This window comes from Eulemur rufifrons, chromosome 3 (assembly GCF_041146395.1).
Source record: "Eulemur rufifrons isolate Redbay chromosome 3, OSU_ERuf_1, whole genome shotgun sequence".
Lineage (NCBI taxonomy): Eukaryota > Metazoa > Chordata > Mammalia > Primates > Lemuridae > Eulemur > Eulemur rufifrons.
The window spans coordinates 23,683,555-23,755,643 of NC_090985.1; the positions used below are offsets into that span (position 1 = coordinate 23,683,555).

The window sequence follows — 72,089 nt, forward strand, 5'->3', positions numbered from 1 at the left end:
ATTACTGTAGCTTTACAGAAAGTCCTAAGATCAGGTAATGTAAATCTCCTAACATTGTTCCTATCCTTCAAGACTGCTTTGGTTATTCTAGGTCCTTTGTATATTCATTTTACAATCAGCATGTCAATTTCTACAAAATGCCTGTTGGAATTAACTTGAATTGGGCTGATCTGATAGACCAGCTAGGGAGAACTGATATCTTAACCATATTAATCTTCTAATTCATAAACATAGTATCTTTTTATTTTATTCTTACTCTCTCTAAGCAATGTCTTATAGTTTTCAATGTAAAGGAATTATATATATTGCATTAAATGCATTCCTAGAAAATTGTTATATTCTTTCTTCTTTTTTTTTTTTTTTTGAGGTGGAATCTCACTCACTCTGTTGCCCAGGCCAGATCATAGCTCACTGCAGCTCAAACTCCTGGGCTCAAGTGATCTTGCCTTAGCTTTCCAAGTAGCTGGGATTATAAACATGTGCCACCATGCCTGTCTTTATTTTGTAAAACTTCTTTTGTAGAGATGGGGTCTCACTATGATGCTTAGGGTGGTCTTGAATTCCTAGGCTCAAGCAATCCTCCTGCCTCAGCCTCCAAAATGCTGGGATTACAGGCATGAACCATTGTGCCTGGTGGAAAACTTCAATGCCGTTATATGATACTGTTTCTTCCAACATATTATCAAAAATTCTAAACATAGAGGAAGCTTGAAATAACTTTATAGTGGACACCCATGTACCCATCACCCCCATTCTAATAAATACTAGTTTACTATACTTGCTTAGTGACCTCAATTTTCTGATGGGTATAAGAAGAGTTAATTTTCGGTTTTGGTTTTTTCCTTGTATGGTTGGAAGTGATGACTTACAGGCTCCTTACATGCCTGACTGGAAAAACGCTTCTGGTTTTAAAAAATATCTTTTAAAAGTCCCAACAGAACAGTAAGAAAAATTAAGTAAAAAAAAGATCCAAGCCATTTCACATGTAAGATAGGGCACTGTAAATCACAGCATTAGCTTTTCCACACAAATGAGCTAAGAGCAGGTCTTACTTAGATTTAGCATAAAAATGCCTTTTTATTCAGAAAACTCAATCATTTGATGCATATAGCTGATATGATGATGTCATGCCCAGATCCTTCTCCAAGAAGGAATTGTCACTCTCTCTCCTGAGAGTGCTGTCTGCAGAGAGCCTCAGCTGCAGCTGCTTCTGAGGTTGTCTCTGCTGCAGAGGTCGTGCTCTTTCCAGTGACCCTCCACCAGTGACTGATCGAGGTGAGGTATAAAGGCATGGCCATCTTCCCCAACACAGGACAACCTGACAGGCCACTTCCACTGACCTGCACTGCAGACTGGCTGTCCTCTCTGGCCACTTGGGCTCCCTCTCCCTTCTGTCTACGGGGCAGTTTCACATTTAATTTCACTCTCAAAGTAACCAATTGGTGACAGTTTGTAAAGTCTATTCTTCCCCCAATGTAAACTTGCTAACCTTCACCGGAAAACTCGAAAGTCTCAAAAAAAGGGGAAATATAGATACAGAATAAAATCTTAGTTTAAGTGACAACAAATTCCAAATACTAATTTTCTGAAGTGAAAATATTTCCTTTCATAAATATTTACCTTCTGGCTGGGCATGGTGGCTCATGCCTATAATCTTAGCACTCTGGGAGGTCACAGCGGGAGGACTGCTTGAGGCCAGGAGCTTGAGACTAGCCTGAGCAAGAGCGAAGATCCTGTCTCTACAAAAAATTAAAAAATTAGCCAGACATAATGGCGCATACCTGTAGTCCTAGCTACTCTGGAGGCTGAGGTAGGAGACTGCAGTGAGCTATGATCACAACACTGTACCACTGCCCACCACTGCCCAGGTGACAAAGATGTCTCAAAAAAGCAAAATAAAAACACCCCCCCCCCCAACTTATCCTCTAATCTCAGGTTTAGAAACACTGATAACTCAGTTTAGCAAGAGTGTGTTTTAGTATATCTGATGTGATGATTTTTTGTTCAGTATAAAGAACTTTACCAAAAGAGCCAGGCCATCTCTATTTAAATGATGGCCCCTTCGTCATGACAGCCTTACAGGAGCAGACATTCCCATCAATTTCCATAGCATTCTCACTTAACAGGACCAGACCACAAGCAACTTCACATACCTTACAGTTGCTGGGCTATGCAATGGTATTTTATTGAGACCTGGAAGGAGCTGTTCATCCTCTGGAGTTTGAAGCCCTCCCCGGTGAATTTCTTCTGAGGCTTAGGAGTAAAGTCCAGGACTTGAGTAGGCTTGTCTCCAGGCTTTGCCTTCTGCACATAGGAAATGTTGATGCTTCAAGATGGTCAAGATTATTTCTAAGAGGAAGGGTGTGCTAGTGCTTGGCTCTGAGGGCTATTTGGAGCTTAGTGGTTGCTTTTAAAAAAGAAATAAGTAGCAAATATAGTACCGAGTCCTAAGTATTAGAAACATGCTATGATAGTTAATTTTGTGTGTGATTTGACTGGGCCAAGGGATGCCCAAATGACTCGAGAAACATTATTTGGGGCTGTGGTTGTGAGAGTGTTTAGCATTTGAATTGTTGGATTGAACAAAGATCCCTCACCAATAAGGCTGAGCATCATCCAATCTGCTCAAGTCCTGGCTGGACAGAACAAAAAGGCAGAAAAAGGGCAGATCTGCTCTCTGTTTGGGCTGAGATACCCCTCTCTTCTCCTGCCCTCCAACACTGGTGCTCCTGGGTCTCGAGCACTTGAAGTCAGATTGGGACGCCACTGGCTCCCCCGGTCCCCAGGTCTTTGGATTTGGACACGAACTACACCACTGGCTGTCCCAGGCCTCCCTTGCAGATGGCAGATCATGGGCCTTCTTAGCCCATCACTGCATGAGCCAATACTTCATAATAAATCTCTTCTGTATCTCTCTCTCTCTATCCCACTGGTTCTGTTTCTCTGGAGAACGCTGACTAATACACACGCTAAGAAGTATACCAAGAAAATGTGGAAAAATTAAACAATAAGCATAATTTATTTAAGATATAACTGGTTAGCTCATAAAAACTGCTCAGAAATGCCAGACAACAGTATGTATCAATAGTTGGCTCTAAGTGAGGTTGGCTTTTTACATTCACTGATATTGGCTGAAGCTATTTTCAATTTTGGAACTTCCCAGGCACATAAAAAATATAAACATTTCTAGGATAGGTAAATCTAAGACAACTTTTAAAGAAGGCAGCATGTAAAACTCTGTATAAAAAACTTCTGTGACTGAAGTACAGCAGCAAAAGGAGTATAAAAGAATTTTAAGTGTTTTAATTTATTTTTAATACCAATAATTACATTTTCAAACATGATACAATTCATATTTAAAGGTATCAATACCATAAATCTGTATCTTACAGTAAGAAATGTAAGAGTAAACAACCTATATACACTTGCATTATTTACACAATTTTACATATATAACCCTATATACTATCCAATAATTTTCAGAGAAAATATCTATAATCCATTTACCTAGGTTGTGGATCAGTTTTTAAAATGAACCAAAATAAAAAGATTTCCACTTTTCAGCTGCATATGGTGGAATGAATGAAGATGAAGTCTGAGATATTTATTCTACTGAAGATATTTAACTTTGTTCCATGCCAGCCATGAGGGACAGTGCTAGAGATTCCACTGTGGGAAGAATAAAAATAAGGTTAAGAAAAAAAGGTCTAAATATTTTTAAAATGAATAAGGCTTTAATAAATTCAAAATTCTATTTAAACATATGTTCTATTTTTAATTAAAACTGATTATTTTAAATATATAATAAAAATGACTACCTTCATTTATTAAATACAAGTGGAAAAAGTATGATTTATTTTATTTCAAATAATTTTAATTTTGAAAACAAAAAAATCTAGGCATTTCACTGAACGAATCAATCACACCTGTCCCATAAGTCATGAAATCAGGAGTCACTTCATAACAAAGTGCCACATTCTAACCTATGAATGGAAACCTCTTGCACAACACCCAATGCAAAAATGGACAAATGCATTAATGACTCCTCTAACACTATTCTAACAGTATTTTTTTAAGTGTTCAACTATGCTTAATAAGTGTATTACAATTTGAATATGCAGAAATGGGAGAGATTACGGTATACTTTACCAAAAAAAGGCAAAAAGATACTACTTTGCTCTTTATTTCTGCAGATTACATGGCTGTCTTCTCCCCACACCTCCCCACAGACCTCTCTGCCTACTTCACACACTGAGTTCTGAACTGTCAGGTACACATTTCCTTGTGATAAGAGGCAGCCTTGGGAGTTTTAAAATTGCTAAAAATGGAAAACAAAAACAAACTTATCTTTTGAAAAGAAATAGTTACAAAAATTACATGATTAGTAAAGTGTGACAGAAATCTATTCTGTCATCTGCCTTATTTAATATTAGTTTTAGAAATCTATTGGTGTAATCAATGGTATATTAGAAAGTAAGATCTTTAATTTTAGTGCTTTACATTTGATATTCACTCACCTCACTGTAATTCTGAAAAAGTAATTCAAAGCGTGGCACAATTGCTAAGGAACTTTTTAGTTTTGAAAATCGTGAGAAATTCTAATTCTTCTTCATGCAATCAGTAACAATGACACACAGACTAAGCTACAAGAAAATATACAAGTAGTAATATTTTAACATGATATACTCACAATGGGGAAAAGATCCTCTACAGACAGCTTTGTTTAAAATCGTTACAAGAAACATATGGCAGTTTTTAAAATCAGACTCCATTTTCTCTATAGATTCCATCCTAGGAAAAAAAGTAAATTTCAATTTAAGTAAGTGCACAGGAGGTTAGTATCAGGTTATTAAGTATTAAATATCCAATCCCCTTAAATACTAAGTTTGACAGTTGACATCTGTGACATTTCACTTTGACACTTCTTGTTTTATTTTTATTGTAAAGGTACATACTCATTCTTTCAAACGTACGTTTAGACTTGTGATTATCTTTCGAGTGTTTTTTTGGAAAAATTTTTATACAACCATAGATAAGTGAAAAGTTATACACTTCCAAATATGAGTTCTGTCATCAATACAACACAACTCAAAATATCAACAAAGAGTTTGTAAAAGATGTGGCTAATGAACACACAGTACACTGATGGTTTTAAAAGTTCCATTCTGGTGATTTTAATCTTAAAAATGAGCCACGTGGATGACCTGAGACCAAGGTGTATAATGATAAGCTAAAAACTGTAGTGGAAGCGAATTCATCTCAACCTACAACAAGGTTTGAGATTACTCTTTCAATAATATTAGACCATTTAAAACAAATCAACAAGGTAAAGAAGCTGGACAGATGGGTAGTACATAAACAAACATCAAAAGAAAAAGCTTGTCTTTCTTTGCTGTCATGATATAAAGGCAATCCATTTCTATACCATATTGTTACGTGTGATAAAAAAGATTCTTTTTGACAATCACAAGTGTTCTGCACAATGACTGGATAAAGTGCTGAAACACAGTCCAAAACCAAATATCCATTGAAAAAAGCTAATGATGTCTGTTTTGTGGCCCAGCGCTGGTATTATCCACTACAGCTTTGTGAAACCTTATCAATCAATTATAGTGGCTGTTCTACTGTAACCAGTTGGACAAAATGATGAGGATGCTTGTGATTAAACAGCCGAGATTAGTAAACAGAGACAGACTAATCCTCTTATAAGACAATGCTCATCCACGTGTCGCACAAACAATGCTACTCAAACAAAAAGTCCTAAAATTTGAAATTATTTAATAAAATCCCCCCCCCCTTTTTTTTAAAAAAGGGAAATGTCAAACGCATGCAAGAGAGAACTTCATAGTAGGCTTCTCGGCCCAGCACCAAGTCTTCACCGGCACCCATGCCAGGTACCAGGCTTACACCTCCGCAACCCCACCACAGCATTTAGAAACAAATTTGAGACATCAGAGCATTTCAGTTATAAATATTTCATAAGTATAAATGTATACGTTAAATATAAAGGCTCCTTTCAAAACATAGCCACAATACCATTTACTTAAAAATAATGCTTTTTTAATGTCATCAAATAATCAATTGGTATTCAAGCAAATTTCACATTGCTTCCACAATTTTTCACTTTTCTGCATTTCTTTTTTTTTTTTTTTTTTTTTGAGGCAGAGTCTCACTCTGTTGCCTGGGCTAGAGTGCTGTGGCATCAGCCTAGCTCTCAGCAACCTCAAACTCCTGGGCTCAAGCAATCCTCCTGCCTCAGCCTCCCGAGTAGCTGGGACTACAGGTGTGTGCTACCACGCCCAGCTAATTTTTTCTATTTTTAGTTGTCCAGATAATTTCTTTCTATTTTTAGTAGAGATGGGTTCTTGCTCTTGCTGAGGCTGGTATCGAACTCCTGACCTCAAGTGATCCTCCCGCCTCAGCCTCCCAGAGTGCTAGGATTACAGGTGTGAGCCACCACGCCCAGCCCCACTTTTCTGCTTTAAGTCTGAATCAGGATCAATGAACTTTCATAAACTATGGTGCTTGATATTCTTCTTAAGTCCCCTCACACCCTGCTTTTTCCTCACAATTTATTTGTAGAAGAAATTGAAAGAGTTCAATTTTAGCAAAGCATATGTGCAGTGTTATTTTTTCCTCCACTCCATAGTGACACAAAAAGCAAAATTATTTTACACGCTTTGAGACAGCAACAACCAAACAAGTAAGACTTCTATTTACACCCTTGCAATTATTTTTACCTACTGTCTTAGTTTGTTCATTTAGAGTATAGACAGAAGTTAAGATTTTGAATTACACTAGCACCATAATGAACTCTCACCTCTTCACCAATACGGACTAAGTATAAACTATCATAACAGCCTGGTCAACTAGACATATACTTTTATTCAGGAAAGTAACAGCAGAATTATCATTCCATTCATTTTATAAACGGGACAGGGACAAAATATTGAGCTGTACATTCGCATTAACAGTAGAGGATGGTCCTTGCTGGAAGGAAGAGCTCTTGGGTCCTCAACTGTCCCTTGGCTTCAGGGCATTTGCCTTTCTATTAATATATGACACTTGTGAATAACAAACACTCTAAATTATACAATATCTTTTAGGGCTCATCCAAGATACAACTTTGGATTACAATCTAGCATGATGTCCAGAATTTGCTTTAAAATAATTCCGCAAATGTGAGTGGGGGTGGGTGGCAGACATGACACAGCTGGCCCTCACTGATACTGCTGAAGCAGGGTAATGGGTGCATAGGGTTTGCTATGCTGTTCTCCCCACTCCTGTAGATGCTTGAAGGTGTCCATAATAAAAATTTAACAAAACTTATACAACAGGCCGGGTGTGGTGGCTCACGCCTATAATCCTAGCACTCTGGGAGGCCGAGGCGGGTGGATCGCTCAAGGTCAGGAGTTCGAGACCAGCCTGAGCAAGAGCAAGACCCCCGTCTCTACTAAAAATAGAAAGAAATTATCTGGCCAACTAAAATATATAGAGAAAAAATTAGCTGGCCATGGTGGCGCATGCCTGTAGTCCCAGCTACTCGGGAAGCTAAGACAGTAGGATTGCTTAAGCCCAGGAGTTTGAGGTTGCTGTGAGCTAGGCTGATGCCACAGCACTCACTCTAGCCTGGGCAACAAAGCAAGAGTCTGTTTCAAAAAAACAAAAACAAAAACAAAAAAAAAAACTTATACAACAAAACATGAATATAGTCTAAGAATATTTGTTTGTCCTAAGTAAAAGACCAGATTTTTATTATTATTTTACCTCTCATAAACGAATTGTGCAATTTTTTTTTGAGATGGAATCTTGCCATGCTGCCCAGGCTGGTCTCAAACTCCTGGCCTCAAGTGATACTCCTGCCTTAGCCTCCCAAGGACCTGGGACCACAGGTGGGCACCACTTCGCCAAGCTAAGAAATACACAAAACTTGATGCTGTCTAGTTTTAGTGAACAAAGTCAATTCTTCTTAAATATAGTGGTTATGATGTATTGCCAGGATGACAAAAGGCTCTTTGAATGAAGGCAATTAAAAGAGAAGCTAAAATGGTCACAACACAGGCGCTTCTCGAGCTACATACTTACCGCCAAGCCCCCAGGCCCGCGTGCCAACCGTCTGCAAACATGAGAGCCAAGTTCAACACTTTCATGATAGCTTCTTTCACAAAGCTGACCTGGAGACCAAAGTCAGACAGAACACAGACTCTGTAACTAGGTTTGGACACTGACACCAACACTTTTACCCAATTTAAATGAGTGTCACAGAAAAAGTGCATCTGCACAGTGATTATCTTCTATATGTATAAGGAAGGGTGCTAGGCTCTGAACCAAGCCCACCTCGGTTTGAGTCCATGTATTCACTATGCACACAACACGGGTGGCATTAGCAGTAGAGTCAAAACCAACACAGCTTCAGTTTCCTGGGATGGCCATTTAAATTCACCAATGAAACTGGGACAAGTAATTCCAGTGGTTGCAATATTACATAATTGCATAGATTCACACTAAGCTGAATGCACGATTACTCCACAACTGCAGACAGTTTTCCAACTGAATTCAAGTACTACACAGGTCAACTGTCAAAACACAGCTCCCATGTTTCTCTTAGATGTAATTTCCAGTCACAGGGAGCTCCTTTGCAACTTTATTTGATCTAGTCCTTCCTTAAAGAATATTCTGCAGGACAGAAGCTTCGTAATCACAAAATCCCAAAGCAGACAGACATCCCCACATGCCCAGTTTCCCTCCTGCCTTCATGGCCACATTTACAGAGAAATCTCACATACCTTTTCTCTCAGCAGACATCGATCATGGATGGTTGACAAATACCTATAGTGAATTTTAATCAATTGATCTAAATCCTTAGCTTCCTCGACTTGATGTTGAAACTCCAGCCCTGTACTGTGCAGAATCTTGGAAAAAAAAGATGAAAAGCTTCAATCAGCAGACATCTTTGAGGACTCCTGTGCTGCACACAAAACTTTTTACCAACCTCTTCCACTCCTCTCAAATTCTTCCTTCAATAATCATATCTGTAAAGTTTCATGAAGTACCATTCTTTACAGGCTGACTGGATGTGTTCTGATCCTAAGAGGACAGTGGGGCCAGTCCCGTAGGACACCTACTTGCACAGGGAATTGAATGCCTAACTCTGGACTAACAGATTTCTTGAAGGATGGGGCAAGCACATCAAACTGTATAGAAGATGCACTGATTTAAAAAAAAAAAAAATTAGCCGGGCATGGTGGCACATGCCTGTAGCCCCAGCTACTTGGGAGGCTGAGACAGGAGGATCCCTTGAGCTCAGGAGATTGAGGTTGCTGTGAGCTAGGCTGACGCCATGGCACTCACTCTAGCCTGGGCAACAGAGTGAGACTCTGTCTCAAAAAAAAAAGAAAAAAAAAAATTATCAGGTAAATGTGTTATAAATGTAAGTATTATTTTTATAATACAAATAATTACAATACACTTATATGTTTTTACAAGTTCCATTTTTCATATATTGGTCTTTCTCTAAAAGGAGCACAGATGTACTTCAAATAAAAAACCAAAAAACTAGGAAGAAACTTAAACTCCTACCATTTACTCTTAGCAACTAAGGGCATAGGGCCAGCCCCGTGAAGGCCAGTAGGACAGTCAGGAGGAGCACAGAGCACGTCTGCCGTACCCTTCCTGCCTAACACACGTGCCTCAGGGGTCACCTCATCCAAACAAGAACAGTCTTAGAACTCATACACCAGAATGGGTATGAATGTGGGGGTTTCTAAATTTTAAACCACAATTGAGTACTGTCCACTAATCATACTGCTCTTGGTCAAATATCTGAACTCCTCTTTCAGAATTTCCTCTAGAAGTGGTTTTAAGATGTATAAGAAAAGCAGTTTCATTTACTTAGTAGTGACTTCTTGTTTTTAAGAAAAAAGTATATAATCTGGCTGCATCTTTTTCCTTCATACCACACTTAGCCTGAGAATTTTGGCTGTTATTAAATAGTGAAGCCATTTTCTAGGGACAACTGTCACCACTGATGAAATTTAAAGGACTATGCAGCAAGTTCTGAAGGCAATTTCAAAAGGGGAGCTGCAGCTGCACCACGGAGCCACTGGAGAGGAGGGACAACAGTCTCTGAGAACACATATTCCGGTATGTTTAAAAAAGCATTTTCCCCACTGCCATGTTATTTTATGATTGAATTTGTTATATGCTCCGTTTTCACAATCGGTAAGTATTTTGTGGACTCCACTGTATAAATAAGGTGACATTGAACTGAGGTAGATGGGTAGACACAAACCCTGGTCATGATGTAGTTGTGTAAGCTGTTCACAAAATGCATGAGCTTCACTCTTAAGAGGAACATCCGATGAATCTGCTGTCTTACTGGTTCTTTTTGTGGTCCAAACTGAGTGGCTATGTCTTGTTCATGCAGAAGGCCTTCTTTAAGTTGTGGTTGTTCAGCAGTACTAACCAGCTCTATAAAAGATTGAAAGAACAAAGTGGGTGGGAAGAGCAGTGACAGCACCATCACATGGGGCGGGAACTCTGAGGGACGCAGCAGCCCTGCAGAGAGCACCCTGACACAGGCACGGCAGGGACCGGACTTCAGTGCCTTTGGAAGGCAAAGCGTGAAAAGTTCCCTGTATCCCTCTTGTTATCACTGTCATGAAATAGAAGTCTCATTAACTTCTCACTAAAAATTTTTGCATAACCCAAGAAGAATATTTATTCTGGCTACATTCCTAATCAAGTTGTTGCATTTTGGATCAAATGTACATGCAACTTCCTGATAGTTTATTCAGATACTTGATGTTTGTAACACTGTTGCTATGATACTCTTCATTTTGGCATTTGCTTACACAGAAAAAGCAATCAAAGACCAACAACCTCTTTTTCCCAGGGCTAAAATTAAATTACAATTTATGTGCTGAAAGCAAATCTTACCACCAAATAGTAAAACATCCAGACTATATTTTGCCCACTTTATTTGCAATAAGAGAAGGAACACCTGATTGTAAATTTTTTGACATTCTGAACTTATGACAATGTCCACAGGCCACGGGACCTATGAAAACAAAAACAGAAAATTAGAATAAAAAGTAACCGATTACTTGAATGTGTTAATTTTAACAGAAAACAATGTTTGTACAAAGAATATGAGTATATACCTTGTAGCTCAGGGTCAGACCATCTAAGATATGAACAGGTAGTTTCTTCTTAGCTGTGTCAACATTTTCAAAAGATATAGATAGACTAAATAAAAGAAGTTTCAGTTTTAGTTTGTGAAAGTACTATCGCATATAGAAATATCTTTTAAAATAACAAGTATTTTAACATTTACATAATATTCAGAAAAAGATACTGCATTTCATAAAAGGAACACAAATTTCCAACAAATGTATATTTTCTAACATATACTCTAGAACAGAAAATTGATTTTAGAAATAAGGGGAGGAAGAAAGCTTCTACATAATGAGTTTAGTTATAAAAGAGATACTTAACAATGGTAATAAGTTAATTGGAAAAAAAGACCAAAGTTGGGGAAGAAAATATAACGGTAATAGGCCGGGAGCTTAATTCTGGTAAAACTGAGGCAACAGGCTCAGAAGATGAAGCCTCTGCTCAGCACAGGGGTTGGGGGAGGATGAGAATATCGTGTGAGGTGAGCCACGGTTGTGAGCTTAGCACCTTCTCGAGCCCCACTGGGATGAGATGCGGCCTCCTACAGCAAAGGTGTCAGGCACTGCTTTATCCATGCGTTCCTGAGATGGGCTGAATGACTCTCAGGTAAAGAAAGCAACACGTACATGGAAATGTCCGTGTGCCAGGCACTGAAAGTGTCCTTGTCTCAGTTAATCCTCACAACAGTCCCACTGGTAGTTACTGAGAAGTGAGCCAACTCTCCCAGTCACAGAGGTACTAACAGATGAAGCCTGGATGCACACTACGGAGGGTGTAAAGTGAGGGGTTAAACTTAAGCCAGAGCTGTAAAGGGCAGAATTAGCTGATTTGTTCCAAGGCAGAGTCAGAATTTTTTTTTTAGCTCTTAACAGTCTGATACATTTGCATTCACTCAGTGCTCAAGAGGCATCTGCTAAATACTTTGTCAGATGCTGAGCTAAGTAGGCGATAGAGAGCTGATCTCTCCTGCCTTCTGGGACTCCCAGCACAGTGTAGACACGAAGACACGGAGCGTGCAGACCACTGCCAGACCCGGGAACAGGAGAGCATGTCATTGGGGGCAGGGGCAGGGGGGCAGAACAGCACTTGGGGAACCCAGAAATATTTCCAAGTCCCTAAAGTACAAAGTGTGGCAGGAGAGAGGATGGTGTGCATGTGTGTAAGACACAAGGATGGGAAAATGGAGCCAGACAGTAAAAAGCTCTCTCTTTCCTGAGACGAAGCTCAGCCCATCTATTAGGAGGCACCCATGAGGCGCCTGAGCATGTGTGGTGGAGGTCGGTGCCGGTGTTCTGTAGTCACTCTGGGGAGGCTCAAGTCCCTTCTGGTGGGAGAGAGCAAGGCTGAGAGCCACAGACCGTCAGGAGAGCTCTGAGCCAGCCCTGAGAGGGCAGGGGATGGCCCCTAGGAGGCAGGACTGATGAACTTGGCAGCCAGTGATGTGTGGGAGCTGAGAGAGGAAACACAGGCTCCAAGCCCATGGGGGAGGCCACTGGACCCTGCAGGCTGCACGGTCCTACCTCGTCGTCTCTCACTTACTGGAGTCACTTAGCTACCCACTGCCTCAATTTTCCAATATGAAAAATAATATTAGTAAGACGCATAGGGACAGTGTGAGGATGAAATAATATATGTATTTCATAGAAGACTTCTTGGTACATGGTTTATTTTATACTAATTTTAAAAAAGGTGCCTTCCATATTTTACCGTGAACTATCTTCAGGATAACGCTGTCCTACTGCTTCTTGGAGTTGGACATTAAGAAAAGACACATTCTGCCAGGTTTCCTTTTCTCTTATTTTATCAAAAATTGATGTGTAGAAGTCATACATGGTGTCTCCACCTTCCATTAAGAAAAAATTCCTCATGGCCTGCAAGTACTCTACCAACCTGAATGGAGAGAAAATAAGCAACAGGAAGATCTTTGACATTCATAAGGCAGGATTCTGGAACAATGCCAAGTGTTACACTCTGACATTTTTAGTAAAACAAGTTTATAGTCTACATTTACTAAAATTAGAAATATTAACCCCTCTTAAAGACTTTTTTTCAATAAAAATAGCACATTTTCCTTAAATAATCAGAAAGAAATGTTATCTTTCTGTATCATTACAGAAAACAGAAAACTGGGCCAGGCACGGTGGCTCATGCCTATAATTCCAGCACTTTGGGAGGCTGAGGCAGGAGGATCACTTGAGATCAGGAGTTCAAGAACAGCCTGAGCAAGAGCGAGACCCCTATCTCTACCAAAAATAGGAAAATTAACCGGGCATGGTGGTTCATGCCTGAAGTCCCAGCTATTCAAGAAGCTTAGCCAGGAGGATCACTTGAGCCCAGGAATTTGAGGTTGCTGTGAGCTATGATGACACCACTGCACTATTCCAGGAAACAGAGCAAGACCCTGTCTCAAAAAAAAAAAAAAAGAAAAAAAAAAGAAAAGAAAATAGGAAATTGGGCAGTCAGAAAAATGTAACAAAATTAATCCAAATCCCACCATGCATGAGTTTCTACAGTTAATATTTGGAGTATTTCTTTCCAGTATTTTTTTATGCATTTAAAAAAATACAGTTCTACCATATTATATATTCTACTATTTAATCAACATAATTTTTATGAAATTTACAAAATTCATAAATGGATACAGATATGCCATAGTTTAAAGAACTAATGTCTATTACTAAGTAATTCCATGTTTTTCATTCTAACAGAAAACTTTGTGATGGGTATTTTTGTGTAATAAGCTTTTTTTGTATTTCTTTTGGGATAGATTCTCAGAAATAAACAAAATTAAATTTCACAACATAGTTACGAAAATACTGATGGCCAATTGATCCTTTCAAAAAAATCATTCACTGCATATCCATTTCCCACTCTAATAAAAACTGACTTAAAATATAGGTTTTAAAATAATTTCAACTGTTCTTAAAGTACAATCAGCTATTGACTACTTCCAAAACTAAATTACTCCTTTTCACCTGTAATCTTTTTTTAGAGTTTGCATGAGATTTCCACAGCAATCTAGATACTGCTTATCAATATGAGGATAGAGGCAAGATCTCAGTGTTAATTCAAAAGTCTGGCATGTCACAGATTCCGACGATCTATCCACACATACATCTCCACCAGCAAACTTCTCGTGAAAGTCACTCTGCTCCAAATACAACCTTCAAGAAAAAAATAAGAGTCTTCTTTTTAGGAATTCAACAGAATTTAAGTCAAAACCCCAGAGTCCCATTTTTACCCTTGGTCCTAAAATTGCCAACTATTACAGAAAGGGAAAAACCTTTCTCCTCAAAATATCCTTTGAGTGAACCAGTCTTTCAGAGTCGCTGCTGCGTCAGGTCAGGTACTAGAGGAGGTCATCCTAGCTATCAGGGCTGCACACAGTGAATGCTGGCCATCAGAAAGTCAGCACTATGTGGGCATTAACGACTTATTCCACTAGTCTAAGTGCCTAAAAGCATCTGAAGCCCAAGACACGTTTTACGTCAAGGGAGACCCTGACACAAGGTATGCCTGACACTCGCCTGTGACCCAGACTTTCAGGAGCATCTCTGGGGCGAGTGACGGCACCTACGGGGCCTGAGGGCACAGAGACAAGATGGCAGGGCTGAGCATGTGGACTTCCACAAACAACACGGAGGCCACACTATATATCTGAAATAGGGGAACAGAACATCCTCTTGTACTCTGTTCATCAGAAATGATAGGCTACAAGGGCTTTTATGTTTAAGGCTAGAAAGCTCTACTGGCAAAACAAACAGTTATAAACATTGCACAGATTCTGCCATTTCAATCACTGAAAATCTTGCAGGTGTGCATCACCTTGCAAAGTTAATGGCAAGCAGAGGATCATGAATATCATCCAGTTCAAGATGCCTTTCAGCAATGGACTGCATCTTGATTAGGTTCTCTTTGGTTGCCTGTTGCTCAGAAAGAACCTGTGGAGTGGAATCTTCTCCATGTCGAAGCCGGGACTGTACAGATTCCAGAAAGAGGGTGTACAAGCTTTTTCTTTCTGCATCTGAAACAAAGAAATATGTAAAATGAACTATGTTCTGGTAAACAATATTAAGTAATATTAAGAATTAGTAAGTAATTTCATCATAAGACAGCCTGGTATTTTTCCTGTGGCCCATGAAGGTCCACCCTGTTTCTTTACCTTTACCTTTACAGTGTAGCAAAACTAAACGTTTTTATACCCTCTGTTAAAAAACTGCAAAGTTCATTATTAAATATCACATTACATAAGCTACCTTTTTCCTGAACAGAATAATATCTTAAGCAGGACACTTTAAAGTTAAGTTCCTACCATACTCCATAACTATAACACTAAGAGGAGTCACAATTTCATGGAAAAAACATTTCCAACAGTGGCCTGGAAAGCTCATTACATTTTACCATTCAGTTGAAAATGAAATAGTTTACAAAGTGAAAATATTATTTCAAGTAGAAACAGTAATATAATTAATACAACACTGAAATGATTTACAAGTCAAATCAAAAAAGACCAGAAATTATATGATTTTCTCAAAATCTATGATCAAGTCTGAACTGCTCATCAACAAATTCCCACCTGCCAGGGTTCATGGTTTTCAAGAGCTAAACACTTTGAGACCAGCCTGAGCAAGAACAAGACGCCATCTCTATTAAAAAAATAGAAAAAAATTAGCTGGACAACTAAAAATAGAAAAAATTATCTGGGCATGGTGGTATGTGTCTGTAGTCCCAGCTACGTGGGAGGCTGAGGCAGGAGGATTTCCTAAGCCCAGGAGTTTGAGGTTGCAGTGAGCTATGATGATGCCACTGCACTCCAGCCCAGGCAACAGAGTGAGACCCTGTCTCAAAAAAAAAAAAGAAAGAATGATAGAAACTCCTCACCTGTAAAGTCACACATAGAGTGAAAGTGAAGGGATAGAAAAAGATATTCCATGGAAACAGAAACCAAAAGCAGGCAGGAGTAGCTAAACTTATAGCAGACAAAACAAACTTCAAGGCAAAAGCTATAAAAAGAGACAAAGAAAGACATTACATAATAACAAAGGAATCAATTCAGAAAAAGAATATAACGTAAATATATATGCACCCAACATTGGAGCACCCAGACATAAAAAGCAAATATTATTAGATCTAAAAGGAGAGATGGACTCCAATACAACAATAGTTGAGGAATTCAACAACCCACTCTCAGCTATAGACAAATCATCTAGACAGAAAAATCAACACAGAAACATCGAATTTAAACTGCATCACAGACCAGATGGACCTAACAGATACTTACAGAGACATCTCACCTAACGGCTGCAAAATACATATTCTTTTCATCAGCATATGGAACGTTTTCCAGGACTGACCATATATTAGGACACAAATGAAGTTCAAAAATATATTTTAAAAATTGATATATCAAGTATCTTATCTGACCACAATGGAATAAAACTAGACATCAATAACAAGAGGAACATTTGAAACTATATAAATACATGGAAATTAAACAAGTTCCTGAATGACCAATGGGTGAAGGAAAATAATTAAGAATGAAATTAAACAATTTGAGCTCAGTGGCTTAATAATCCCAGTTACTTGAGAGCCTGAGGTGGAAAGATTGCTTAATGCCAGGAGTTCAAGACCAGCGTGGGCAACAAGGTGAGACTTGGCTGTCAAAAAATAAAAATAAATAAATAATTCCTTGAAACAAATGAAAATACAAACACAACATATAAAAACCTATGGGACACAGCAAAAACAGTATTAAGAGACAAGTTTAAAGGAATAAATGCCTACATCAAAAAACTACAAAGATTTCAAATAAACAACCTAACATTTCTAGAAAAGTAGGAACAAACCAAACCCAAAATTAGAAGAAAATAAAGATCAGAGCAGAAATAAAAAAAATTCAGACTAAAAAAAAATTACAAAAGATCAATGAAAGAAAAAGTTGGTTTTCTGAAAAGATAAACAAAATTAACAAGCCTTTAACTGGACTAAGAATAAAAGAGAGAAGACCCAAGTAAAACAAATTAGAAACAAAAAGGAGATAACACAATGGATATCACAGAAATACAAAGGATCCTTAGAGACTATGAACAACTATACACCAAAAAATTCGAAAACCTAGAGGAAATGGATACATTTCTGGACATATACAACCTACCAAAATCAAACCAAGAAAAAACAGAAAACCTGAGAAGATCAATAAAAGTAACCAGATTGAATCAGTAATAAAAAGTATACCAACAAAGAAAAGCTGGGACTGGGACGGCTTCACTGCTGAATTCTACCAAACCTTTAAAGAAGGGTTAATACCAACTCTTCTCAAACTATCCCCAAAAAATTAAAGCAGAGAAAATTCTTCCAAAGTCATCCTATGAGGCCAGTATAACCCTGATACCATAACTGGACAAGGTACCTCCCAAAAAACTCCCCCAAAAAAACAAAAACAAAAACAAAAACACCTACAAGCCAATGTCCTTGATAAACATAGACACAAAAATCCTCAACAAAATACTAGCAAACCAAATCTAATAGGGCATCAAGAAGACAATACACCATGATCAAGTGGGATTTATCCCAGGAATGCAAGAACAGTCCAACATACCCAAATCAATAAATGTTAAACATCATACTAATGGAATGAAGGACAAAAACCATATAATTTCAACACACAGAGAAAAAGCATTTGATAAAATTCAACATCTCTTCATGATAAAAATTCTTAATAAGTTAGATATAAAAGGAAAGTACAGTAACATCATAAAGGCCACATATGATAAATCCACAGCTAACATAATATTGAGCTGAGAAAAGCTGAAAGCTTTTCCTTCAAAAACTGGGACAAGATGAAGATGTCACTCTGACCACTTTTACTCAACATAGTACTAGATGTCCCAGCCAGAGTAATTAGGCAAGAGAAAAATATTAATATAAAGGACATATAAACTGGAGAGGAGGAGGTCAGATTATCCCTGTTTGCAGACTACATGATCTTATATATAGAAAAACCTAAAGACTCTACCAAAAAACTTTTAGAACTGATAAATGAATTCAGTAAAGTTGTAGGACACAAAATCAACATATAAAAATCAGTAGTGTTTCTATACATGCACAATGAGCTAGTGAAAAAGAAATCAAGAAAGCAATCCCATTTATAATACTTGGGGAAAAAAAACCTACAAATAAATTTAACCAAGGAGGTGAAAGACCTCTACAAGGAAAACTACAAAACACTGATTAAAGTAAATGAAGAGGATACAAATGGAAAGACATCCCATGCTCATGGATCAGAAGAATTAATATTGCTAAAATGACCATTCTATCCAAAGCAATCTACAAATTCAATGCAATCCCTATTAAAATACCAATGTCATTCTTCACAGAAATAGAAAAAAAATCCTAAAATTTGTATGGAACCACAAAAGACCCTGAATAGCCAAAGGCATCTGAGCAGAAAGAACAAAACTGGAGGCATTATACCACCAGACTTCAAAACACACTACAAAGCTGTAGTTACCAAAATTGCATGGTACTGGCATAAAAACAGACACATAGACTAACGGAACAGAATAGAGAACCCAGAAATTAATCCATGTATGTATAGCCAACTGATTTTTGATGAAGGTGCCAGGAACACTCACTGCGGAAAGGATAGACTCTTCAATAAATGGTGCTGAGAAAACTAGGTATCTATATGCAGAGAAATAAAACTAGATCCCTACCTTTCACACTATAGAAAAATCAACTCAAAATGGATCAAAGACCCAAATGTAAGACCCAAAACTATAAAATGACTAGAAGAAAACATAGGGGAAACACTTCAGGACATTGATCTGGGAAAGAGCTTAGGAATAAGACTTCAAAAGCACAGGCAACAAAAGAAAAAATAAACAAATGGGATTAAACCAAACTAAAAAGCTTCTGAACAGCAAAGGAAATAATCAACAGAGGGAAAAGACAACCTACAGAATGGGAGAAATTATTTGCAAACTATTAATCCAACAGTGAATTAATATCTAAAATATACAAGAAATTTAAACTTCTCAGTAACAAAAAAAAAAAATCTGATTTAAAAACAGGCAAATGATCTGAACAGACTTTTCTCCAAAGAAGTCATACAAATGACCAACAAATACATGAAAAAAATGTCCAGCATCACTAATCATTGGGAAAATGCAAATCAAAACCACAATGAGGTATCATTTCACCCTAGTTAAGAAGGCTATTATCAAAAAGACAAAAAATAGGCCGGGCACGGTGGCTCACGCCTGTAATCCTAGCACTCTGGGAGGCTGAGGCGGGTGGATCGCTCGAGATCAGGAGTTCGAGACCAGCTTGAGCAAGAGCGAGACCCGGTCTCTACTAAAAATAGAAAGACAGTATATGGACAACTAAAAATCTATATAGAAAAAATTAGCCGGGCATAGTGGCGCATGCCTGTAGTCCCAGCTACTCGGGAGGCTGAGGCAGTAGGATCGCTTAAGCCGAGGAGTCTGAGGTTGCTGTGAGCTAAGCTGACGCCACGGCACTCACTCTAGCCTGGGCAACAAAGTGAGACTCTGTCTCAACAAAAAAAAAGACAAAAAATAACCAACGTTGGTGAGGACATTGAGAAAAGGGAACTCATATACTGTTGGTGGGAATGTAAACTAGTACAGACACTATGGAGAACACTATGGAGGTCCCTCAAAAAAAACCACAAATAGAACTATCATGTGATCCAGCAACATCACTACTGGGCATTTACCCAAAGGAAAGGAGATCAGTATGTCGAAGTGACATCTGCACCTCTATGTTTACTGCAGCACTAATCACAATAGCCAAGATACGGAATCAACTTCAGTGTCCAACAACAAATGAATGGATAAAGAAAATGTGGTTATATATACACAAGAGACATTTTATTCAGACATAAAAATGAATGAAATCCTGCCTTTTGTGGCCATACCGATGGGACTGGAGGACATTATGTTAAGTGAAATAAGCCAGGAACAGAAGTTAACCACACGTCCCCACTCATGTGTGGAAGCTAGAAAATGTTGATCTTATAGAAGTTAAAGGTAGAACAAAGGATACTAGGGGCTGGGAAGGGTAGGGGAAAAGGAGGGATAAGGGAGGTTTGTTAAAGGATACAAAATTATAACTAGATAGGAGGAAAAAGTTTGACCGTTCTACATTTTTATAGGATAACTATTGTTAGCAATAATATATTTTATAGTTTTGAATAGCTAGAAGGAGGATATCGAATGTTCCCAACACAAAGAGATGATAAATGTCTGAGATGATGAATATGCTAATTACTGTGATCTGATTACTATACGTTCATTACATGAATTACAGCATCACTATGTACCCCATAAATATGTACAACTGATATGTGTCAATTAATAATAAAGTAAAAGAAAAAAGAAAAATGCCAGAGAATTATTGTTATTTATTTATTTTTTTTGAGGCAGAGTCCTGCTCTGTCACCCTGTCTAGAGTGCCGTGGCGTCAGCCCAGCTCACAGCAACCTCAAACTCCTGGGCTTAAGCAATCTTTCTGCCTCAGCCTCCAGAATAGCTGGGACTACAGGCATGCGCCACCATGCCTGGCTAATTTCTTTCTATATATATTTTTAGCTGTCCAAATCATTTCTTTGTATTTTTTGTAGAGACAGGGTCTTGCTCTTACTCAGGCTGGTCTCAAACTCCTGACCTCGAGTGATCCTCCCGCCTTGGCCTCCCAAGTGCTAGGATTACAGGTGTGAGCCACCGCGCCTGGCCCAGAGAATTATTTTTTAAAGCACCAGTCCTAAGGAATCAAAAGGAAAATTCACGTGGAACTTATTGTCACTGCTTTTTCAAACACAGTGTTAAAAGTTTCCAATGATGAAAATCTTTTGTTCAATCAAGAGCAGCATGATTATTAATTCAATCATGGCAATAATTTCCACTAAAATAAGAGGGTTTGATGACTTTCAAACTACAAAATAGTAGATACCTCAGGATGACAAGCGTGAACAGGGAGCAGCTGTCCTGACACTGAGGGAGACACATGAAAAAGGGACAGGCTACCTCTGGCCGCTGCCTGGCAGGTGGTGCTCTCTGCGCACTGCAGGTTCTTCAGCAGCTGCATTGACTTGCCAGCCATTATGATCTGCTTCAGGACAGGTTTGAGGAAGGACACCATGGTGTGCTGTCTGCTGGAGGGCCCCTGGTCACTGCCAGAACTCGCACTAGCGTTATCACTCATTTTTTCTTCATTTTCTGTCTTTTCCGATACACTATATAATGTGTAAGTTGCATACCAGAAGTCTCTGTGATTTACCGGAACATTTTTGTTTCTAAAGAGGGTCAAAAGAATTTTAAACTTTAACCTCTCTTCCTAAAAAACAACACTATACCTATTCTAGCTAAGGTATGTTGTCCAGACATTCCAAAATGAATGCAATCTTCAGGCAAAATGGGGCAGTTTTAATCTGGACTCAGTTTAGCATAGAAAAGCACATAAATACTCTGAATAATATAGGTAAAATTTAAGTACATTTCCTAAATTGGAATTAAACAAAATAAAACTAATTTGGTCCTCTTTAAAAGTACAATAAAATTTACCCATTTACCATCTCTTGTTAAAATAATTTGCAGACTTCTCTGCCTTTTTTTCCCTAGAAAGATTCTTCACTGGACTGCTTCTAACAATGAAATTATGGTCATTCATCACCTTAGAAGAATAGTCAGAATCCCATTTTCACAAAAATTCTCATGTGAGACTGATGAAACAGGACATAGTGAAAGACATGAGACTTAGCTGAAGGAAGGCCAATTCATTTATGTATGAGTCCTGTGTAAACAGTGTTACCCTTCCAGAACACTAAGGACTGAAAGTTATCCTTCTTGATGAGTTCAAGGGATAGCTATCAGCAGAAACCATACATTTAAACAGACTGCATAATTTAAAACTGAGTTAAAAGAGTACAAGTAGTCCTACATTGCAGTTTATATGATTCTATTCAGAAAAATCAACTAACTGAAGGGAAGTCATCATAAATGGACTGACATTTTCCTTTTTTTTTTTTTTGAGACAGAGTCTCACTCTGTTGCCCAGGCTAGAGTGAGTGCCGTGGCTTCAGCCTAGCTCACAGCAACCTCAAACTCCTGAGCTCAAGCGATCCTCCTGTCTCAGCCTCCCGAGTAGCTGGGACTACAGGCATGCGCCACCATGCCCGGCTAATTTTTTCTATATATATTTTTAGCTGTCCATATAATTTCTTTCTATTTTTAGTAGAGATGGGGTCTCGCTCTTGCTCAGGCTGGTCTCGAACTCCTGAGCTCAAACGATCCGCCCACCTCGGCCTCCCAGAGTGCTAGGATTACAGGCGTGAGCCACCGCGCCCAGCCTAACATTTTCCTTAATTGTTTTATTAAATATTATACTGAGATGGTTAAAAATTTCTAAGAAATAACTATATTAGAGGCATACATTTTACATTTTCATAGCTTTTAATGTATTGATAATTTACAATGGGAATAACTGAAGCCATCTGATATCACCCAAATTCATTTTATGTGAAGCAGTGTGCATTTTAGCATACCAGTCACCCAAGAATCATCCAAAAATATAATTTGCTAAAGAAAAGCTATGAACTGACATAAAACCCAGACAAAGATATTTTTAATTGGCTGGTACTGATGTTTACAAAAATGACACAGAACTTGCCTGTGGTGACAACACAGCTCTGTCATTCGAACTGTGGTTTCTCAGTACTATCTGAAACTAACAAAAGCATTTGATTTTCAGGTGGGAGCAAATTAGTGAAACCAGCACTCCCATGTGTCCTGAGTTCCCGGCTGCAACATCTGCCTCACCTCTGGATGATGAACTCCCTGGCGCCGTCCCACAGGTGCCCGTGCACAATCCACTCGTCCACTGTCTGCAGGTAGGGCCGTACTGTCTCCACCCAGAGAGAGAACAGGAGGGAGACCTGAGGTCGAGAGTGCACACAAGTCAACTCTCAGAGTGGTGTGATCACCAGGTAAAATGAGGCTGAAACAGTTCTGAAACGCCTTTTAAAAAGTAATCAGATTTCTGTGGTTTTGGGACACAAAGTAAGAAATTAAAAATCCAAAAGCGTACACTATAAAATCCTTATGAAAAACTCACCTAAATATGAGATAACCCTATTGTTTTAGTCCATACAGGGACCCCCTTAAGAGTGAGAATTACACAGGGAAGCAGGTTAATCTGGGACAGTCCAGGCAAACAGGTATGGTTTCCTGATTAAGTAGTACTACCAGCACAGTACCTACTACGACTGAGATTACTTCACTCTCCTACGGTTCTCAAAAAAGGACAAAAATGAGAGAAATTAACCTCCTTTCTATTGAACTGTAATACCAAATGGTGAGAAGATAAAGTTACACCAACAAACTAGAAAGTATGCACCCAAACAAGCCTGCAGCTTTCTAGATTATAGTCTCTAGATTTGTATTTTTAAAAAATTGTGGTAAAAAAGTATAATGTACCATCTCAACCCTTTTTAAGTTTTAAGTTCAGTGGTTTTGAGTACATTCACACTGTTGTGACAGATCTCCAGAACTTTTTCTTGTTGTAAAACTGAAACTCTGTACCCAATAAGCAGCTCCCCATTCCCTGGCCCTGGTAACCACCATTCCACTTTCTATTTCTATGAATATGGCTGCTTTAGGGAGCTCATATAATAGATTTGCATTCTCATATGGGAAAGGGTTATTGCAAATGTCTCTATAAATCAGTTAGGTATTTTTCACAGCTTGCTTCTTTGTTCTTGCCTCATCCTTCTGTTGATCTTGGCAATTAGAGCTGAAAAGCCAGTTTCCTGTAGCCTTGACTTTGGAAGCTAATTTTAAAACTCTGAACAACTATCTGACAAACCACGATGTTAGCATCATTTAACAAACAACTGTGATGGCCATCCACCACTCCTTTGCTGTGCAGGATGGAGTGACACACTTTAGAGTAGGCAGAGGTCCCACATACGGTTTGCTCAGAGGCTTCTCCAACACTGTCGTATTCAAGAATGGCCTTGTACAGGGTGTTGAGCAGGTGAGAAGCCCGGACAACATTCCGAGTGTCAGGTGGAACTTCTGCTACTCCAGTACTAAACACTTTGTGTAGAACCTTGAGCTGAGCCAACCGAGATGACAACTTATCCACCACTATTGCAAGAGTTATTGTAGTATCTGCAAATATCAATAAATGAAAGTCAACAGCAAGGAAAAGTATCAGCACACAATATGTGACATAAATGCTCAGCTACTTATTAGGCTTATGGAAAGGCATGACAAAATGGAGGATAGTGGGTTTTAATCTCACATCGCAAGGAGCTAATTCCCCTCAGGGAGAAAGAACTGCAAATTAGGGAGAAAAAGACAACCCAGCAGAAAAATAATGTATAAACGAACTGACAGTTAACAGAAAAGGAGAGACAAGTTATTCTCAGACATATAGAGAGTCATTCAACCTCACTTATAATAAAAGAATGAAAATTAAAATGATACCAGGTAAAACAAAAACACTCACAATGGGAGACTGTGGTGACAACAAAGGGCTACATAAGCAAGTTCCTGTGGGGTGATGGCCCAGCTCAGTACCCTGAATGTGCAAGTGGTCATGCAGATCTATACATGTGATAAAACGGCACAGAACTATGCACAAAGATATCACTTCTCCCGCTGCCAGCCACTCAAATCAAGTACCTGTAACACTGTGAAACCTACGTCAGGTCTGCAGTCTGGCTAATGTGCTGTGCCAGTGTCAGCGTCCCAGTCTTGATCATGTACTAGAATTACGTAACGTTTCCCCACTGAAGGAAGCAAGGTGATGGGAACATGGGACCTTTCTATACTATTTTTTGTGGTAATTTAAAATAAAAGTGAAGGGGGAAAAAAAACTATACTGGGTTACAATTTTATACCTGCCACATTGGTGAAGACCAAAAAGTTTGATAACACGCTGTTGGCAAGAGTGTGAGGAAACAGGTATTCATACATATTGCTGGCAAGAGTATAAATTTATTTTCCTATACCTCCCTGGAAAGCAATGTGGCAAAACCTAGCATAATCACACATGCCATTATATATCACTGGACCCAGCGATTCCATTTTTAAGAACTTACCCTACAGATAACTTGCTCCATGTGTGTGATTACGGATATGTCTAAGTGGTTATTATTGCAGCACTGCTGGTAACACCAAACGATTGGAAACAACTTAAATGTCCATCAAGGAGGATTGGACTATGATACAACCAAACGGTGAAACACTCAATTTGTAAAAGGGAGAAAGGAGGCTCTTTATGTAGTTGTACAATACAATCCCCAAAATTTAAATTAGAGAACAACTTAAAGAGTAGTATAACGACTATGGGTTTGTGTACATGCATAGGCCTCACTTGTGTATGTCTAAACTACTTCTGGAAGGATGTACAAGACACTGAGGACCTGGTTGTCTCTGGGGAGGGGAAATGACTGGCTCAGGAACTAGAGCAGGAAGAAGAATTTTTCACTCTAAATCCTGTAGTTTTTTGATTTTTAAAGATATGAATAGCTTAAAAATATAAATTTTAAACTTTAAAAATGAATGCGTTCATGAGATTGTTTGTTATACAACTTTCAAACCTCACATCAATGAATAACCTAAATGGCATTCAAAATCTGAACTATTCAAACTAAACAGGACTTCAAACAAAAAAAATGAATTGTATGTCTTATGACTAAAAGTGAAGAACATTTAAATACCATTATTGATGATGCACTTCTCAATTTCTGTAAGTTCCTCTTTGAAACTAATGAAATATTTGTACAGGGCCCACATGAAAGCCTGATAGGTTCTAAAGGGAGCTTCAGTCGACTTCTTAGGAACAGAACCACTTCCAGGTGGCAAGCTTTCGGAACTGTGTCCCATGACTTCATCGATGAACTCCTGGAGTCGAAACACAACCTGGCCATATGCTGCTATTTGTTCCAGCACAGATCGTAAACAGCTCTACGACAGAAGCAAATTACAATTATTTAAAGTTGGTCTTCTGTAAACATTCAAATTCATTTTCCCCTCACAGTAAAATATTTATTTTGTGATTGTTTTAAACAGTATGTTTAGAAGACAAAGTAATAAAATTACGAATATTTAGTTTTATATTCAAAGAAAAAACACCATTAATTTCAATAGAATATAGAATTGTGGCTTATATTTTTTAAAAACACATATAAGGTAAATGTACTGGGGGCAAAAAACTTATAGATATTACAGCTTTCACAATACAGAATGACAGAAATAAAAGGCAGAAAATGCCAATCAAAATCAAATATGTCACAAACAATATTAAAGAATTCTCTAAGTACTGTAAAGATGCACAACTTAACTTTCTTTTTGGATCTTAAATGTATTTAATAGTTAATTTAAATACTATAAAATGTCCTAAAATTATATTGCCACAGTTTAAATACTATCATTTAATTCTTGAATTACAATAAATACAAATAACTTACGTGTGTCAAATGAGTTACTATGATATTGTTTCTCACTGTTACCTTCCCATCTATCAACTGAAATATAAAGAGCTTTTTCACTCCTGAAAGTAACCTGAAATGAAATTAAAAATGGATGAATGTACTTTAAGTCTAGAAAATGTTCACTATAGTATGCCCAGGAAATTTTTATTGAAAATTCAGAATTGGGGGGCAAAAATAAGAATTAGAAATTATTAGATAACAAGAAAATGGAAGACATCGATCTTTTTATCTGATTACCTTAAGATAGGCCGGGCGCGGTGGCTCACGCCTGTAATCCTAGCACTCTGGGAGGCCGAGGTGGGCGGATCGTTTTAGCTCAGGAGTTCGAGACCAGCCTGAGCAAGAGCGAGACCCCATCTCTACTAAAAATAGAAAGACACTATATGGACAGCTAAAAAATATATATAGAAAAAAAAAAATTAGCCGGGCATGGTGGTGCATGCCTGTAGTCCCAGCTACTCGGGAGGCTGAGACAGGAGGATCCCTTGAGCTCAGGAGTTTGAGGTTGCTGTGAGCTAGGCTGACGCCACGGCACTCACTCTAGCCTGGGCAACAGAGTGAGACTCTGTCTCAAAAAAAAAAAAAAAAAAAAAAAAAAAGACTCAAGATACTTCAATGTCATCTTACAGAGAATTCTAAAACAGTGTTGCCAAAGTATCTCCCTTACATACTTCATGGATGACCGAAAAAGATCCTCCCATTTCTACGAATGTCAATATCATACTTTATGGTGAGAGCACCAGCACCTGGAATTTCTGTAGTGCTAGCACCACATATTGCATTAGATTCCTGGCTTTCAGGTATGGGCACAGGCTTTCATTGATACACTCTGCCTATTAAAAACAGTCAGCAGCAAACTTTGCTTTGAATTCATATTTTAAAAAAATGATGGACTAATCTAATTAAGTCATATATTAAATTATTTAACCTGGAAAAGAAGTAAATATATCAAAATCTCACAATCTCCACAGTCAAATCTGAAATCTAAACTTCATACCTAATGGCCTATCTCTAGTTTGCTTGTGAAAAACCTCAGAACACTTTCCTTTAAAGCCTTCCAGACTATTAATTAGGTTAACAGATCTTACCATAGGGTTTCCCGAATAACCTGTGTCTCGGTAACAAAGACTCTGTCATCTGGAACATACAACGGATCGCTGCTGTACAAGTGTTGGTCCCTGTTAGCAAACATCAAATGCCAACAGAAAGGTTTGTAACTAAGTAAAATAACTTGTCTCAAAAGATATATGCAATTTAGTGCTAACTTAAATAATAATCAATTAAGCAAATAAACATAATAAACACCTAAATGCCTCCCATATTTATTTTCACAAGTCAACTGAAATACTCTGAGAAGCACTTTCAGAGCAGTTCCAATTGTTATGCTAACTGCTGATTTAGGCAAATGTTTAAAACTATGCAATGTTGCTTTTTGGAAAACAGTAAGTGCATTTTTGTAATAAGTGTACTAAAACAGAAATCAAATAATGGCCTAATATGTACCAATACATTCACGTTGAAATTAACAATAAAAAATCAAAACATAGATTAAAATTAAATATTACAATTTCATTATTTTCACTAATAATAAAATAATTAAAAACTGTTCAATTAGAATTGTTAAAAACAACTAACAAGTTTAAATTTCAGGGAAGTACTTGATTTAAATCACAAACCAAAGCCAAATGTTTAAACATCAAAGTTTCTTCTATCATTACATTAAAACAAAAATGTAGCTTCTTACCAGACAGCAGCTAAATTGGAGTGCAAATGTAAACTATGAGGAAACCGTGAGGGCCTAGCCGTCCAGTACTGATGAACTACGTGCTGTTCTAGCCAGCTTCGGTCATCTGGTTCATCTGCTGGAAATAAATGGAATAAGTTTTAGTTATAATAGTTAACAAAAAAATAAAATACTGGGTCAATTCTGCCACAATATCTGGACTTATGACTCTAGTCAAATATACATCTGAAAATGGTTCTTCAACTATAACAGCTATTTGACATTATTTATATACATATGATCACTTATTTAAAATACACATACAAAATTGAATTAAATGTCATTGGTTAGAAAGTAAAAAAAAAAAAACTCTCCATTTTAAAATATAAATTATATAGTTGAATAGTTCAATAACCATTAAGGAAATTGAAATGTTAACTAAAGACCTTCCCAATCACCTCTAAAGCCTCAGAACTGGCACTGAATGTTCAAGGATTAAATTCATGAGTAAATAAAGACAATGTGGTATATATATATATATATACACACCATGGAATACTACTCAGCCATAAAAGGAATGAAATACTGTTGTTTACAGCAACTTGGAGGGAACCAGAGACCATTATCCTAAATTAAACATCTCAGGAATGGAAAACCAAACACCATATGTTCTCACTAGTAAGTGGGAGCTAAACAATGGGTACACATGGGCACAAAGCGATATAAAAGGACATGAGAAACAAAGAAAGGGGGAAGGTGGGAGGAGGGTGGAGGATAAAAACTTACCTTTTGGGTACAGTGAACACTATTCTGGTGATGGACACATCAAAAGCTCTGACTTAAACACCATACAAGGTATCCATGCAACAAAAATACTTATACCCCACAATTAATATTTTGAAATAAAAATAAATAAGTAAACAAATTTTCAAGGATTAGATGATCTCAATGTTACACAGGTTATTTCAAAAAGTAGAAAAAAAGAAAGCTTCTAACATTTTATGAGGCCAATATAACCATGTTATTAAAACCAGATAAAGATATAAGAAAGGCAATTCATCAAAGAATAAAGATGAAAAATCCGACATTAAAAAATAACTAGTCTAATCCAACAATATACTAAAAAATAAAATGATCAAGGATACTGCTCAGAAATTCAAAGAAAATCTATCAATGTGGTAATAGGATAAAAGAGAAAAACTGTGAGATTATCTTACAGATAAAGAATAGCATTTGATAAAATTCAACATTTATTTATGACTTAAGGCTCCTACAAAGAAAGGGAATAGAAGGAAATTGTCTTAATTTGATAAAGGCATACTCAGAACTAAACCAAACAACCATCATACTTAATGGAGGAGTTTCAGGTGCCACCACTTAGGGATGAGACCCGGTAGTCCAAGAAGCTCACTCCTACTGCAGTTGCTTACTCTAGCAACCTCCAGAGGGCTGGGCTGGCGGGCCAGAAAAGACACTTGGTCAACAGGTCATGAAGAAGGTATAAGGTATAAGAATTGGCAGGAGGAGATAAAAAACTGTCAATATTTGTATATGATACTAATCATCTATATAAAAAACCCAATGGAATCAAAAAACTATCATAATTAACAAGAGAATTCAGCAAGAATGCTGGATATAAGGACGACTTACAGAAACCAACAGTGCTCCTCTATACCAGGAATAAACAAAACAGGCAACATTCACAATGATAAAAAAAACTATAACATAGTAGAAAATAATTAACAAATGAACACTCAAGATCTTCAAAAAGAAAATTTCCCAAATCTAGTAAAAGACACAAAAATTAGGAGAAATGTAGATGTTATCATAACAAGGATGTCAATCCTTTCCAAATTAGATCTATAAATTCACTGCAATCCAAATCAAAATCCTAACTGGATTTTTTTTTAAAGGAACTTACCATACTACTTCTAAAATATCTGTAAAAGAATAAAATTTCATGGCCGGGCGCGGTGGCTCACGCCTGTAATCCTAGCACTCTGGGAGGCCGAGGCGGGTGGATCGCTCAAGGTCAGGAGTTCGAGACCAGCCTGAGCAAGAGCGAGACCCCGTCTCTACTAAAAATAGAAAAAAATTATATGGACAACTAAAAATATATATATAGAAAAATTAGCCGGGCATAGTGGCGCATGCCTGTAGTCCCAGCTACTTGGGAGGCTGAGGCAGGAGGATCGCTTGAGCCCAGGAGTTTGAGGTTGCTGTGAGCTAGGCTGACGCCACGGCACTCACTCTAGCCTGGGCAACAAAGTGAGACTCTGTCTCAAAAAAAAAAAAAAAAGAATAAAATTTCACAAATAGCTAAGCCAATTTTGGAAAAGAGCAAAGCGGGTGAGGAGGAGATGTGCTTTCTATGATTAAGACATAATATTACAAAGCCATATAAATAAAAACTGTTCCTGGGCCAGACTCACACTAAGGGAACAAAATACAAAGTTTGGAATGAATATAGTCATCCCTCGGAATCTGCTGGGGATTGGTTCCAGGACTCCTGTGGATACCAAAACCCGCAGATGCTCAAGTCTCTGATATAAAATGACACAGTACTGGCATATAACCTATGCATATACTTTAAATCACCTCTAGATTACTTTACCTAATACAATGTAAATGCTATGTAAACAATTGTTACACTGCATTTTTTGTAAATTTGTATCATTTTTATTGTTGTGTTGTTATTTATTTTTGTGAATATTCTTGATCTAATATTTGGATGCAGAACCTTCAGATACAGAGGGCCAACTGCACATGTATTTAAGGGAATCTGATAATACAATAAAGCTAGAACCACAAGGCAATGTGGAAAGAATGGATTGTTTCCTAGATATTGCTGGAAAAATTGACTCATGAGATGGGAGAAAAATACGCTCGACCCTTTAACATCACTTTATATGCAACAGTGGACCTGATCATCACTAAAGACTCAAATGTAAGTGATAAAAAAACAAACAGAAGAAAAATACGGGGGAATGTTTTTGTTGAGAAAAATTTCAAGACCCAAATACTGACCATATGAAAAATCCACAGTTTGAGTGCAATAAAATATAAAAAAATTTGAAAACTCTGTTTAAAGGGTATCATGAAAAAATGTTAACAGTCAGGTGACTGACTAGAAGATATCTGCAATGTCTAAAATCTAGGAATGAATATGTAGATCTGCAAAGAACTCTGAGGGGTGGGGTAGGCAGGAAGGTTATTAAACTTCAAAGAAAAATGAGCAAATGGTATCAAAAGACAAGCAAGTCACAAAAGGGGAAAACTTGAGGGACCAACAAATACATAAGGAAGTCCCTAAATCGCTAGCAGTCAGATAAATGCAAATGAAAACATCAATGACCCAAATCGGAAGGGGAGATCTTATCAAGTACTGATGAAATTGTGGGGGCAGGAACTTATATTGCAGCCAAATTCTCACGTGGGTCCAGAGTGGACAAAGTACTCGGTGTGGCAGAGGAGGCGAAGGCAACTCAGGGCCTATCTACAAGGAAACAGCTAATTGAAATAAGGTAGTTGTAAGCTGCAGAATCCTACGCAACAGTTAGGAATGAAGGAAGCAATGTTCATACAGCATAATACCAGCTACGCAATTAAACAGAACACACCAACACAACGTGTCTTACAAGAACTCGGTGTATATAAGCACATAAGATAGCAAATACATGAGAACAGGTGCTTATAATTAGACTGGCAGACAAAAGGAATTAGGAGTGGGAATCAAATAGCAGAAGAAAGAGAAGAAATAAACAAACTAAAAGGTCCTGCATGGACTAGTGATGAAGATGTGCTCTAAACAGAGTGGCATGATAATATCACTTGCCACCCTGAAGGTCCAATTCAACAATTAAAAAGAAAAGAAAGAGAAAAGAAAACCAGAAAAGCATTAGGACACTAAGTCAGCTTTAACTACCTAATGTCCATCTGGCAAAGTTCGAGTGCAGAGAACAAGGCCTAGTCATGGGAAACTCACTGCAGTCTCGCCTTTGTTTCCTTATCTACAAAATGAAAAGTAGGATTAGATGATCTACTCTTTTTTTTTTTTTTTTTTTTGAGACAGAGTCTCCCTCTGTTGCCTGGGCTAGAGTGCCATGGCATCAGCCTAGCTCACAGCAACCTCAAACTCCTGGGCTCAAGCAATCCTTCTGCCTCAGCCTCCTGAGTAGCTGGGACTACAGGCATGTGCCACCATGCCCGGCTAATTATTTCTATATGGTTTTAGTTGTTCAGCTAATTTCTTTTTTTTTTTTTTTTTGAGACAGAGTCTCTCTCTATTGCCCAGGCTAGAGTGAGTGCCGTGGCGTCAGCCTAGCTCACAGCAACCTCAAATTCCTGAGCTCAAGGGATCCTCCTGTCTCAGCCTCCCGAGTAGCTGGGACTACAGGCATGCACCACCATGCCCGGCTAAGTTTTTCTATATATATTTTTAGCTGTCCATATATAATTTCTTTCTATTTTTAGTAGAGATGGGGTCTCGCTCTTGCTCAGGCTGGTCTCGAACTCCTGAGCTCAAACGATCCGCCCACCTCGGCCTCCCAGAGTGCTAGGATTACAGGCGTGAGCCACCGCGCCCGGCCGCAGGTAATTTCTTTATATATATTTTTTAATAGAGACGGGGTCTTGCTCTTGCTCAGGCTGGTCTCGAACTCCTGAGTTCAAACGATCTGCCCACCTCAGCCTCTCAAAGTGCTAGGATTACAGGAGTGAGCCACCGCGCCCAGTCAGTTGATCTACTCTTTAACGTTGCTTCCAACTCTTTCTAGATTCTATCAATTCATAACTCCTCCCCTAAAAACTAAAAAAGCAGACTTTCAAATTGGAAAATAAATTGTATAGATCTTTTCCTTTTATTTAGTTACCAACGTCAGCAAAGTTAATCCTTCTCCAACAAAAAATAAATGGAAATATTTAGGACTAACAAAGTTCTCAGAACTGTAAAAAAGAAAAGAACAAAACTATACTCTAAATGCATTAATTCAACATTAATTACAGTACCACTACTTAGGCATTATATAAAAAAGATCTAATGGTTTTAAAAGATTTGTTTTATAAGGATGGCAGATCTTACCCAATATCTTGATCATATGGAACTGATCTCAAAGCTTGTCTTTCCCTCTAGGGAATTCCTCTATCAGAAAAGTCAGCAACCAACAACACACAATACCTTTCCAGCTGACACAAGGACCCAGGTTTCTGTTTTGATCTTGTTCTTCTAATGGCGTCCTGTCTACCTGAATTCCAGAGTCCTCTCTGCTTAAGGGCTGTTGATCATCTTCGTCTTCACTTTCTTCAGACCAGATCTGATTTAGAAAGAAAATATGCTTACCCTTACAGAGTGTGACACTTACAGCTATTTAGGTTAAAAGATTAAGAAAACTTTGGAAGAAAAGCAAAAACGTTGAAGTAACATGGACAGAAAAATAAAAACTAAATGAAATTTTTTAAAAATCCCTTGAAAGTGGCCATTATAGGGATGGAATTATTATTATTTTTCTCTTTTTCTATAATGATGTTGGCACCATAATGAATGGAATTAATTTTGGTGGCAAAAAATACAGGTAAATGTTTTTGTTGAGAAAAATTTGAAGATTCAAATACTGACCCATATGAAAAATACACAGGTTTGAGTACAATATAAAAAAATCATGGATTCTGTTTGAAGGATATCATGAAAAAATGTTAACACTCAGGTGACTGACTAGAAGATATCTGCAATATCTAAAATCTAGGAATGAAAGATCACAGGTCCTTAAGGGACATTAGTATTCACTCCTTTTAATTTCTTAGTACTAATGATTTGGCTCAAAATTCTAATAAGTAGAGGCCTCAGCCTCCCGAGTAGCTGGGACTACAGGCATGCGCCACCATGCCCGGCTACTTTTTCTATATAATCTTAGTTGTCCAGCTAATTTCTTTCTATTTTTAGTAGAGACAGGGTCTCGCTCTTGCTCAGGCTGGTCTTGAACTCCTGACCTCAAGCGATCCTCCCGCCTTGGCCTCCCAGAGTGCTAGGATTACAGGTGTGAGCCACCATGCCTGGCCATAAGTAGAGCTATTAATAATAACTACTCTGGCTTAATGAAGAGTGTTCTTGTTTTCACTAAGTTGATCCAGGGCAGAAGGACCCATTAACATCATCTATATCACTTGGCATGTATTTATATTTTCAATAGCAAAACTACTGCCACTTACTGGTGTGTCCACGTTTGGACCAAGGTCAATTTCTTCACCTTCCATCAGGTATTTTCCCCAGTCAAAATCATCTTTTTTTTCTAAAATGTAATAGAAGAACTTCTTCAGCATTATCATAAATAACTGAAAAAAACCCAAAACTATAGCAAAAAAAGGCCAATAAAACTCAAAATAAAATATACTCAGGAAATGAAAGTACAAAAATATTAAAACAATTAATAAATTGATATTCTAATACATTTTACACTTTAATTAACTCACTCTTAAAGGTGAATTTTCTCTTTAAATAATTGAAGGTAGTTTAACTTACAAAGTTAAGAACTTACATAGTCATCCCTCAGTATCTGAGGGGAATTGGTTCTAGGATCCCCACACCTGCTAATACAAAATTCCAGGGATGCTCAAGTCCCTTATATAAAGTGGTAGTTATACGCATATAACCTCTGCACATCCTCCCATATACTTTAAATCATCTCTAGAGTACTTATATTACTTAATACCATGTAAATAGTTGTTACATTGTATTTTTAAAAATTTGTATTTTTAATTATTTATCTAATATTATTTAAATAATTAGATAAATATATCTAATTATTTATTTACTTATTTTGAATATTTTTGATCTGCAGTTGGTTGAATCTATCGATTTGGAACCTGCAGATACAAAAGCTGACTGCATTTTAAATGAAATTTGGCAATTGCATCCAAAGCAACAGAAATATTTTAGTTTTGCAGATTTTTACAACTTTTAATAAAATCTCAATGTCTACCAATTAAGTAATAAAATCAATTTCTCTTTTATTTCTTATGTGTTAAAGCATCCATCTGGTAACATACCCACTTCTTCTTTTCTTTTTTTTTTTTCTCCTCCCCTTCCCCTCAACATACCCACTTCTTTATCTCTTGGTGTTTCCACATAATTGCTGTTCGAAGGAGAATCAGACAGACACAGAAGAAGTGACAGTATGGAATAATGTGCATCTGTCTTTAAAACAAAAAATGAAGAACATGAATCACTGAGGTTGGTAAACGCTTTCTAAACTAGATTTGAGTAAATGAAACTCCATGATAGTTATGTCTCTAATTCTTTTCCTGGTTTGAGAAAACATGAGTTATACCAAAATAAATTCTAATCTCTAAACTTTTTTCATAGTTCAAGTATGTATACAGGCCGGGCGCGGTGGCTCACGCCTGTAATCCTAGCACTCTGGGAGGCCGAGGTGGGCGGATCGTTTGAGCTCAGGAGTTCGAGACCAGCCTGAGCAAGAGCGAGACCCCATCTCTACTAAAAATAGAAAGAAATTATATGGACAGCTAAAAATATATATAGAAAAACTTAGCCGGGCATGGTGGTGCATGCCTGTAGTCCCAGCTACTCGGGAGGCTGAGACAGGAGGATCCCTTGAGCTCAGGAGTTTGAGGTTGCTGTGAGCTAGGCTAACGCCACGGCACTCACTCTAGCCTGGGCAACAGAGTGAGACTCTGTCTCAAAAAAAAAAAAAAAGTATGTATACATAAGGAACCTCAAAGCTATCTGAGGTCTGAGTTCTACATTTCTTTTTTTTGAGACAGGGTCTCACTATGTCGCCCAGCCTGGAGTGCAGTGGTACGATCTTAGCTCAGTGCAGCCTGGAATTCCTGGTCTCAAGCGATTCTCCTGCCTCAACCTCCCAAGTAACTGAGACTACAGGTGCATGCCACCACACCTGGCTAATTTAAAAAAAATGTTTTTTTAGAGACGAGGTCTTGATATGTCACCCAGCCTCGTCTTGAATTCCTGGTCTCAAGTGATCCTCCTGTCCTAGCCTCCCAAGTATCTGGGATTATAGGTGCAAGTCACTGCACCTGGCTTGAGTCTTATATTTTTAACAAGTATAAGACTTCTGATAGGACATCTGAAAAACTGAAAACCTTTTCTCTAAGATCTGAAACATGACAAGGATGCCCACTTTCACCACTGTTTCAATACAGTTCTAGAAGTTCTAGCTAGAGCAATCAGACAACAGAAAGAAATAAAGGGCATCCAAATTGGAAAGGAAGTCCTTGTTTGCAGACGATATGACCTTACATTTAGCGAAACCTAAAGATTCTACAAAAAACTATTAGAATTAATAAATTCAGTCAAGTTGCAGGATACAAAATTAACATACAAATATAAGTAGCATTTTCATATGAAATGGAAAAAAAAATCTGAAAAGGAACAAGAAAGTAATCCCATTTACAATAGCTACAAATAAAACAAAACACCTAGGAATAAATTTAACCAAAGAAGTGAAAGATCTCTGTAATGAAAACTATAAAACATTGATGAAAGAAATTGAAAAAAATGGACACACAAAAAAAATGGAAAGATACTCCATTCTCATGGCTTGGAAGAATCAATATTGTTAAAATGTCCATACTACTGGAAGCAATCTACAGAGTCAATGCAAGCCCCATCAAAATACCAATGACACTCTTCACAGAAATAGAAAAAATAATCCCAAAATTCACATGGAACCACAAAAGACTCAGAATAGCAAAAGCCATCCTGACCAAAAAGAACAAAACTGGAGGAATCAGATTACCTGACTTCAAATTATACTACAGAGCTCTAGTAACCAAAACAGCATGGTACTGGCATAAAAACAGACACATAGACCAACAGAACAGAATAGACAACCCAGAAATAAATACACACATCTGTAGTGAACTTAGCTTTGACAAAGTTGCCAAGAACATACAGTGGGAAAAGGACAGTCTCTTCAATAAATGGTATTGGGAAAACTGGATAACCATATGCAGAAAAATCAAACTAGACCTTTATCTCTTACCAAAAATCAAATCAAAATGGAGTCCAAAAATATATCCTTATATTTATGGTAAATTTGTTTTTGACAAAGTTGCCAAGACAATTTGATAGGTAAAGGATAGCCTTTTCAACAAACAGTGCTCAGACAGTTGTATATCTGTAAGTAGAAAAAACATTACCTTAGACCCTTTCTGCACAACACATACAACAATTAAGTCAAAATGGATCACAGGCCTAAATGCAAGTGTTAAAGCTATTATATAAAACTTCTAGAAGAAAACAGAAGAAATATCTTCATAGCTTTGAGTTAGGCAAAGAGTTCTTATACATGACACCAAAAGCATGAGCCATAAAAGAAAGAAATTGATAAAATGAACTTCATTAAAATCAAAAACTTTTGAGCTTTAAAAAATACCACTAATGCTCACTTCAACAGCAAATATACTAAAATTGGAACGATACAGAGAAGATTAGCATGGCCCATGCGCAAGGATGACACGCAAATTCATGAAGCATTCCATATTTTCAATATATATAACCTAAACTTTTATACCCCCATAATATGCTGATATAAAAAATAAAAAATAAACACCACTAAGAAAAGGAAAACCCAGAGATAGGAGGAAAATATTTCTAAACCATTTTTCTGATAAAGAACTTGTGTGAAAAATAACTTGGTAACTCAATAAGAAGAAAAATAACTCAACTGAAAAGATGCTTAACATCATTAGGTATTAGGGAAACATAAATCAAAACCACAATGAGATATTACTGCGTACTATCTAGGATATCTATAATCAAAATGACAGGCAGTAACAAGTGTTGGTAAGGATGTGGAGAAACTAGAACCCTTATACATTGCTAGTAGAAATATAAAATGATGCAGTCATATTGGGAAACAATTTAGTAGTTTCTTAAAAGGTTAAACCTAAGCCTACCATATAAACCAGCAATTCCACTCCTAGAAATCTACCAATGAGGAATGAAGACATGACCATACAAAGCTTGTACAAGCATGTTCATAGCAGTTCACTATTCATCATAACCCAAACCTGGCAACAATCTGAATGTCATCCACTGTGAATAAATAAAATATAGCACAGCCATACAAAAGAATACTATTCAGCAATGAAAAGGAATAGAATACAGACACATGCTACAATATGTATGAACCTCAAAAACTTTATGGTAAGTGAAAGAAGCCAGACACAAAAGACTGCATAATGTATGACCTCATTTATATGAAATGTCCAGAAAAGGCAAATTTATAAATACAGCAAGCAGATCAGAAGTTGCCTGGGGTTGGGGTAGGAGTGGGCACTGATGGCAAAGGGGCTTGAGGAAAACTTTTGGGTACTGGAAATGTTCTAAAACTGGACTGTCATGATGGTTGCATAACTATACATTATTAAAAATCAGGGAATTGTATATTAACAATGGATGAATTTTATGGTATGGAAGTTATATATCAATAAAGCTGGAAAAAAGTGTGAAGCTATTGTTACACTATAACAGATGTGTCTGAGATGCCACATGGAAAGACAGAAAAGGGTATCCACCCCTTCCTCATGTAAGCGGGGTGGGAACCACCGACAGAGAGGTGGATAGCGAAGCAGATAGGACTGCACAGATTTATTCATTCCTTTAACAAATATGTATTGTCTACTGTGTCTAGGCGCCTCAGAACAAATCAATCATAGAGCCCTGCACTTGTAAAATTTGCATGTTACAGGGGGAGACAGTCAACAAACAATTACAAACACAATAAAGAAGTGAAATACATAGTATGCATCGAGACAATACTTGAGTTTAATATTAAAGGCTGAGCTTCCTCAGTCAGGAGAAAGGGGAAGAACAATGAAGTGAGGCCTAGGATGTGCCTCAGCAGAGTGAGGGATCATGGTCCTGCCATGTGCAGGGAGCCCGTAGCTGAGAGTGTACAGAAAAATGACCTGAGACGGCAATGGAAGGTCAAAGCAGGAATCAAAAGTTACATGCACTGTCTCACTTAAATGTCCCGCATAACACAGTTATTTTAATTGGTACAAATTAAACTGAGAGTAAGTCGTTTGCCTTGCCAAAACGGAGATAGTAATATAATAGTACCTAGTGAATATGGTGAATACTATCTCATGAGTATGAGATAGTAATATAATACCACCTAGTGAATACGGTCTTTATGAGTCCTAAAAATGCTTGCCATTATTAATATTTAGGTGTGACAGGGTCTAAATATTCAATTCTACAGTCTACCCGGAAAGCTATATGAAATCAATCAAGAAAATATCTAAAAAAGATCTGCCTTGGCCGGGCGCAGTGGCTCACGCCTGTAATCCTAGCACTTGGGAGGCTGAGGTGGGCGGATCGTTTGAGCTCAGGTCGAGACCAGCCTGAGCAAGAGCGAGACCCCGTCTCTACTAAAAATAGAAAGAAATTATATGGACAACTAAAAATATATAGAAAAAATTAGCCGGGCATGGTGGCGCATGCCTGTAGTCCCAGCTACTCCGGAGGCTGAGGCAGGAGGACTGCTTGAGCCCAGGAGTTTGAGGTTGCTGTGAGCTAGGCTGACGCCATGGCACACTAGCAGGGGCAACAGAGTGAGACCCTGTCTCAAAAAAAAAAAAAACAAATCTGCCTCCTTGCCCCATATGGTCCTTGCAGGGTATGAATTCAGAACACTACAGCTCTCTCTCATTCTTCCAGAAATATCTTTATAGGCCTTTCCTTAAATAGATGAACAATTTTAAAAAACTGTCTAAAGCTCTCTTCCTGAAGACACCAATTCCCACAGTTGATAAAGAGAAAGCCAATCAATAACAGGATATTCTTCAAAGGTCACTATGAAGATTAAATGAGTGATACAAGTGTGTAGTAAAGGGTTAACTCAGCAGCTTGTGTTGCCCAAACCCTGACATCCCAGAGGTCTTTAGGAATGATCCTTGATGGGTTCCTGAGATAATTTATGAGCCCCTGGGATATCCTGCTGAGAAGGGTGTTTCTGCATGCCAAAGGCCTGGGGCCACGCTGTATCAGTTTGACCAGTTTACCTTAACAACATAACTTATGGTGAATGCCTGTTTTCATATGCCAGAGACCCTCGGTTTGACCTCCGGAGGGCTGGACACTGAGTAGGTAAGGTCAGTGACGCAGGCACTGTCTGCCTATGTGACCAACCCCCAATAAAAACCCTGGACACCAAGGCTCAGGTGAGCTGCCCTGGTTGGCAACACTTTGCACGTGTTGTCACACACCTTCACTGGGAGAATTAAATACATCCCCAGGTAACTCCACCAGGAAGGGACATCTGGAAACTTGGGCCTAGTTTCTCCCGGACTTTGTTCTATGCACCTTTTCCCTTTGCAGATTTTAATCTGTATCCTTTCACTGTAATAAACTATAACAGTAAGGTAACAGCTTTTTTTGAGTTATGTGAATCCTTCTGGTGAATCATTGCACCTAAGGGTGGTCTTGGGAACCCCCAGCACAATATGAAAGTGAACCTGGCATTAATAAGCATCTATAGGCAGTTATTTCCAAGCTCTGGGAAGGCATTTGAAAGTTTTAAGATATCCGAACAGTGCTATTATTTGTGCCCATCTCTGATCTCTATTTCAACAGTAGGTTTGAGGCAAGAAGATGATTAAACAAGAACAAGCTCTTTCATCACAAGCCGACACACACTTGATTTGATGGCAATACTGAAGTCAATTTCTAGGAGATCCTGTTCTAGCCAGTAGACAATACTAAGATAGAACAAATGTTCAAACGTTAACGGTAACAAGTTGACAATAATCAGACAAAAAACAGTGTACACAATAGAGATCTTATAATTGAAGGCATACCTTTATTTCCTTTATGCTATGAAGTGATGCATTTAGAAATTCCTCAGTTAATCTCTTCCAACTAGCAGCTTTGCTGAGATCAGAATGAATGATGAATTTTTCATAAATTCTAAAATATAAAAAAACTATTATAAAGTTCTATTAACAAAAAGATCTATAAGAAAATACATGTATTTCTGAATATATACATATATATATGAGAATAAAACTGACTTACCCTTCTATTGTCTTTTCTATTTTGTGGCTGTTGACATCCAAGAAACGGTGAAATCTAACAAAGACAAAATGCAATTCTTATGCCAATTTTGCCCCATAGCTAAGTAAAGTTATCTCACAGCCCTTCGCATCCCCCACACACTCTGAACTCAGCTGTACACTTCCAGAATGGAGTGCACCTCATCTTCCATTACCTCTACCACCAGGCAGGCAAATAATTGCAATTTCTCAGAGACTGCTCAAGCATCCTTTCCTCAGCACACAGGTGCATCCTGACCCTCCAACCTTGTCCTCTGGCTCCTTTACCCTCCCATAAAGCTCTGTGTCTAACTCCAGCAGAGCACATTCTACATCATGCGTTCCTCGTCGTTTTTATGCCAGAGTGAAGCCCAGTGAAGCCTAAGGACCCTTTCTGTGAATAATGTTTTTAAATGCATAAAATAAAATACAAAGGAAACCAAATATATTGAAATACAGTTGTCAACTATTTCAAAAAGTTTATGATATAGCAAGAGATATAGTTCTTTGTGAAAACATTCAATAACAAGATCTAGCAGTGGGTCAAATAACTACCATTAAAGTAACAGTAAACAATATTTGGAAATGTCTACAACTCTTAACATGACCTGAAAATAGTACGTGTTTCTACTGGTGCCAAAGTCATAGGTAGGCTAACACCACTGTGGTTTGTGGCCTTCATTCATAATGGAAGGAAATGCTACTTTTCAGTCAGAGGTTAGTATAATTTTTTCCTCATCCAAATTTATAAACACCTAAATTATACCTTTGGACCCTCAGGTTAAGAACCCCTATTATACATCACACTGTAATTGATTTTTGTCTCTTTCTTAAGGACAGAGGCTGTATCTTACCCATCTCTGAATTTCTAGCTCCTAGAACATGGCCATAATTTTCAAAAATACAAACGTGAACTACTCATTTTTCTGCTCGATTAAAGCATCATAAAATTACAGCATAGCTTACTCAACTCTTGTTTTCTGTGTGTTAGTACCAAAGCCAGCAATGTGTACTTAAAAGAAGCAAATTACGCTACTTAATAATACATCTAATTCTATCCAAGTAAATGGCTGAGTGGAACACCACTTTACCTACTGTAATTTAGTTTCTCAATCTGTAAAAGGAGATAGTAACTTCTAATGTCTCTCTCAACTCTAAAATGATGACCATCTGCCTACTGCCATTTATAAAGAGAAAAATTATTTGGGATACAACATTTCTGTATTATATGACCTATTTCATACATGGCTATTTTTATAAGTTGCATTTAAGCACTAAGTTTATTATTTCAGAAACTTGGCATGCTTTCAAAGAATCTGAAAGCTCTCTATTCCTATTATAAACTAACTGCATTTTATGGCTAAGATCATTAAGGTAATCAAGATTACATATTTTGAAAAACTGTTCACTACTCAGGATTTAATTTACAGAAATTAAACAGGTAGAATATTAACAATGACTAACATTCTTTTGGTAATATTAATAATTCCATTATGGGTAATGACCAAAAAATTGTTTAATTTACATCACCCATAACGAAAAACAGGAGATCTGACTCCACCTAAATATCTAAACTGTATAAATCTTCAAAAATTAATTACAAGAGAAACTGCATTAGAAATTGTATTACATGACTCAATGTACTATGTGCCAGGAACTGTTCTAGGTGCTGGGATACAACTTACATTGTAGCTAGAGGTCGAAATGGAGGAGACAGAGTAAACACTAAATAAAATTATTCAGTGTGTTATGACTTGCATTTTGGAAAAGCTAAGCGAAATCTGCAGTGGCCTGGGCAGGGAGAGGGAGTCAGTGAGAACACAATTTCAGAGCGTGACCGTACTTTTGCTCTAAAAATTCACTTGCCCGTTCACTGAAAAAATGATTTCTGACGTGCCATGCACTGCGCTAAGTGCAGCAGGCAAAGCAGGGAACAGGGCCGACACCGACGTGCTGTCTAGCGGCGCAGCGCTGAGGGGTGCTGACGCTCCACCACCCACAATGGGGGGCGGGGGACACCGCCTGCGAAGGCCTCCCCGAGGCTGTCAAGCCCACTCCCCCACCCAGGATCCCGCGGCCCGGCTGCGCGCCCCGCCCCGCCCCGGGCTCCGGGCTCCGGCGGGCGGCGGGAACGCAGGCGCTGGACCCGGGTGCTGCGGCCAGAAACCGGCCCGCGCGCCGCGCCCACACCTGAAATTAGACCAGGCGAAGTTTAGGGCGAGCTGGAAGTTGGGGTCCGCCTCGTCCTGGAGTCCAGTGACGCGCCGGACGAGCTCGCGCACATCGCGCTCCTGCTCCCTGTCCAGCCGGCTCCAGGACGGCCCGGGCCGGGACATGCCTCCGTGCTCCACCAAAGCCGCGCCTCCCCGAGCTGGAGGCTATTGTCGCGAGAATTGGGGACTCCCGCGGCGCTGCGCTTCCGCGAGGTTTCGGCCATCCTCGCGAGAGTTCGTGTCAGCCCCCCCCCCCCCCCCCCCCCACACCCCTGTTGGGTCTTGGCGCTCTTTCTTACTGGCGGCGGGGGAGTGCGTTTTTTTGTCGAGCGACAATAAATTTGACAGTGTCCTTAGAGTGAGCTGTTGTTTCAAATTAATAGCGGCCTCTGGCTATCTTGGTTGACAATTTAAGTTCTGATGATTTTGAGAGCAACCAGTTAGTTCTCCAGTTCGGTGTGTCAGTTCGCACCTGCATTTCCAGGTACGATGACCTGGCTTCAGTTTCTCCTAGTGATGTTCTCCGCTGATCTCTCAGTGGCCCTCTAGCCACACAGGCAACTGCACGCAGCGGGTGTTGGCAAAGCGGGTTGTCCTGGCACACAGCTTGAGTGCTGAAGCCTCGCTCCTGCTCTCACTGCTCTACGCAGTGGCCAGAGGTGGGCATCATAACCCTAGCTGGCCAAGGGTGGAGGGAGAATCGTCTTTGTTGTTTGTAACTAAAACTGTACCTCTTAACTAATAATTTCTGTTAACTATTGCTCATAACAAACCATTCCAAAACTCTCTAACATATACCTCTTTTAATTTCATTTTTCTTTTAGGAACTACTAGGCTTTCATGTTTTTATTGCATTGCATTACTGTACTAAAAGTTGATACCACCTAAAACATCGACTGCACATGATTGCCCAAATCCCATAAGAAGGAGAAAATCATAGCAGTAGAAATGATTCCACAGAAAATAATTTATACTCTCTCCCTGGGCAACCTTTTCTTTTCTTTTTTTTTTTTTTTTTTTTTTTGAGACAGAGTCTCACTCTGTTGCCCAGGCTAGAGTGAGTGCCGTGGCGTCAGCCTAGCTCACAGCAACCTCAAACTCCTGAGCTCAAGCGATCCTCCTGTCTCAGCCTCCCGAGTAGCTGGGACTACAGGCATGCGCCACCATGCCCGGCTAATTTTTTCTATATATATTTTTAGCTGTCCATATAATTTCTTTCTATTTTTAGTAGAGGTGGGGTCTCGCTCTTGCTCAGGCTGGTCTCGAACTCCTGAGCTCAAACGATCCGCCCACCTCGGCCTCCCAGAGTGCTAGGATTACAGGCGTGAGCCACCACGCCCGGCCAAGGGCAACCTTTTCCATGTCACTTTCAACTGTCATCTATGTATGCTGGTAATTCTCAAATCTGTATGTGCAGCTCATATTTTTCTTGACACCCTAAACTCATAATCTAACTGCTGCTTATACATCTCCAGGAATCAAAGTGAGTGTATATATATGCATAGAAGTATATTTATTTATTGTCTGTTTCATCCACTGGGGTATCAGCTCCATGAGAGTCTTGCTTTCTGACTAGCACATGTAATAATACCTGGATCATAGCTGAGACTCAGTAAATAACTAATGAAGGAATAAATGAATATCTACTTGGATGGCACAAACACTCAACCAAATTCATTCTCTTGCTTCCTTGTCAGCCTCTCATTCCCAGTTTCTTACCGTACCCAACATCATCCAGCCAACAACCTGGTAGTTACACTGGACTCCTCTTCCTGCTCTCTCTCCTTCACTCTTTCTTTCCTCTCAGTAATAAAGAACACCGATTTGATTTCTGAATATTCTCTGAAGTCTTCCCTCTCTCTCTTGTTGCCTTACTTCAGACCCCAGAAGCCTGGGAGGCCTCCTCACTTGGGTCTCTGATTTCAGTCCCTTATCACTCCAGTTCAACCATCTCCACACAAAGCTATAACATTACTCCCCATTGTCCACAGCAGGATTTCTTGACCTAGGCATTATTGACATTTGGGGCTGGATAATTCTTTGTTGTGGAGGGCTGTCTTGTGCACTATCAGATGTTTAGCAGCTCCCTGGCCTCTACCCCTAGATTCCAAGAGCAACTCTCCCCAGCTCCAGATGTGACAACCAGAATGTCTCCAAACATTGCCAAATGTCTTCTGGGGGGCAAAATCACCCCCAATTAAGAACCACTGGCCTACAGGATAAATGTTTAATTCCTGAACAATAGTGTTCAGGAATTTTCAGGGGCAAGAAGACTCAATATCATAAAAATGGCAATGCTCTTCTAACTAATCAATGCAGTCTCACTCAATCTGCAAAATGGGTGCTAGATGACCTGGCTTTCTGATATCCCTCAGCCTCATGTCCTATTGTTTTCTCCTTCAGGCACTTGGAGAGACTGTACAGGGAGGAGGAAATGTCAGAGAAAAGATCAGTGTCACTGGGACAAGGCTAAGTCCTTGCTCTTTAGAGGCCACTTCTAGGCCCCAAGTGGTACTGAGGCTGGAATTGTTGTACTCCTTGGGCCTCCCTGTTAACCTGCATCAGCACCCTACTCCAAAGTAGAAAAGTACCTCCCGAGAACATTTCTCAATCTCCCTCCAGGTGCTGGGAGGCCTGGGGATCAGGGTATGGGTCCTGCTACTGTCCCATGTAAGGCCATGGTCTTTGGAAAACCTACCCAAGTGTTCCCAAGTCCACTCTGTGGGCAGGAACTGGCCTAGGGCAGAGTGGGAGGCATGGGAGGGTGAAGTGGACATAGCCATGGCCTTGCAAAGGCCCTGACCATCAGTGTGCCTCCCCAAAACATTTTCAAGTCCCCCTCAAAGGGAGGGGGCACAGCTGTGGTTCTGCCAGAAAGGCCTGGGGAGAGCACTAAGGGTCAGGCGCTGTCCCAGCATGGGCCTGGTCATCATATATGGCTCAAGAAAACATTTCCAAGTTTCCCTTTGGAGGAGGTAGGCACATGCCCGGGCCAGTGAGGGCTGCCCAGGGAGAGTGCCAGGCCTGTCCATGGCCCTTCGTGAGGTCTAGTTTTTCGTGTGCCCCCAGAAGCTTTTTCTATGCCTCCCTCTGGAGGCAAGGACCGGCCTGAGACAGACATAGAGGCCCCACCAAGGCACCTGGTCCTGGTTGTGGTTGCCAGATGTGCCTTGAAAATGGATACTAGTCCAGGCCCACCAGAGAGGCCTGAGGAGAGTGCCTATAGGCCAGCCCAGGCTTCATGTGGGACCCAGTCTTAGGAGGCACCCCCAAACCATTCCTAAGTTCCACTCCTATGATAGAGAACCAGTGAGAACCAAGCAGTGGTCCTGTGTGGGCTTTGTCGTCCCATGAAACCCCAAAAATATTGCCATGTCCCCTGCCAGAAAAGAGAGCACTGCAGGTAAGCCAGGCCCACCCTGAAACTGCACCCCAGGCTTGTCTGGTCCCATGTAGGGTCAAGTCATCTGAGGCAACGCCCAGTAACTTTCCTAAGCTCCCATTAATAGCAGAGATTGGCCTGGGATGGCCCAGGAGCACTGTGGAAGTCTCTTGACCCAAGCAGGGTCAGGCATAGGCCCTGCTCATCTGATTCACCTGCAGAAGATGTTTCTGCTGTGTGGGTGGCACTGGGTAGGGACGCCATGGGGTGGTGCCCCAGGCCTGAACATAGTCCTACATGGGACCTGGTCACTGGACGTGCATCTGGAAATTTTATCTAAGTCCCCCTCTGGAAGCAGGGACTTGCTGGGGATGGACAGGGAGGCCCACTAAAGGCACCACCCTGGCTGTCTCAGGTGTGGCTCAATCACCAGATGTGCCTCTGAAGTATTTTTCCATGTCTATGGAGGAGACAGCCAGAGGTGCCTGAGGAGGGTGTTGGTGCCCCAGCCATGGTCCTTCCTTGGTCTAGAAATAAGCTTCATAGTAGACAAGAATTACAGGATACACTTAGAACTTTTGCACCGGGAGTCAAATCAGATGTACAATTTCTATATGCCTTACAGGTTAATAGTAGTAAATGAATTAGCACAAATCACAGGAAACAACAAATAATTCTAAGATTAATGGTACATTAATGGCTAGAGTTCAGCATAATCAAGACATGTCCAACTCATCATAGGGGTCAGTAACAGCAGTATGGAGAAAACATATCCCAGTATAGATACCAGCTTCATTCAAACTGAAGAATGGAATACCATGAAAGAAGCCATTAATGTGTCTCAACAATATGGAATACTGTTATTAGCTTATGATGAAACAGAGCTTTGTAGAACACCAGGAGAAATTCCCACTGAAAATGACATTAAGAAAGTTGTATAGCAGGTGGTCCACCAGCTAAAAGATTAGTACTATTTGGTTATATAATTCATGGTAGAACTATAGCAGAGTTGATGGAACAATTTAAAACTAGTCAACCTAGAAAAGAAGCAATTGTCTTTGGCAGCACAATTTACCCAAAATTTATTAAAAGCTAAAAATCCCAAATACCCCTAGCACTCTGGGAGGCCGAGGCAGGCGGATTCTTTGAGCTCAGGAGATCGAGACCAGCCTGAGCAAGAATGAGAGCCCCTCTCTACTAAAAATAGAAAGAAATTATATGGACAGCTAAAATATATATAGAAAAATTAGCCGGGCATAGTGGCACATGCCTGTAGTCCCAGCTACTTGGGAGGCTGAGGCAGAAGGATTGATTGAGCCCAGGAGTTTGAGGTTGCTGTGAGCTAGGCTGATGCGACGGCACTCTAGCCTGGGCAACAGAGTGAGACTCTGTCTCAAAAATAAATAAATAAATAAATAAATAAAATAAATTACCCAGCCTCGGGTATTTTGCCATGGCAACATAAACAGACTAAGACAAATACAAAATTGATCTGCAATGAAGTGTATGACTTGTCGAATTAAAAGTACAGTTGAGCCTTGAGCAATGTGGAGATGAGGGGTGCCAATGCCCTGCTGAAGCGGTGAGGGGTGCCAATGCACAGTTGAAGATCCACATATAACTTTTGACTTCCCTAAAACTTTATTAATAGCCATGTACTGATTTATGACTTTATGTGTAATTTCTGTCTCCCTGAAATGTATAAAACCAAACTGTAACCCAACCATGGTGAGATCACTTGCCCAAGGCTTCTTGGGTGTGGCTGTCGGTCATGGTCACACATACTTAGCTCATAATAAACCTCTTTACATTATTTTACAGAGTTTGGGTTCTTTTCCTTTGACACGAAGCATACTCTGAAGGAAAGAAAATGTACAGAAGACAGCAGAGAAATCAGAAGAGGCTGCTTAAGACTAGACTCAAACACAGGCTTTTGTTCCACAGCCCCACCCTCCACCCTAAGGATCAGTACTTCAGCTCACCATAACCTAGTCCTGGCTAACGTGTGTGTGGCACACATGTTCCAAAGCTCTGGAGAGTGGGGACTGTATTTTGGGCAGAGTAAAAAAAACAGGATCAAGACAAATTATGGAAGATGTAAAGAAAATGAGGAACTATTTAAGCCTTGGATTTAAAAATAATGAATTAGTTTGTCAAGCGTGTGTGTGTGTGTGTGTGTGTGTGTTTGTGTATTACAGCATGTTCCATAAGTCTTTGTGCAACCTTTATAACTCAGAATTGTTACTAACTAAAAAAAAATAATTTGGAAGTTTAATCATTTGTCTTTTTATTATACTTACTTAGTTTTGTGAATTTTAACTAACAAATCATTAGGTTGAATTTTTGTGTCAGACAAAAGACTTTTGAGTGAAGATAGCAAAGATTAATATAAACAATAATAACTAAAATATTCAAATTTCACAAAATTAAATAAGTATAAACTAAAGTTCTAATTCTGAATTGATGAAAATAGAAAACTTATGTGGGAAAATGATGAGAGAGGAGATTTTGAAAGTAAAAATCCCTAGAAAATAAGTACAATTCCGGGGAGAATTTCAGACTTTCAAAGGCTATGAAATTGGCAGGCTCAAGCCAGCATCTCCAGGGAATAAAAGGAACCAGGTAATACCTGAGTTCCAGGGGGAAGGAAAAAAAAATTGACTGAGGTCCATCTCTGACAGGTAGAGCAGGTGGAGTGGGAAAGAGGGATCTGGAAGCCCAGAGGGTGGAGGGATCTTCAGGGCTGGGTGATGGGGGAGGGGTGGGGTTCAGTCTCCTCCTCTCATCGCCCTTCCCCCACCCTCAGGAGCCCTTTGTGACAAGGAGGCCACAGCTCTGTGATGTAGGCCTGGGCCCTAGTCAATAGGACCAAAGGACACGCCCAGGGCTCAGTTGCTTCAGGGCAGCAGTGCGATTCAGAAGATGGAGAACCATCTCTCTCTTCTGAAAAGCATTAGCGCCACATGGCTGAGCTCCAGCTCCACTGCCTGGGTGATGGATATTATCCTGGGCCTTCTGTGTGGACTGGGGCTCTTCCTCCTCTTGCTCCCCTGCCTCCAGAGTGATCCACCCTCACCACCACCTGGACAGAAAAGAAACATCAGGAAGGTAAGGAACCCTCTGCCCAGATCCAGCAGAGAATGATTCTCTTATCTGTAATTATTTCCACTTTTCCAAATCAAGTACAAAGTCCTGAGATGGGAATCTCCTGATCCTTCTAGGCCCAGAGGCAGGGTGGGGGGCTGGTGGTGTTTACAGTGGCATGGGACTTCTATCCAAAGCTCTCAGACCACCTATGTGGGTGCACAGGAGGCTTTAAGGCTAATCAAATGCTGGGGCTCAGGGGCTGAGAACGGGGTTATGACAGAGTTGAGTTCTCTGTGGGAGGATGGTCCTGAGCCCTGGTTCATCAGTCAACAATCGCATTTCTGTGGCCCAGCCTTTCCTCTGTGTTGGGTGATCTGAGGGCTGCAAGGAGCCCCTAAGAGCCTCCCATGGGTAGGGAGTGGCCTCTGGCCTTCTCGGGAAGCAGAATCCTGCCTGACAGCTCAGAGGTGCCTGTAGGTCTGAGTCAGCTTCTCCAGCAAAGTGTTTGTTTTTTTTTTTTGAGACAGAGTCTCACTCTGTTGCCCAGGCTAGAGTGCCATGGCGTCACCTAGCTCACAGCAACCTCAAACTCCCGGGCTCAAGCAGTCCTCCTGCTTCAGCCTCCCGAGTAGCTGGGACTACAGGCATGTGTCACCATGTCCAGCTAGTTTTTTCTATATATTTTTTTAGTTGTCCATATAATTTGTTTCTTTTCTTTCTTTTCTTTCTTTTTTTTTTTTTTTTTTTAGTAGAGAGAGCAGGCTGGTCTCCAACTCCTGTGCTCAAACGAGCCGCCCACCTCGGCCTCCCAAGTGCTAGGATTACAGGCCTGAGCCACCAAACTGGCCAGGCTTGGAGTGTTTTAAGTTAAAATAAGTCTGTTAATTGGAGATAAGCCACAGGACATATGCTGGACTCAAGTGATCTGTTAAGTAAATTGATGGCCTGCAGGTGTGGTTTAACCTTTGTCTTGCATGGCCTTAGGGCCTTCTAATGATTTATTATCTTGTTACAATGAGTAACTCCAAAAGGGAGGGGCATGACTTGGCCAGTCTGACCTCCTTTTCATGGCGTGTCAACTCAGTTTTAAGGTTTCTCTGGGGTCCCCATGGCCAAGAGGGGGTCTTATCAATCAACTGGGGGGCTTAGGATTTTACTTTAGTTCGCCAGAGGAACAGTTATGGAAGATACCCATGGTGGATCTCTCATAAAAAAATCCTTCTTTGCATTTTTCAAAGAAGGAAAACAGAAAATGGTTTTATCCACTTTAAAAATGAGTAAAAGGTAAGAAAAAAGACCTAGGCTCATTAGCTAGGTGCAGAAGGTCACGTCCTCCGTGAGCACTGAATGTGTGCAGCTTGTCTAGGGGGAGGCAAGTGAGGATTGGGCCCAGCCTCTCGCTCTTTCTTGTCTCTCAGCATCCAGTAGGGCAGAGGGGAAGGCCCAGGAGCAGGAAGAACTGCTGCGCTCTGAAAGGTAAGGCTCTCCCACTCCACGTGGAGCCTCCGGGGGGACTTAGCCTCCTGAGGGGCAAGTCTCCCAGGAAGTCAGCTGCAGAGGCTGAGAGGGGCTCCTGGGAAGGAAATCAGAGCCCAGGAGTCTTCTCAGAATCCGTGCTGGGTATGAAATCAGGCAATTGTAGACAGCTGCTTAGCCTGGCTAAGACTGGTTCCTCTCTGAGGTGACCCCTGTCTTCTGCCCCAAAAAGGAGGTGTGAGGACCCTGGTGGATGGATGTGGGAGCATTGTGTACATGACGAAGTCCTGCCCAAAGAGCTTCTTGCTGTCACTGCTGGGGTCATGTGGCCTTGACCATCGATGTGTGGGCTCCAGGGTCTAATCCCCCATGGTCTGTCCTAGATGGACACTCAGGCTCCTGTAAAATCCCCAGGTCCCTCCCTTCCCCCTAACCTGGCTCCTGATTTCTAGCTTGTAGAGACTGCCTCAGGGAACTGGAGGGGGCCCGAGACCTGGCTTCACTTCTGCAGAGGTAAGGGACTCTCCCCTTCTCTCATATCCCCCTTCCTACCAGGGCCTGGGGCTGACCTGGGAGGGGGAGACCGCGGAAGGGGATGGGATGTAACTAGAGCCCTGGGGCCTGGGAGGGGCAGAGTTCTGAGAAGTCAGAGTGGGGGCAGTGGAGGGGCCATGGGCAGCAAGTGCCACCCCTGCCCCACCCCCAGGTCCCACCTGCCCCTGCTGCAGCTTGTGCTCCTTGTCTCCTGCAGCCACCTGGGGAAGCTCCCTGAGAGTGGGGGCTTTCAACAGCTCTCATGTCCAGACCCCCTGGGGGAAGTGTGTACATCAGCACCCACCAGAGCCCACCGGCCTCATGGGGAGCATGTGGAAGATGCTTCTCCCACCTCACCCCCACTGGCTTCCCCAGCTCCCACAGCCAAGCACCCTCTGCCTCTGGCCTCCACCCTGTCAGTGGAACCTCAAGGAGACCAGTCTGACTTGAAGAGCGTCCCCCTGGGCACTGTCCCAGACAGCTCACCTCCAGGTTACTCTCGTTTGGCACCTCCTGTTTTGGCCACTTCAGGCCTTGAATGCATCATTTTGTTCCTCTCCTGGTGGTGGGCGACTGCCAAGGCCCTGTTCCTCGCCATCTCATATCACAGAAAATTCCAGCAGGAGCCACTTTTTCACCACCCACCAGAGGCTTCATTCTGCGGAGACCCCACACTCAGGCAGGTGGAGGCTGGTGGCCCTCCTTTCCTCCACCCAAACATCAGGAAGCTCCTGGAGATGCTCATCACCAAGAGAGCAGAGCTGAAGCTGTGGAAGGAGAAAGAAAAGGAAGGGTCATTTCTGAAACACATGAGCCCAGACTACCCCCAGGGTTCTCTGGGGAATATGTTAAAATCACCAAGTGGGGAGCAGGACACCACAACCCCACACGCCTTCCGGAACATGAGAGACAAAGCAGAGCAGCTGCCTGGTCCTCAGCAGCTCCCCCATCCCAAGGCCGTGGGGGACAATTTACAGCAGAAATGCAGCCAGCTGTTCTGGGGGCTCCCTTCTCTGCACAGTGAGTCCCTGGTGGCTGCTGCCTGGGTCTCTAGGACGTCTTCCTCAAAAGCACATCTCTCTGTTTCATTCAATTCAGTTCGCCCTTGGGCTGAAGCACCTTCACAGGCTCCCCAGGCCCAGCCCTGGCCCCATGATGTGGCCCAGCCCCAGACTTTGACTCAAACCTTGCCCCAGCCCCAGCCCCAGCCCCCACCTCTGGATGAGGTCCATGCCCAGGCCCGTCTCCCACACTCTCCCCCAGACATACCATACTTCTCTCTACCCCATGGTAAAGGGGATCTTACAGGACGCTATAGAACAACATGCCCTACATCCCAGAGGACGGCAGAATTCCTCATCCCAACCGAAAGTGAACATCTGGAATGGCCCTTGCAGAAGCGACTGAAATGGAAGAAGATTTTACCCTCTCTGCTCAAAAATTCTCAGGAAGTCTTTAGCCAACCCACTTCTGACCTTCCCCAGGACAGCCAGGCCTCCCAGAGCCACAAGTCAGCCTCCACCCTTCCTGGGGCTTTCATCAGCCCTGAGCACCAGGAGCAGCAGGAGCAATATACTCAGAGGAGTTTCATTCCAGGTGAATGCCAGTCAGGCCCTCCTTGGAGAGCCCAAGAACCTGGGGAACTGATGCAACCTCAGGGTGAATTCCCGGGGAGGGGTCACTTCCAGCCTCCTGTGTTTGCAGCAGGTAAAAGCAGCAAGAATGTACGGAAGATGGGGTCCAGGTGGTCTGAAAGATTCCCTTGGAAGGACCCCAGGAGGGTCAAAGACAAGCACCCAAGCAGGGACGTAAGGCAAGATCTGGAGAGGGGCCCAGAAGATCCATGCACAGGTTCAAGAAACACCTCAGTGAAGGTTCTAGAGGACGATGAGTCAGATAGTGACTGGATTAGGCTCCAGAAGTATAAATCAGGAAATTACTTACTCAGGGGCCAAGAGAAACAGCATGTTGAAAAATTCCTGAATCTCCATTTGGTCCGGAAGCTGGGGGAGATCAATTCAGGCATGATCCCTGTGCATGCCCGTCAGTCCTGGCGTATTGCCAGCCTTGCTATTCCCGAGTCTGACACCCACAAAAAGCCCAGAAATCTAGCATCCTGGAAGGATCAGAAAGGTCCTGTGAACACCTCCCAGGAGCTTTTCTTCCTTGATCCATGCACTCAACAGATGCTAGAAGCACATATTAATAGATTTCAGATGAGGCACAGGTGGGGTTCAAACCTCCAGTGCCTGGAGCCCATAAATCTCAAGGCTCAACTCCCACCTTTTGCACACTCCACCCTTCCCTTCTGGGAGACTAGTGAATTTGGGGATGACTCCATTGCTGAGGTTGCCAATTTCCTGGGAGAACATCGCTGGAAAGGCCCAGGAGACGTGATAACAAAAAAAAAGTCAGTCCTTACCCTGACTGGTTTTCTCTCTGCCCCCTTACCAGTGAGTGAGGACATCCAGAGGGACCTGAGCGGGACCCAGTCTGGGGAAAACCGTGAGCACTCAGAGGCCCCTCTGACTGTACAGGAGGGCAGATGGCCTCAGTCCCTGACATGCAGCCTCGAGAGCAGAACCTGGCAGAGCACTACTGTCCTGGGGGCCAGAGGAAGCCACCCAGAGCTTAGTCCAAGTCTAGCAATGGCCAGGCATGAGCCGTGGGAGGAGAAGGAGAGCGTGGCCTCAGGAAACCCCTGCAGTAGCACAGCAATGCTGGAACTCAGAAGAGAGTCCCTATCTTCAGGGGCCGAGGAGACCATGGAGCCAGTGGAGGCTGAGGAAGAGAAGACCCCTGCTTGGCAAGTCACCTTTGGAGCCAGTATGATGGCAAACTCCCAAAGTAATGTGAATCTCAGTTCAGGGTTTCTGGGTACCAGTGAAATCTCCCCATTCTCTAGAATTTCTGGTACCCAGGATTCAGGAAAGCTATACCTGAAAACAAAGGTCGTGAGTAAATTTGAGTTCAAAATGGAGGTAGAGACCAAGAAAGAGCTTCAAGACCCTGCCACTGGCATCCTCCTCCAAGACTGTGCCACTGGCCTTTACTTTCGAGGCTGTCACACGAACATTCTCCCTCCCACAGACATGTTGTCTTCTGAGGCCCCTGTGTCCGATTCCCGGGCTCCTCTGTCTGATTCCCAGGCCCCTGTGTCCGATTCCCAGGCCTCTCTCTCCGATTCCCAGGCTCCTCTGTACGAATCCCAGGCCCCTCTGTCCAATTCCCAGGCTCCTCTATCTGAATCTCAGGCCCTTCTGTCCGATTCCCAGGCCCCTCTGTCCGATTCCCAGGCCCCTCTGTCCGATTCCCAGGCCCCTCTGTCCGATTCCCAGGCTCCTCTATCTGAATCCCAGGCCCCTCTGTCCGATTCCCAGGCCCCTCTGTCTGGTGCCCAGAGAGGGCCCACTAAGGACACATCAGCTTCTCAGGGGCTATGTGACCCCATATGGAAGAAAGACAGCAGCCAGAGGCAGCAGGAACCCAGGAGCCCAAAAGGAGAGGCCCTGTGGAAGAGTCAGAGCAAGATGCTTGGCCCTACCGACAGAGAGCTCTGTAGGATGCCTAAACCAGGGGAGCAGAAACAAAGCTCTGCAGGAACAAGGACCTTCCAAGCCAGTGGGCTGAGCCACCCTGCCCAGGTCAGGGAAATAGGAAAAACCCTTGGGAGCAAATACTCTCAGTTCCTGGGACGGGCACCTGGGGAAAGCCACCCCAGGAAAATGATCAGTCATGGCCTACAGTGTATTGACCCCAGTGAAAAAGGCAGAGGACAGGAAGATCCCCGGCAGAAAGACAAGCCTGCATCTGCTGTAGCCCGGAGCCTGGGGCCAGCCCCAAGAAGTCTGTCCAGCAGTGCTCCTGAAGTCCGAGCAATCGTTAAACTTGTTGGAGAGATCTTAGTGGACAAATTGGGGCTTCGGAAAGGACGTGGTCCCTCTGGGTTCAGTTACCCCATAAAGGATCTCCAGGCCCCAGTGGATGGGCGTTCCTGCTACCCCAGGGGCCCCTCCCACCCAGAACAAAGGAGAGAAATGACAGATAAGGCTTGCAGTCACCATGCGACCCCCATATGTCACAGGCATCCTGTCAAGAACAAGTGGGTCCAAGACAGGGACAGCAAGGCCTCCCAGCCCAGGGAGCCTGTGGCCCCAGCCAGTCCCTGCCAGCATAGGCCAAGGGCAGCAAGAGCATCGGACCACTTTCACTTTTAGCCAACACACTTATCTGGTCGACCAGATCATGCTTCTTATGCCTTCCCTGGTGGGAAAAGTTTTCTCCTAGAAAAAATTGGGACATGCTGAGAAAACCTGTTTTGTCTCACATTAGCACATCCCCTATATGCTAATGGCTTCTTCCTACCAAGACATGCAGTGCTTCCTAATAGATGTGTTTTTCCTCATCAGAGGTGGTGGCTTCTGTCTGTGGGGTGCTGGGACACAGGGAAGGGGTCAGCATCTGTTGTCCCTGTGTGCGGCTTCTGGAAGGGACTGGCATGGGGGAGGCTGATAGGGGCTTTCAGATGCACCTTCACCCTGGGTTCCCTCAGTACAGCTTGTTTTCACAAACTGGTCATTACAGAGAGACTTCAGGACTGTCAGGACTGGCAAACCCTATGGAGACCCCACCCAGGGACCTGGCTCACTCTGTCTTTCCTGCTTTCCCTCTGCCCTGAACTTTGTGCCCAGGTGAGAGATGGCTTTACAGAGGCCTCTTAGAAATTCCCCTTGGCTCCAGGAATGTGGGAGCCAAGCAGCCTTACTCCCTAGAAGTTGGCCTGGAAGACCTGGGGGTGGAGGTGCTGGCCCTGGGTTCAGGGGCAGAGAAATCTGGACCCCCTGGCTCATGGTGGGGAACAGACCACCCTGCCCAAGCCCCCTCCCTGCCTGCTGAAGGCTGAGGTGGGGGGCCCTGCCGGCCCCTCTGGGCTCAGCCTTGGTGACAGGAGCCTCTCCCTCCTGGCCTCCACCTTTCCCTTTGCCATGACCATGATTGAACACAGCCGCCATTTGACCGTGGCACATGGAGGAAGAGGGTAGGGTGGGCAAGAAGAAGAATCAGAAGTGAGAAAGGCGGCAGAGTGCAGGGGGCTGCTAAGAGGACCACCCTGTGCCCAACACCCCTGCTGGCCTAGGGGGATGGGTTGTGGCCCCCACATGGACGGCAGGACCAGGTAACACAAAGCCCTCACGCAGTAAGGTGGCTTTCCCCACAGTGTAGGTGAAGAGGACACTATGCATATTTAAGCATGAATGGGTTAGTTATTGTCACTAATGTTCATGCTTTCATCAAAGACTGTATGGGAAAGTTGTTGAACCAACTTGAACAGGTCATTGAACCAGATGGATCAGACAGTGTGTGAGCAGATGAGGAAGGAGAGCAGTGAGATGTGGAAGAAGAGACCTGGATGTGGAAAGAGGACTGGGAATCCTCATTCATCCTTCAAGACCCAACTCAGGGATAATCCCCTGAGAGCCTTCCTGCTTAGGAACTGCTCTGTGCTGCCCCTCTCATGCCATGGGTCACACTGCACTATGACCAAGGGCTCCCCCTCCAGCCTCACCCACCCTACAGGAGCTCCTTGGAGGCAGAGGCTCTGCCCTTTGTCTTTATCCAAGAACCAAGGACAATTCCTGACCATGGAAGAGTAGATGAATCACAATATTAATAATAAGAGCTATAATAGATTTTTTTAATAAAAGGGCAGAGCATTGAAGGGGAACTGATATTTAGGCTGGGGCTCTAAGGAAACAGAAATTCACCAGAAGGCTCAGCAGGAGGGAGTTGGACAGAGGCCTTCCAGGTAGTCAGAGCAGTGAATGTGGATTCCAGGAGGGGGGATAGACATGGAATTTTTGAAAATGTGTCAGAAGGTCTGTGGGGTTGGAGAGGAGGGTGAATGCCCAGAAGGGGCAGAAGTTGAGGGTGGAGAGGTGGGCTTGGGCTGGGCCACACAGGGCCTTGTGAACCACTGTAAAGAGTGTGGGTTGATCTACCAGGCAGTGGGGCCCCTGCAGGTTCTAAGTATCACAGCAAGAATTCCAGCCCTGTATTGGGAATGGACCGAGTAGCCTGCAGAGCTGGGGAGAGGAAGGAGGTATGGAGGTGAGTTCCATGACTGTTGGAATAGTCCAGAAAGGAAAAGAGAAGGACGTACTTCACATGGCCTGGGTCTCTGACTCCATGGCCTTCATCAGCCTTTTATGGGAAAAGTATGGATATGACATGACAGGGACTTTTAAAATTTTTTGTTTTGAAATAATTTTAAAGTTACAGAAAAAGTTGCAAAAATAGTAGCGTGTCCCATATAGTATTCAGTCAGCTTTCCCTGAAGTAAACATCTTCTGTATCCACAGCACAGTTATCAAAACCAGGAAATTCATGTTGCTAAAACACCACTAACCAATCTACAATGCCTCATTAGACCAGCTCCCCTCATCCCAGTGCGAAGTTGGCCTGTGACTGTCCCCACTTCAGTCTCATTGGTAGTTATAGACAAACATGAGCATTCAACAGTAAAAAAAAAAAAAGACAGTAAGATATGAAAGACCAATGATATCAAACTAACAAGTCACCTCCTTCTCTATTCAAGGGAATCCATTGTCCCACTAGTCTCCCCTTCAGACAATGAAGAATATTTGTTAAAAAATTCTAATTAGGATCCTCAGAAAATTACAAGATATTGCATCAATAGAAAGTAACATAATCTAAGAAAGGAAAATTTAGAGATCACAAAAGATGGCTTGAAATTCTCTTAAAATATATAACTGTCAAAATAAAAAATTAGAAGACAGAATTTAAGAAATATCCCCCAAAGTATATACAATTTAAAAAAATAAAATAAAACATAAGAAAAAAGATATGTGGGCCAGGCGTGGTGGCTCAGGCCTGTAATCCTACCACTCTGGGAGGCTGAGGCAGGAGGACTGCTTGAGGTCAGGAGTTTGAGACCAGCCTCAGCAAGAGCAAGACCCCATCTCTACTAAAAATAGAAAGAAATTAGTCAGACAACTAAAAATGGAAAGAGAAAATAAAAAAAAAAAACTAGCCAGGCATGGTGGCACACTCCCAAGTCCCAGCTACTTGGGAGGCTGAGGCAGGATGATCGCTTGAGCCCAGGAGTTTGAGGTTGCTGTGAGCTAGGCTAACACCATGGCACTTTATCCTAGGCAACAGAGACTCTGTTTCAAAGAAAAAAAAGAAAAAAGATATGTGAAAGGATGGTTGGTATTTTTCTTGCACTGTTCCTTTTATAAATAGTAAGCTCGGCCGGGCGCGGTGGCTCACGCCTGTAATCCTAGCTCTCTGGGAGGCCGAGGTGGGCGGATCGTTTGAGCTCAGGAGTTCGAGACCAGCCTGAGCAAGAGCGAGACCCCACCTCTAAAAATAGAAAGAAATTATATGGACAGCTAAAAATATATATAGAAAAAATTAGCCGGGCATGGTGGTGCATGCCTGTAGTCCCAGCTACTCGGGAGGCTGAGACAGGAGGATCGCTTGAGCCCAGGAGTTTGAGGTTGCTGTGAGCTAGGCTGACGCCACGGCACTCACTCTAGCCTGGGCAACAGAGTGAGACTCTGTCTCAAAAAAAAAAAAATAAATAGTAAGCTCTTTGGGAGATTGGTCCAGGAATTCCAACATCCAAATAACATTTGTGCTCTAAAGAGAGAATGGAAAACATGGATGGAGGAACTTACCAAAGAAATTATCTAAGACATTATCAAAGACTATTACGAAGAAAGTGTCCAGAGCTTAATGGAGATCTTGTTCCTTACATTCAAAGCCTTAACGGCAAGATGAATTAAAAAGACCCATACCTAGGACTATTACTGTGAAATTTCAAAACACCAAGACCAAAACCAAAAAAAAAAAAACTAAAAGCTCCAAAGCTCCAAGAAAGGAAAAATAGGTTATCTGCAAAGGAACAAACATCAGAATGACATCTGACTTAATGACATTGAATACTACAAAACAATAATACACTGTCTTCAAATTTCTGAGGGAAAAAGTACATTCAACTCAGAATTCTGGCTGGGCGCGGTGGCTCACACCTGTAATCCTAGCACTCTGGGAGGCCGAGGCGGGCGGATTGTTTGAGCTCAGGAGTTCGAGACCAGCCTGAGCAACAGTGAGATCCAATCTCTACTAAAAATAGAAAGAAATTATATGGACAGCTAAAAATTTATATAGAAAAATTAGCCGGGCATGGTGGCGCATGCCTGTAGTCCTAGCTGCTCGGGAGGCTGAGGCAGGAGGATCGCTTGAGCCCAGGAGTTTGAGGTTGCTGTGAGCTAGATTGATGCCATGGCACTCTAGCCCGGGCAACAGAGTGAGACTCCATCTCAAAAAAAAAAAAAAAAAAAAAACCTCAGAATTCCATCCCTGCCAAATTGTTAATCAAATGTGAGGGCAGATTAGAGACATTTTTAGAACATGTAAGGACTGAGAAAATTTTTCACACAGGTACTGTTTGTTGCAAAGTTATTGAAGATATTCTCTAACAAGGAAGTTCTGATGGCAGCACCCAGGTCTAGGGAAGTGTCACCTGGATGAGAACACAAAAAGGAGGCCCAGCAGTGAGTTTTCAGATGAGATGCTTGAAATTCTGGACAATGTTAAGGATGTGATACATGCCAAGAATGTAAGAAAAAAAAGGCAATTAGAAACTCCAAGAAACAAAAAGCTAAAGAAAAAAAAGACATACACCTACAGAATACTAAGAAATGTAGGTGAATTCATAGTGCCATATCCTCTCTACATGGTGCAAGTCACAAGATTCTGCTGTATTAGACAAAATGTATATCTAAATACATATTTTTAGGGGAAGGGGAAGTGACGTACATCGGGTGAAATGGCGGAGTGGTGGGGCTCCAGGTGATGTTTGCAGACAGAAAAAGTAAACTGTCAAGGAATTCAGACCATTGAGTACTTGTTATTTGGACCAATTTGAGGAATCTTAAAACTAAAATAAATAAATAAATACATACATACGTATTTTTTAAAGGTACTTATAGCTACAACGATAGCTAATAAAGAAACTAAAATAATGGTATTTCTACCATGGGCTGAGGGTGGAGACTGCTGGGGAATCTAAGAAGCTCAGCCCTCCTCTGTTGCACCAGGTGTTAACAGGTGAGTTAGGTGGACTAATGTAGGGTGAGGGGGACAGCTGTTTTCTTTCAATTTAACTCTTTCCTTGCCTTCTTTTTTTTTTCAGTTATGTGCATATATTAATATATATATTTTTCAAAATAAAATAAACGAGAAATAATCTGGGATGTTTGTGGGAAGAGTCTCTGTTCCAGCTACACTAGTTCTAGGTCTAATCAAACACGATGGATTCAGGCAGAAAATCCTGACCCTACTCACATATTCCCCCTCTCAAACAAGACCCAAGTAGTTGCAGTGTCTGGTGCAGAAACTCAGTCTGTCCAAAGTAGACCCACATGTAGGGCTGGGATCACCAAGAATGGCAATGGACACAGACACAGTGGCATCTTCAGGGTGCATCATGAAGTCCAGCCCATGACCATGGACCAGCTGCCCAGTGTGAAAGGAAGCTTCCAGTGCAAGGAACATCAGCCATGATTCAGGGGGCAGCCTGAGAGGGATATACCATGTCGCTGCCTGCCAGCAGCCAGAGGCAGAAGCCAGTATCATGGCTGGGCCCCTCCAAGTACATCTTGACACCCTGCGGAGACAAGGGAGACATGCTGAACACTGACCCTTGGTGGGCAGAGGCTCCCTCAGGCCAGAGCAGCAGAGCCTGGGAGAAGACTTCAACCCCATTCAAGAATGTGGGTTCCGGGGCCGGGTGCGGTGGCTCACGCCTGTAATCCTAGCACTCTGGGAGGCCGAGGTGGGCGGATCATTTGAGCTCAGGAGTTCGAGACCAGCCTGAGCAAGAGCGAGACCCCATCTCTACTAAAAATAGAAAGAAATTATATGGACAGCTAAATATATATATAGAAAAAATTAGCCGGGCATGGTGGTGCATGCCTGTAGTCCCAGCTACTTGGGAGGCTGAGGCAGGAGGATCCCTTGAGCTCAGGAGTTTGAGGTTGCTGTGAGCTAGGCTGAGGCCACGGCACTCACTCTAGCCTGGGCAACAGGGTGAGACTCTGTCTCAAAAAAAAAAAAAAAAAAGAATGTGGGTTCCCATCTCAACTCAGCCACTGAAGGACGTGAGACCCAGCACATCACTAATCACACTGCCTTCACCATTCTCCCTGTGACTGCAAGGACTACCTGGCTCCTAGACACACTTAATAAAGACTATTAACTGGAAACCTAAAATACATTACCAGTTTCTTTACAGTGACCTTCAGAGAAGTATTGTTCTTCAGTACTGAAAACAGAAAATGATTAGCAAGAGCCTAACAGCTGAGTGAATAAATAACAGTTGATTTTTTAGGCCAGGCACGGTGGCTCATGCCTGTAATCCTAGCACTTTGGGAGGCCAAGGCGGGAGGATCGCTCAAGGTCAGGAGTTCGAGACCAGCCTGAGCAAGAGCAAGACCCCGTCTCTACTAAAAATAGAAAGAAATTATTTGGACAACTAAAAATATATATAGAAAAGATTAGCCGGGCATGGTGACGCATGCCTGTAGTCCCAGCTACTTGGGAGGCTGAGACAGAAGGATTGCTTGAGTCCAGGAGTTTGAGGTTGCTGTGAGCTAGGCTGACGCCACGGCACTCTAGCCCAGGCAACAGAGTGAGACTCTGTCTCAAAAAAAAACAAAACAAAAAGAAAAACAACCAGTTGATTTTTTTAAAGTAATATTAGGCAGCAGTTGATAACAATTTAAATAATTAATAATATTAATTAATAATAATTAATATTCCAAGAATGCTCACTGTGTCTCAATGATGCTCCCAGGCTTTGGTCTACATGTTTTTCCTTCTAAGTCTATTCCCCCCATTCTCCAAAATAGACATGAATTCAGCTACTGAGTCGGGCTGCTCCCCTTCCCCCACCCCAGTCCTCAATGTGGGCTCCTTGCTGGTGGCTTCCCCCACCCTGGGGTCTGACTTGGTCCTAGGGTCAGGGCCCTGGCATCTCCATGTCCACTCTACACCCTGGTCTCCACCCAAGGAGGGAGGGGAACTGAACAGCTGAGATGGTCCCATGGCCCATGGGGATATCTTGGGGCTACTGAGCATGAACTATCCAGACAGAATAGGATTCAGGGGGACATTTTTCTTGGGTGAGTTCTCTTGTTCAGGAGGGGCAAATGATGCCAAGTCCATAAAAAAATAGATGGACCTAGAGTTGGCAAATTTATCAAAAGTAATGAAGAAAGTAGATGCAAGCTTTTCAGCTTTTGAAGAAAAACTTGCAAGTTGTAAAAGCAGCCTGTAAAGCAACCAAGAAGAGTAATTTAAAAATTTTTGTGAGGAAGTGGCTCTGCTATAAGAAGGCCTAAAGAAGAAAATCAAAGGTTGTTTAAAAATCCACTTGAGGTCACAGGATTTAAAGAACGTATCAGAAAGCCAGATCTCTCTGGACACATTACAAAATAACATGGAGAATTATTTTTTATTTATTTTTTAATTTAATTTTTTTTTTTTTTTTTGGTTTCTGAGACAGTCTCACTCTGTCCTCCTGGCTAGAGTGCAGTGGAGTCCTGGAGAATTATTTAATATGAACAAGTTTTCAAGAGAAATTGGACCTGATGATAACCATAGTGTGTATAGAGAAGCCCTTGGCTGAGCTCTGCCAGGTTAAGGAAGTGCTTGACATTAGAGGTTATAGAAGGACTACAATAGAAGGCAAACAATGGTGTTAGCAAGACACACCTCTGGGAACTGAGCCTGACTCTATAACCCTAAACCCTAACCTTAACCTAATTCCTAACCTTTAGACCATCATCCCTAACCCCTAATCTCTAATACTAACCACACCACTGACCCAAAACTAACTCTAACCCTAGCCCAACCCTCTTACCCTAAAACCTCACCTTCACCTTTTAACCCTCCTTCTCATCCTCTAAGACTCACCCTAAACCCCCACTCTCACCATCACTAATCCTCTCCATCACCCTCACCCTAACCCAATCTGATCCTCAAGTCAATCTTGGGCCCTTAGGCTGGATGGACCAAGAAACAGGTGGTTATAACCGGGCCCAGGAGGGAGCCCCTGGAGGGATGCAGAGCCACTGAGACACCACCAAAGGAAAAAAGGAAGATCTGCCCTGGTGTCTCCTCTACTCAGGCCCTCTAAACTAGAAATAGATCCGAGGGCAAAGGGTCAAGTTGCCAGTGGGGGCTGGGGTTGGGAGAAGGAAGGAGGTAACTATCAGATCCAAAGGAAGACTGTCCTAGTTCAATCCTGCAAAGTCCAGAAGGGACAAACCTGTAGTCCAACAGTTTATCAGCTCATTCTGACAGAGGAGAATGAACACTAGATCTATGAGACATCTCATCAGAGAGATAGGGTTATTATAGGATTTAGTAAAAGGGTGTTTAGGTGAAATCTAAATGCAAGTGTTTTGATGGGCACATAGCAAAACAGAGCTCTGTATCGGGGTTAAGATCGGGTCCAAACTGTGAAGTGAACCAGGTTTCCATTTCCTTGGAAACCACAAAAGTAAGCTACTGTGGAATGTAGTGTTCCACATCCTCTGTTTGAAGCTCTACATCTGAGTTGTAAATGAAGGCATCTTCTTGAGATCAGGATGTTTCCTTCCTATGGATTTCTAACAGCAAAATGTCTAAGATTTTAATAAACAAGGATTCTCAGTAAGACACTCAAATAAAGGGGTCATTATGATACTTTACATCTGCGTGGTGACCATAGGAGAAAAAACTGCTTCATGGTAACACCCCAGCTTTATCTGAACCTGTTACCTTGGCCTGAAGAATGACAAGGCAGAGTTACTTTCCTAGAAGCCAGTCATGCTAAGATCTGGAGGCAGAGCAATCTGGGCAAAAGGGACAGCAAGTTTGAAGACCTTGAGACAGAATTAAGTCTGGTTACTTCAGGAGCAGAGGGAGACCACATCAGAGGGGCCTTCTGGTGCATAGACATGTCCAGGCCTATGGAGGACCTTGTCCATCAGCCTTCATGTTGTATTCTAGGCACAATGAAGTTCCTGGATCAGGAGAATGTGATCCAGCACACATGAAGGGTCACTTGGGCTGCAGTGAACAGACCAGAGGTGAAAGAGGGAGTAAAGGAGACTAACATTAGGAAGTTAACAGAAAGCAGGTAAGAGAGGCCAGAATCAGAATGAGCAGCAGTGAAGATCATGAAAATATAAAACATTTGAGGTTTATTTTGAGGACAGAGCTGACATACCAGCTAAAGTATTGAACATCCATGTTGGAGAAAGGGGGCAATTGAGGATGATACAGGTTTGTGACCTAACGAACTAGGTGGGCAGTAGTTCCATTTGCTGAAAAGCAGAAAATGAAGAGAGATTCAGGGCCTCATCAGGTGTTTTGAACATGTTAAGTTTGAAATACCTATGAAACACCCATATGGAGATGGCAGTTGGGCTCCAGGTATCCATTGTGTCTGGAATGCAAGTCTGGGAGACAAAAGTACTAAGGAAGATTAGATCACCTGAAGATCCCAACTCAATGGAGCCAAGGGCCTGAGATTGATGCCTGGAACCACCAACATTTAGACAGTTGGTCCGCTGAGGCACGATCCAGGTCTCTAGCCAGGACAGTTAGAGCAAGAGCTCCCTGTTCTCAAGAACAGAGGCTGGCCCGGTGGGATCCACAATGGTGCCCTGAGAATGACACCTGCTCAGGAACAAAGGCAATGGACAAAGGACCAAGCACTGGGGTGAGAGCCTGGACCCAGCAGTGTCACACCCCTCCTTCATCTGTACTCCCTATAACACAAACAGCACACTCTTTCATTCATTATCCATTTTTATCAAAAATAGAGATTAAGGCAATGTGACATAATAGGATGAACCACTAAACCATTTGATAAGGCATCCTTCAAAAGTGAGCACAGTGTACAACCACATAGTTACCCCACTAATCCTTGCTACCAACCTAATCCTTGCTACCAACAATATCCTTTCTATGACACACTGAACATGCACTTCAATTTGGTGTAGAAGATTTTCTAAATGTACCTCTGTCTCTCTTCTGGCAGGAGGAGCATTTCATCAGAAAACCTACAAATGGGGTCCTGTGCCTACTGGACGGTCCCATACCTGATCAACAGCCCCAGATCCTTGGACCAGCCAGGACAGAACAACCTCATATGGGTCAACAAAGAATTCCTGGAAAAGTTCTGCACTCAAGATAAACCCCACATTACCCCTGGGGAGGGGGACTGTGCCAGGATTGGAAAGAGGCTAAAAGAAATTGAACCTAAACTCTTCATCAGGAGTGTCCACAGTGGCCTTGGCTTTCCCTACAGGGCGAGGCCTGCAGACCCTTCGGCTCTTCTTTCTGGTGGTCTCATCTACAGGCTGTACCCGGGCTGAATGGGCAGCTGTCATGGAGAGGGAAGCAGACAGTGTCACAATTGAATAATAACAGCTAACATTATCTGTACAATCATGATTGCCCATACAACCGTAACTCCTTTGTACTAAAATAACTAATTTAGCAAAATTGTAAGGTAGATATTATTATCACCCCCCATTTAGAGTCATACCGAGATTCAGTAACTTGCCTAAGTTGTTAATGCTATTAAGTAGTAGACCCAGGATTTGAACCCAGGTTGTCTGGCACCAAGAAGTGCACTCAAACTGCTATGGGATCTGGCTTTATGGCCAGCAGAGAAAGCCAAGGCACAGATAGGTGAGTCGGCTTTCCCCAACCCAGGAGCAAGACCAGCACAGGACCAGACTCTTTCCCCTCTTCCCAGGTCCAGACCCTAGTTCTGTGTTCCAGAGAAGTTCAGGCCTTCTCTCCCTGTTACCTCAAGCTTCCCTGAACCTGTCTCTTTACTCCACCAACTTTTTTGCTTTAGAACTTCTTCCTTTCATTCCCCGAGTACTGTCTCCCTACCCCCTTGAACTAGGCCTTCTTGAATTAACCAGTTCCTAGATACTCACCAGCCCTGAGAGCCCGCAGGGCCTCATGCCACTCAGCTTCCATCTGAGCCCTGTAGTCCCCAAACAAGGAGCGCATCAGCTGCCTCTTCCGGGGCAGAGGGGTTCTTTTGCTGCGCAGAGTTCGGATTGCCCCAATAGCCTGCTCTTCTGGAGATACAAAGAAAGGACTAGTGATCTCCTCTGTACTCACTCCCTATCATAGTACCCTAAAGGCAACAACTCAATCCCCTGCCAGCACCTGCAAACCACTCCACAACCTCCATCTCTACAGAAAGGCTCCTTACTCTGTTTTGGGGTGGGTTTCTGCATCTTGAGGCCTAGCTCTAGCTGCTCCACGCACCAGGCCAGTTCCTGGGCCAGCTGTTTCGCCTGTGACAGATTGGGAAAAGTGGCTGTAAGAGGGCACTTGGGTCCCACCATTCCGGGCCCCATCCTGCATGGACCCAAACCCCAATCTCATTCCCTTTCCCGCCTTAACTCCACAGATCCCGGATGACACCTGCCCGTGGACTCGCACCCAGAATGCACCCACGGATTCCACTCTGCCCAACTAAAGCCCGCCCTTGCCTGGGCCTCAGCGCTCAAGGGGGCTTCCTCAGGGGCGAGGTTTTCTGAGGACTTCTCGCCTCCATTAGCCACAGAGGCCCTGTTCCGGGTTTTCTTCTTATTCTTTTGCTTCTTCAAGGATGCGTCATCGCCTATGGGGTGCGCTCTGCAGGCGGCGTCACTGCACGTGGGTTGCCCTGAGCAGAGACAGACAGTGGGAGGATTCCGGGAGCCAGGAACCGGGCCAAGGACCCGGGGTCTGCGGGGCGCGCGGGCGGTACCCGGGCCTGGGGCCGCCGGTGCCTCCCGAGAAGGATGTCCTAGAGCCTGGAGAAAGTGGGGCAGCACGAGGGTCACGGGGGGCGGCCGATGGCCGAAGGCCCCGCCACCCGCGCGCCTCCTCCACACTCAGCTCACCTCCATGCGCCGCAGTCGCCGCCGTCGCCTACGTAGGACCTCGAGTCCGACGCCGAAATTCCTCCTCCAGAAACACGTCTGGGACGCTAGGTTCCGCAGGGCGCAGCGCGGCGCGGCGCGGGGAGGGAGGGGCGGGACCTGAGGGGCTTCAGGAAGAGGCTGGAGTGTTTCAGAAGGACCCTATTGTACAAATGCTCGCGGAGCAGTATCTTCTGGGCTCCGTTCTGGAGGAAAGGACAAAGCTCTAAACAAGGTTGTGTCCTCTCAAAGCTCACCTTCTAGTGGGGAGGGAAAAGCAAGTAAACAGAACATAAAAAGCTGTCGTACAGAGCGGCTGTGTGGACGGGGTCAGGAGGGTTGTCGGCAAAGACCCCTCCGAGCAAAGGAGGAGACCTTTGGCCTGTGACCTGACGCAGCCACGTGGCATGAGAGAGTCCGGCCCCCTGCCGTGCACGTGGGGTAACAGTGGAGGCCGGTGTGTGGCCGGAGTGAGCATGGGTGAGGGAAGGACCAGGTCACAGGTTTGCTTAAATCAGAAGATATGATCTTACTCGGATGTTTGTTTTACAGATTACTATGCTTTTGTGTGATGAATGGGTCAATTAAGGTGGAGAGACATGGAGGAGTTTCAGAAACAGATGGGGAGTGCCCACAGCACTTGCTGGTGGACTGAAAGTGGGAGGCTGGGGCTGTGGGAGAGCCCCATCCTATGATATACCTAAAACATCTGCAAAAAATCTACCACCAGCATGCTTAATGGTGAGAAGCTGGATGATTTTCTGCTAAGATCAGGAACAAGGCAAGTATACCCACTCTCACCACTACAGTCCAACATTGTATCGAAGTCCTAGCTAATGAAATAAGACCAGAACAGATTGGGAAGGAAGAAAAAACTATCTTTGTTCACAGATGACATGACTATGTAGAAAATCCCAAAAATCCACAACAGCAACAAAACTACTGGAACTAATAAGTGGTTATAGCAAGGTTGCAAGGTTAATATACAAAAGTCAAATGATTTCTTATATACCAGAAATGAACAATTGGAATTTGAAATACAAAACACAGTACTATTTACATTAGCACCAGAAAAAGAAAACTTAGGTATAAATGTAACGAAGTATATAAAAGATCTATATGAAGAAAACTACAAAACTCTGATGAAAGAAACCAAAGAAGATCTTAAAATTTGGAAAGATGTTCCATATACCTGGATAAGAAGACTCAGTATTGTGGAGATGTCATTTCTTGCCAACTTGATCTGTAGATTCAACACAATCCCAAGCAAAATCTCAGCAAGTTATTTGGTAGATATCAACCAACCAATGCTCAAGTTTATATGGAAAGGCAAAAGACCTGGAATAGCCAACACAATACTGAAGAAGAACAAAGTTGGAAGACTGACACCACTAAACTTCAAAACTTACTATAAAGCTACACTAATCAAAACAGATGGGGCCAGGTGTGGTGGCTCATGCCTGTAATCCTAGCATTCTGAGAGGCCGAGGCAGGCGGATCGTTTGAGCTCAGGAGTTCAAGACCAGCCTGAGCAAGAGTGAGACCCCATCTCTACTAAAAACATAGAAAGAAATTATCTGGACAACTAAAAATATAGAAAAAATTAGCGGGGCATGGTGGTGCATGCCTGTAGTCCCAGCTACTTGGGAGGCTGAGGCAGAAGGATTGCTTGAGCCCAGGAGTTTGAGGTTGCTGTGAGCTAGGCTGACACCACGACACTCTAGCCCAGGCAACAGAGTGAGACTCTGTCAAAAAAAAAACAAAAAAACCCCAGATGGGATTGGCAAAAGAATAGACAAATAAACCAATGGAGCAGAATAGAGAGCCCAAAAAATGCACCCCCACAGTAACAGTCAACTGATCTTTGACAAGGGAGCAAAGGCACCTCAGTGGAGAAAGTATATTCTTTTTAACAAAATGTTGGAGCAACTGGACATCCACATCGAAAACAAAAGCAAAGGCAAAACCAAAAACTACACAGAGCTTGTACCTTTCACAAAAATTAAGTCAAACCAGATTACAGACCTAACTGTAAAACTATAACACTCATAGAAGATAACATAGAACATCCAGGTGACCTTGGGTTTGGGGATGACTTCTTAGATATAACACCAAAACCATGATCCATGAAAGAAAAAGATTGATAAGCTGGATTCACTAAAATTCACTAAAATTAAAAACTGCTTCTCTGCAAAAGACACCATTAAAAGAATGAAGAGACAAGCTACAGAAAATATTTTCAAAACATTTATCTGATAAAGAACTAGTATCCAAAATATACAAAGAATTCTTAAAAGTCAACAGTAAGAAAACAATCCACTTACAAAATGGGCAAAGGGTATGAACCTCACAAAATCCACCTCACAGAAAAGATATACAGATGGCAAATAAGCATATGAAAAGATGTTCCACATCATATGTCATCAGGAAGATACAAATTAAAACAATAATGAGATACCCCTACAACCTATTGGAATGACTTAAACCCAAAACACTGACAACACCAAATGCTGGCAAGGATGTGAAGCAATAGGAACTCTCATTCGTTGCTGGTGGGAATGCAAAGTAGTACAGCCACTTTGGAAAACAGTTTGGCAGTTGCTTACAAAACTAAACATATGCTTACTATATGATCCAGAAACAGTGCTCTTGCTACTTACCCAAAAGAGCTGAAAACGTGTACAAAAAAATCTGTACACAAATATTTATAGCAACTTTATTCATAATTGCTGAAATTTGAAAGCAACTAAGATGTCCTTCAATAGGTGCATGGATAAACTGTGGTATATCCTTACAAGGAAATATTATTCAGCAATAAAAAGAAATGAGCTATCAAACCAAGAAAAGACATGGAGTTACCTTAAATGCATATTGCTAAGTGAAAGAAGCTAATCTGAAAAGGCTATATACTGTATGATTCCAACTACATATATGACATTCCAGAAAAGGCAAAACTATGGTGATGGTAAAACGAAAACAAAAACAAACAAACAAAAAAAACAGTGCTTTCCAGGAGTCTGAGGGGAAGGAGGAATAGATGGAGCACAGAGTATTTTTAGGGTAGTGAAACTATTCTGTATACTACAATGGAGGATACATATCATTGTACATTTGTCAAAACCCATGCAATGCACAACACCAAGAGTGAACTCTAATGTAAACCATGGACCATGGGTGATAATGATGTGTCAACGTTGGTTCTTTGATTGTAACAAATGTACCCTTGTGGTATAGGAAGTTGATGGAAGAGGCTTTGGGGAGGGTACAAGGGAATTCTGTACTTCCCACTCAGTTCTGTAAACCTAAAACTACTCTAAAAAATAAAGTGTATAAAAATTTTCTAAAATAAACAAAACTTGACAAAACAACTGAGATCACCCAGGGAGTGAGTGTTGCTAAAAAAAAAAAAAAAAAAAAAAAAAAATTGGCCTAAGTGAGCCTTGGAGGTCAGGGAGATAAGGAATGAGTAAAGGAGTCTCTGAAAACAAGTACCCAGAGGTAGGAAGAAAGCCAAGAGACAAGTATGGTCCCAGATGCCAAAAGTGAAGTGCTGCAAGGAGAGACTAATCAACAGTGCCAAACACTGTGAACAGACCAGAGAAGATGGAGCCTGAGAAGTGACCTATGGATCAAATCTCTGTCTTTCCAACTATTCCCTCTAACATCATTTATAATATTTAATCCTCTCTCAATTAAATTACAAAACAAAAAAATCCCTTCCTTTTTAAAAAAAAAAATATCATAATCCTCGGTTCTTGGCATACTCTTTCAAGCCCACACCCATTTCAAGCTGCAGCCCTACTTTCACTCCCTTTTTATGGCCAAACATCTAATAGCAGTTGCTGTGCTCACTGACCCTTCCCTACACATAATCCCACGCCCCTTTGTA

General features: G+C 41.7%; 2 protein-coding genes and 1 non-coding gene across 5 annotated transcripts; 1 reads left to right on the top strand and 2 right to left on the bottom strand.

Moving 5' to 3' along the window:
* Positions 1–3,491: 3,491 nt before the first annotated feature.
* Positions 3,492–43,831, bottom strand: TUBGCP5 (tubulin gamma complex component 5). Of its 3 annotated transcripts, none has more exons than XM_069465836.1 (23): positions 43,686–43,831; positions 41,479–41,532; positions 41,262–41,370; positions 35,514–35,610; positions 34,626–34,705; positions 33,598–33,733; positions 28,443–28,557; positions 27,787–27,876; positions 26,717–26,768; positions 25,925–26,171; positions 24,166–24,368; positions 23,016–23,131; positions 21,225–21,493; positions 15,001–15,199; positions 14,151–14,339; positions 12,883–13,065; positions 11,163–11,247; positions 10,939–11,059; positions 10,292–10,470; positions 8,787–8,912; positions 8,086–8,174; positions 4,691–4,791; positions 3,492–3,669 (listed from the first exon to the last, which is right to left on the bottom strand). In XM_069465836.1, exons 1-23 carry the CDS (start codon positions 43,829–43,831, stop codon positions 3,623–3,625), a joined length of 3,033 nt encoding a protein of 1,010 aa, XP_069321937.1. In that variant the 3' UTR covers positions 3,492–3,622. The 3 variants fall into 3 exon arrangements, with proteins under 3 accessions (XP_069321937.1, XP_069321936.1, XP_069321934.1); XM_069465835.1 differs by having other exon boundaries at positions 26,675–26,768; XM_069465833.1 differs by having other exon boundaries at positions 26,675–26,768; positions 28,443–28,560.
* LOC138382049 (U6 spliceosomal RNA) lies at positions 37,837–37,943 on the top strand. Its single transcript, XR_011233226.1, has one exon. It is a non-coding gene; the product is annotated as a U6 spliceosomal RNA (small nuclear RNA).
* Positions 43,832–65,878: 22,047 nt separating the features above from the next.
* On the bottom strand, positions 65,879–68,204 carry C3H8orf33 (chromosome 3 C8orf33 homolog). The gene is made up of 5 exons (XM_069465837.1): positions 68,183–68,204; positions 67,787–68,092; positions 67,504–67,588; positions 67,220–67,366; positions 65,879–66,651 (listed from the first exon to the last, which is right to left on the bottom strand). The coding sequence occupies exons 1-5, from the start codon at positions 68,186–68,188 to the stop codon at positions 66,512–66,514; spliced, it is 684 nt and encodes a 227-aa protein (XP_069321938.1). The 5' UTR covers positions 68,189–68,204; the 3' UTR covers positions 65,879–66,511.
* Between the last annotated feature and the right edge of the window lie 3,885 nt (positions 68,205–72,089).

Coding starts and splice junctions, on each gene's coding strand:
- TUBGCP5 (XM_069465833.1), bottom strand. CDS start 43,831: ATGTCCCGGCCCGGGCCGTCCTGGAGCCGGCTGGACAGGGAGCAGGAG. Junction 8,175..8,786: donor GATGTCTGCTGAGAGAAAAG/GTATGTGAGATT, acceptor TTTGGTCTCCAG/GTCAGCTTTGTGAAAGAAGC. Junction 4,792..8,085: donor GCGGGCCTGGGGGCTTGGCG/GTAAGTATGTAG, acceptor TTTTTTTCCTAG/GATGGAATCTATAGAGAAAA.
- C3H8orf33 (XM_069465837.1), bottom strand. Junction 67,589..67,786: donor CCTTGAGCGCTGAGGCCCAG/GCAAGGGCGGGC, acceptor AATCTGTCACAG/GCGAAACAGCTGGCCCAGGA. Junction 67,367..67,503: donor GAAACCCACCCCAAAACAGA/GTAAGGAGCCTT, acceptor TTGTATCTCCAG/AAGAGCAGGCTATTGGGGCA.